This window comes from Phodopus roborovskii, unplaced genomic scaffold, assembly GCF_943737965.1.
Source record: "Phodopus roborovskii unplaced genomic scaffold, PHOROB, whole genome shotgun sequence".
Classification (NCBI taxonomy): domain Eukaryota; kingdom Metazoa; phylum Chordata; class Mammalia; order Rodentia; family Cricetidae; genus Phodopus; species Phodopus roborovskii.
Genome location: NW_026125295.1, coordinates 19,036,534 through 19,108,392, shown reverse-complemented (window position 1 = coordinate 19,108,392; position 71,859 = coordinate 19,036,534). Strand labels below are relative to the sequence as shown.

General features: G+C 43.3%; 2 protein-coding genes and 1 non-coding gene across 7 annotated transcripts; 1 reads left to right on the top strand and 2 right to left on the bottom strand.

The window, feature by feature from the left end:
* Positions 1-17,911: 17,911 nt before the first annotated feature.
* On the bottom strand, positions 17,912-60,684 carry Cep63 (centrosomal protein 63). 4 transcript variants are annotated; one of them, XM_051206167.1, is made up of 16 exons: positions 60,537-60,672; positions 57,860-57,897; positions 51,093-51,161; positions 50,210-50,387; positions 44,511-44,606; positions 43,509-43,631; positions 38,372-38,485; positions 33,417-33,650; positions 32,977-33,116; positions 31,921-32,058; positions 29,051-29,165; positions 26,671-26,868; positions 25,068-25,154; positions 20,877-21,082; positions 19,910-20,189; positions 17,912-18,231 (listed from the first exon to the last, which is right to left on the bottom strand). In XM_051206167.1, the coding sequence occupies exons 1-16, from the start codon at positions 60,540-60,542 to the stop codon at positions 18,073-18,075; spliced, it is 2,181 nt and encodes a 726-aa protein (XP_051062124.1). In that variant the 5' UTR covers positions 60,543-60,672; the 3' UTR covers positions 17,912-18,072. The 4 variants fall into 4 exon arrangements, with proteins under 4 accessions (XP_051062124.1, XP_051062132.1, XP_051062139.1 ...); XM_051206175.1 differs by lacking the exon at positions 57,860-57,897 and having other exon boundaries at positions 60,537-60,684; XM_051206182.1 differs by lacking the exons at positions 19,910-20,189; positions 20,877-21,082.
* On the bottom strand, positions 51,574-51,741 carry LOC127213608 (U1 spliceosomal RNA). The gene has a single exon (XR_007833662.1). It is a non-coding gene; the product is annotated as a U1 spliceosomal RNA (small nuclear RNA).
* Positions 60,545-68,542, top strand: Anapc13 (anaphase promoting complex subunit 13). 2 transcript variants are annotated; one of them, XM_051206193.1, is made up of 3 exons: positions 60,545-60,620; positions 64,292-64,417; positions 68,300-68,542. In XM_051206193.1, exons 2-3 carry the CDS (start codon positions 64,319-64,321, stop codon positions 68,423-68,425), a joined length of 225 nt encoding a protein of 74 aa, XP_051062150.1. In that variant the 5' UTR covers positions 60,545-60,620; positions 64,292-64,318; the 3' UTR covers positions 68,426-68,542. The 2 variants fall into 2 exon arrangements, with proteins under 2 accessions (XP_051062150.1, XP_051062156.1); XM_051206199.1 differs by lacking the exon at positions 60,545-60,620 and adding an exon at positions 61,128-61,192.
* The last annotated feature ends 3,317 nt before the right edge of the window (positions 68,543-71,859 follow it).

Genomic DNA, 71,859 nt, shown 5'->3' with positions numbered 1-71,859 from the left:
GCTGAGAAGAACATGTCTCTATTGTTGTATGGGATGATTTATAGTCATCTGTCCACTTGTTCTACAATGCACTTTAACCATGACGTTTCCTTGATGATTTGGGGGGTATTGGAAATACCCATTATTGATATATATATCATGCCCAGTAGTGTTTATGAAATTGAGTGCACCAACATTCAAAGTATATGTATGCATGTACACATATACATAATTACATAATTCTTGTCCTGTCCTGATGGATTCTGCACTTTATCACCATGGAATGACTTCCTTTGTTTCTGCTCATTAATTCTGGCCAGAGTTATACTGTGTCAGATATGACTGCAGCCATTCCTGCTTGCTTTCAGGTTCCCTTTGCTTGAAATGTCATATTCCCTCCTATACTTTCAGTCAGTTTCTATGTCGTCACTGTAAAGGAAGTTTCTTGCAGACAGCAACTCCTTGGATTTTTTTTTTCCAGTCAACTAGTCTATGCCTTTCCATTGGAGAATAAGGGCCCCTTATATTTACAGTTATTATTAAAAGGTATGCATCTATTCTTGTAATTTTGTTCATCTTCTTCTAGCTGTTGAGAGTATTCCAATGTTCTTTTCTTTTGCCCTGTTATCCTGAGCCTTTTGATTGTTTACAGCATCAATAATCTTTGATTCCTCCCTGATTCTTATCTGTTCATCTGTTCTCCTAGTGAGATTCCTCCTTTACTGAGATCTCCTGTCTTACTTCTTCTGTGTGTGGGATTAAGTATCTTACACTTAATTAACTAATTTAAGTGTCTTATACATGAATCATACACGAACCTAATGGCCAGAAATTATTTTAGTGTACGCTGATCTTTGACAGTCTTCATTTCTCAATCAATCCTTAAGGATACATTCCTTGGACATAGTGGTTGGTCTAAGTTTGCAGTTGTTTTTTCTAAGACCTGAAAGACATTGCATGCATTCCCACTGGGCCTTTAGAGTGTATGCTAAGGAGCCTTTCTCTTGCATCCTTCAGGGTTTTTTCTTTCCTTTGTTCTTGACGATTTAACTATAATATGATGTGAAGAGGCTCTTTTTTTAAAGGACAGGGGCTATTAAATCAATACTAGCAATTGCTTAACTCCATATAAAGGACTGGAAGTAAGAAAATCCTCCCTCATTTCCAGACAGACTCATGAAGTTCATTCCCAAAAGCCATCAGGAGGGGCCAGCACTCCCCAAGTTGCAGCCAATGTAGCTGGGAAGAAACTGCAAACTCGAGCCCACTTCCTCTCCAGTGAAGAACATGGTCACAAAGGAAACAAGTGGCTACTGTCACTGTGTTTCTGAGGTGACAGATCTTGAGGAGTACTGTAGGCTGCTGCTTCCCATGCCCTCTGTTCATAGCCAGATCAAAGTCTTCAGTTTAGCTGTACTGCACTCTTGTTCAAGGGAAACTACTGGTGGCTCTTCTGCAACCTTCGGGATGTACTGATCAGCTGTTTTTGGCTCCCTTGTCATTCTGATCAAAACACTAGGAGGATGTGAGCTCCAAAAGGAGACAGGACCCATCAGTCCTATATACTAACGAGTTAGATATTAAGGGGGCCATTAAGATGGCCACAGCATGCTTCTCCTCATTGGCCTTCTGGCAGCTGAGGATCTCAAACCATGTGTACACAGGCCAGCAGATGGTGAGTACCATTGGTGTCTCTCCACACAGCACCCTACACTGGCAGGTCTGCCAACAGCCTCACATTTTACACACCCACAGCAGAACACACTCATAGCTCCCATAGCTAGAGCATGCTTCCATGGGGCTGCTCTGGATGCTACACACATCCAGGGACTATCTACAGGCAAAGGGAGGTCTTGGGCAGAATCCTGGAGGGGCTATGCCCAAGCTCTGAGCCCTGGGCCAGCTACTTTTCACTAGCGGAAACAGACAGGCAGAGCTTCCTGCTTGCTGTCTAGCCTCTCAGACGGCTGTCACTTCCCCTTGCATTCTGCCCAGTAGAGCAGCCTTACAGAGCCACTGGCATTTGCCTATAAAATCATGGCCAGTAACTGTGCGGTGGCATTTTATGTCCAGGATGGCAGTCAAAGGGCTGGCAGCACTGTCATCACTGAAACTATACAGGTAGACTTAAACTCATTGATAGAGTTAAGCTGCTCATAGTTCATTAATGGTTTCTGCGTTTACATTCTTAATTATTTATTTTGATTTTTATGTACATTGGTGTTTTGCCTGCATGTGTATCTGTGTGAGAGTGTTGGATACCCTGGAATTGGAGATTCATTTTTGAAGGATATTTGTCAGTAAATTTCTTGTAATGTCTCTGTCAGTCTAGACTACTCTTAAAATATCAGAAAGGATTCTTTCTTGCTTTCTGAAAGTACTGCATTATGGTTGGTATTTTTTGTGTGTTTTCAAAAGGTTTTTTGAGATATAAATTATAGGCCGTAACATTTACTTTATATATGCATACCCTCTGCCATTTTTACAAGTTCTTGAGGTTGTATAGTCACTCTACAATCCAGTTTTAGCACATGTCACTTACCCTGTAAAACTTCCCCAGACCCATTCAGGCAACTACTAATTTACAGATTTACTATATATATTATGTTATACATAGACTCATGTTATCCATGACTTTCAGCTTTGGCTGCTTATTTAGTGTGGATTTTCTTAGGGTTATCCAGGCTGTAAAATGAACCAACAGTTTGCTACAGTGCATTGCCCTATAGTATTTTCCTCATTAAATATAATATGCATTTAATTCGCCAGTTGGTAGATGCTTAGATTGTCTCAGGGTTTGGGCTATTATGAATACCATTATAAACATTCAGAGTCTTTACACCAATGTACATATGGAGATACAGGTTTCCATTTTAATTCCCTAGAAGTGGAATTGCTGTGGTGAATAAAGAACCCTTAGACCTTCTTAATAAGAAAACAAGCAACCCAATTTTAAAATGCACAGAAGTTTAAAGCTATATCGCATCAAAGAAAATAGAGCATGAACATACCATAACGTATGTCAGCTTTCCACTACTACAACAAAATACCTAAGATGAACAACTAAATGGGGGAAGAGTTCATTTGTGCTCCTCAGAAGCTTCAATGGGTGGTAGATCAGTTCTGTAGCTTTGAGATGGTGGTGAGGCAGGTATTGATCAAACTTCTCACTTCATGGTAGCCGAGAAGCAAAGAAAGAAGGGAGTATAGTCTTAATATACACTTCAAGAGCTCATTGCCATAATCCAACTCCCTGTGATCAGTCCACACCTCATGAAGGTTCCACCACGCCCTAGCAGCAGCACAGGCTGAGAAACACTTGGACCCTTGCAAACACTTCTGATCCAAAGGATGGTCATGAGTTGCCATCCTCCGCACATGCATTACCATGCCTGTAATCAGGAAGACTGATGATTGTCAAAGTCTGGTGAGGATAGGGTTAAACTGGAACCCTCAAATGTTAGTGGCAGGCAAGCAAAATGGCTTAGCCCTTTTTGAAAACGGCTTGGCATTTGAAAGGGCTAAACATAAACCTGGCAATTCAGCAAGTCATTCTAGGGAAAGAACAGAAACAAAATCTGTCTGAACCCAACACAACCCCAGGCCCAGGAGTGTCCTTGGCAGCTGCTCATTTGCTGACTGCTAGTTTCATGCATGGTGCTATCTGTCGTTACCTCTGATGACACACAGCTTGTGGCTGTGACGTGTGAGCACTTCATCGCCACAGCAGGTGCCTCTGAAGACAGAAGAGGACATAGAAGGGCCACAAACAAGTGAATGTTAACCTTTTACTCTGTGTTTTGACATTTCTTCAGTCTAGGGGGAGGATACATCTGTGCTTCCATCTTAAGAATCTTTTGCCTAACTCAAAAGAACAAACTTTCTCTCTCTCTCTCTCTCTCTCTCTCTCTCTCTCCCCCCCCCCCCCGGGCCTGGAAGTCTTATAACTACAGTTTGCAGGAGTGGTGTGTGTGTGTGTAGGGTGGAAGTCAATGTTTAGTGTTTTCCTTTATCTCTCTCCACTTATGTTTTGAGCCATTCTCACTGTGCCTGGAGCCAAAATAGAAAGATGGCCAACAAGCTCCTTCATCCACCTCCCTGGTGCTAGGATTACAGGCATGCAACATGATAAACACCAGCTTTTTATGTGGGTGCTGGGGATCCAAACCCAGGTTCCCACGCCTGCACAATAAGCACTTTAGCAACTGAGCCATCTCCTTAATCCCTAGCTTTTCGGGTTTGTTTTGTTTTTGAGATGGGGCCTTACTATGTAGCTCAGGTTGGCCTTCAACTCCTGCCTCAACCTCCCAAGTAGTGGGATTTCAAGTATGTGCCATCATGGTTGGTTGCCTTAGCTTTTAAAGGAGGTCACTGTATTGTGAAATAAGCCCCATTCTCTCTGGAGGATTAAGTGAGCATGTGGCAAATGGCTAGGTCCTGTGACTTCAGTGTCTCCCCCAAAGCACTGTGAGTAAAAGAAATGGCCTCCCCTGCTGTCTCTATTCTCCTTTCCTGGAGTCCTTGCCTGTGGTGCAGGCTTGTGGTCCCAAAACACCCTTATTGCTGTATTAGGACTATACGGGCAGAGAGTGAAGACCCTACCTCCTAGTGTTTAAGTTAACTGGTATCAACGTTTAAAAATAAGCAATGTGGCTTAAAATCTGACTGGACATCTCTTCCTAAGAGCTTGTAAACATCTCTGTGGGGAACCGAATCATGCTGTCACCATTAGGCTGATCTTGCTCTGCAGGACACCTCATGCCTGTCCCTCTAAAAGACTCCCAAACTGTGCAGCTGGTCAGCTGTCTGGACGGATGATTCCTACAGCTGCCCTCTTTCTGACTGATGTTCCATGCAGGGTCTCATCCTCTGCTCTCCAGTTCTTGTCCCAGTTCAGCATCTCACTCAGCCTGTGACAGGCTTGATGAGTTAGGATCACAGCATGCATTCTGAATATGAAGATTCCGCCCAAGGGCATCCAGCTGCTACGTGGTGAGCTGGCTATGAGGCCTTCTCTCGGCTCACACATTCATTTCACCGGGCCTGAGCCCTGAGCCCGGGGGCTGTCTTCAAGTACTGGTGACATAAACTGATAAGGACACAGGTGTATCATTAGTCACGCCATGCATACTTGTCAGAAGTTCCAGGAGCAGTAGAGGAGCTGGCATCCATGTGTCCTGCGTTGACCTCTTCAGAGGCACTCATCTTCCAAGATGAGGGCGCTCTGTTTCATTAATGTTTGGAGAAACAATAAATAAAAGGATGGACTGTCATCTGGGCAGCTCTCATAGATGGACAGTCATTAGTCAAAACAGATTCAACCACAGAAACATTTTACCTGAGGCCCTAAAGGAAGAGAAGGGCTGGCCAACCAAACCAGAGCCTGCGGTCTTCCCACCACAGTCATGCCTTCTCGCGGCTGCACACTGAAGACAGAGCTTTCTGTGAAAAGCCTAAGGAATAACATCTGAACAGCCCTTAGAGGTGAATCTCCTGCAAAGAACTGAAGGGCACCTGTGATGCTTTCAATGGGGAGGGTCCCCATGGGCTGGACTATTTCAATACTTGGTCCCGAGCAGGTGGCTATGTTGGTTAGTTTCTATCAACTTGACACAAACTGGAGTCAACTGAGATGAGAGCCCTTCAACTAGGAAATCCCCTCTGGCAGACTGGCCGGGGGCTTTCCTGCGGGGCATTTTCTTGATTAAAGATTAAGCAGGACAGTCCAGTCTACTGTGGGCAGTACCGTCCTTAGACAGGTGGTTCAAGGTTGTATAAAAATTATAGCTGATTTCTGTCCCCATTTTCTTATCACTCCTCTCTCTCTGCATCTGGATTCCAGTTCGGCTCAGTATTTAGCTGTGGATGTCTGCTTCTGTTTCCATCAGCTACTAGATGAGGGCTCTATGATGGTGGATAAGTTCATTGGACTGACTCAGACCCCCTGAATGTGGGTCTCAGTTAGAAGGCCTGGGCAGTCTAAGGGACCTGTGACAGTGGAACCAGGATGTATCCCTGGTGCACAAAAGGACTCTGGAGCACATTTCCCATGAAGGGATACTCCCTTAACCGAGAGGCAGGAGGGAGGGCCTAGTCCCTACTCCAAATGACTTGACAGGTTTTGTTGACCCCTCTTGGAAGGCATCACCCTCCCTGTGGAGTGGGAGTCGTGGGATGAGAGGGTGGTCGGGGGAATGGGAGGGAGGAAGGGAGGGAGGGAGAGGGAACTGGGATAGATATATAAAATAAGAAAAATAAGTTTAAAAAATGTAGTTGAGCAAGGCATGAGGAGCAGCTCTCCTCCATGGTCTCTGCTTCATTTCCTTCTGCCAAGTTCCTGCCTTGAGTTCCTGCCTTGGTTCTTCTGGTTGATGAACTGTAACCTATAACAAGAAATACCCCCTATTCTGCTACAAGTTGTTTTCTGATAGTATTTCATTACAGCAACAGAATCAAACTAGGCTAGTGGCACCGTTTGGGGAGGCCATCCACTTTTAGGTCAGGAGATTTGCTGGAGGGAGTAAGCCACTAGGGGGCAGGCTTTGAGGGTTTAGAGCCCCGCCCTACTTCCAGTTCATTCTTTCTGCTCGCTGGCATGCCTCCCCACCATTATGGGCTCTCCTTCTGAAACATTGGGCCAAGATAAATTAATCCGTAAGTCACTTATGATCATGGTATTTTATCACAACAATGAACAGTACCTAACACAAAATCCATATGAGCCACAGGGTAAACATGGTTTGTTCCCTTGAAACTCAATTGAGGGTCATAGGGAGAGCTCAATGTACAAAGTGATCCCCACTCAAGCATGAGAACTTAAGCTCAGATTCCCCAGCTTCCCTGTTAAAAGGTGGGAGCTGCAATGCATATCTGTAACCCCAACACTGGGTAGACTTGAGACAGGAGGATACTCAGTGCTTGCCAGCCAACCAGTCTAGCCAAAATGGTAGGTAGGCTCTTAGTTCAGTGAGAGGCCCTGTCTCAAACAATAAGATGGAAAATTATAAAGGAAGACACTCCTGTGTCAATCTCTAGCCTGCACACACCTACCATGTACACCTATACTAACACACAACACACACACACAAATGAATATACATGCAAATACCACTCACACACACACACAGAGAGAGAGAGAGAGAGAGAGAGAGAGAGAGAATTATGTTGAATTTTGCAACTCTCAGATTAGATTAATCCTAAATTCTGAATAGACTGAGCAAGCTCTAATCTCTCATGAGACTGCATTAGCTGAGTGAAGAAATTCTAAAGCAAGGCTGCCCCGTGTTTATCTCCTTTACATACACTCACTTCTTCCATTTGCCTGTTGTGCTCTGGAAGTAACAGGAGGTGCTTGTGAGTTGTGACTTTCCTGTCATAAATATTCAGTCTCCAGAACCATGAGCTAAATGAAGCCTGTTCCTTTATAAATTAACCTGGGAGGTAGTTTGGTCAAGAGCTGTCCCTCATAGGCTCCTGTAATTGGTGGTACTGTTTGGGGAGATTATACCACCTTTGGGAGGGTGTGCTAGTTAGTGGGAGGGTTGTTTGTTTGTTTTGCCAACTTGACACATACCAGAGTTATGTGGGAAGAGGATCCTCAATTGAGAAAATGCTTCCATCAGATTGTCTGTAGGGCAGTGCCTCTTCTGGGCAAGTGGCCCTGGGCTGTGTAAGAAAGCAGTCAGATGAATCTCCAGCATCAAGCCAGGAAGCAGCACCTCTCCATGGCTTCCACTGCAGATCCTGCCTCCAGGTTCCTGTCTTGAGTTGCTGCCTTGACTTCTTTACTTCTCTCAATGACAGGAGCATGACCTGGGAGTTGGAAGATAAAATATACCGTGGTGGTTTGCATGAGCATGGCTCCCATAGGCTCTTGTATTTGAATACTTGGTCCAGAGTTGATAGAAGTGTTTGGGGAGGATTAGGAGGTGTGACCTTGTTAAGTGTGGAAGTTTCAAAAGCTCACACTATTCATAATCTCTCTCTCTCTCTCTCTCTCTCTCTCTCTCTCTCTCTCTCTCTCTCTCTCTCTTGTGCTTGTAGATTGGGATGTGAGAGCTCTAAGCTACTGCTCCAGGGGTATGTCTGTCCACCTGCTGACATGCTCCCCACCATAATGAGCTCGGACTCTAATCCTCTTGAATCATGAGCTCCAAACTAACTTTCTTTTATGAAGTTGCTCTTGATCATGGTGTTTCATCACCATGAAACACTAAGGCAGGAAGTGAAGACTTGTATGTCACTTGGGGAGGGGGGGGGGTTGAGGCCTTATAGCTCTACCTTACTTTCTGTTGTCTCAATGCTTCCTATGTGTGGACCAAAAATAAATAAATAAATAAATAAATAAATAAATAAATAAATAAATAAATATATGGCCAGCCAGCTTCCTGCTCCTGCCTGCCACAATGCCATGCCTTCCCAGCTATGAGGAACTCTATCCTTCTGGAACTATAAGCCAAAAGAAATTCTTAGTTGCTTTTGGCCATGGTATTTTATCACAGCCACAAGAAATTAACTAACGTATAGGCGTGGAAATCAGGATGCTTGACTACTAAGATGACGTGGAGTTTATTAGGAGAAAATAACTTGACTATCTTATCACTCCAGCCCCAAAGATGCAGACCCTGCGACCCTGATGCTCTCCGAGACCTGAAGAGGCTTCTGAGCTCCAAACCAATCCTTTTCTGGTCACATCCACACTTATGACCACACCCAAGGGGGCGTGGTTAGTGCTACAGGTGCAGGGGGCTGAAGGGGGTGAAAATATCACTACACTAATTCCTAATGCTCCTTGCTCCAGGAATTCTGGTATGTAGTCAGAAAATGGACTGAGACAATATGAGACAAATTTCATTACATTTTCTCTGAGATGTATAATTATAATGAAATATCCACACAAGAGGAAAGGTATATAGTTTATATGAAACTTTCAATGGAATCTTTGAAAGTTTTTTAATAAAAACCCTGCCCTTTCTTGAATTACCTTAACTTTTTATATTAGGATTTATATTTGAGACAATACACAATCCCTGTCTAGATATTTTTAGTGACACTATCTTTAAATTCTTCATAGCCCACACTGATGAGACAAAATAGTGTTAATTTTCCTTGCAATATTCATTCAGAAATCTTTACAATATAGACTGTACACAGAAATGCAATAATTTAGATTCTTCCTCCTTTCTTTACCAAGTTTATTTCTGAACTTTTAATAATATTATACATAGTTAATCCAATCAAATAGACCTGATGTTTAAAAAAAACAAGAGATGCCATGATGAAACCCATTACCTTGTAAGTTAACCTTAAACAGTAGTGACAAAGTCTAACCTGAAGAACTTGTTTCTTGTGAGGGAACAGACACCCTGTCTTGGGGTAGCTGAGGACAGCAGCAACAGACAGGAAGAATTATCTGATGCTGTTAAACAACACGCTTAGCCTTGTTTGTAGAGGTTGCATAAAGGTTCAGAAACTTGTTTGTAAAGGCAGATTGGGACTATTGCCTACACCCACCCAAGCTTTGCCTTGTCTCTCCATGCCAACCATCCCCTTGCCTCCCCTGCCTCAGTGCTCAAGGGAATGCACTTGGGCATTGCACGTCCCCTTGGGGCCCACAGAGCAAGCACCAGCCTTTCCAATCATGCTATGTGCTCCTTGTCCACAAGCAGACAGTAGTGTCTGCTATTCTGTCATAACAGATGTCCAAGTGGTCCAGAGTCTCTTTCATTATCTGCAACCTACACAAGATGTCACTCACTAGGCATGTGGCCCACAGGGACTTCAGTTATTTGACCACGCCTAACTTTCTTCCAAAAAGACCCTGGAGAAAGGAGTCTCCCCAGTGTTTGACCTGGCTGATGATACCCTTATGTCTTGTGAGGCCTTGGAATCACCTGCAACTCAGACACGGTGCTCTGACCTAGCAGATGCAGGGCAGTAAGTAATTCTCTCAGACACCCAAATGTGCTGCCTCAACTTTTTAAAAAGTACCATTGCTTTGATAAGTTGGTTGTTATCTGAGCCCATTTGAAAACTTGTTCTTAAGAGAGATGGCTCTGATGGTCTGAAAGAAAATGGCCCCAAAGGGAGTGACACTATTAGGAGATGTGCCCTTTGGAGTGCGTGTGGTCTTGTTGGAGGAAGTGTGTCACTTGGAGGAGGGCTTTGAAGTCTTATATATACTCAAGCCACAGCCAGTGAGTGAGACAGTTCACCTCCTGTTGGTTTTGGATCAAAATGTAGAATTCTCCAACACCAAGTCTGCCAGCATGCTGCCATACTCCCCGCCATGATAATAATGGACGAACCTCTGAAACTGTAAGTGAGCCACCTCAATTAAATGTTTCCTTTGTAAGAGGTGCCCTGCTCATGTGTCTCCTCACAGCAATAGAAACCCTAACTAGGACATGCTCTTCTAGAGGACCAAGGTCAATTCCTAGCACCTAGTATCTAGCACCCACATTCATAGCACCCGGTGCTTACGATCATCTGTAACTCCAGTTTCAGGGCACCAGGCACATACATGGTATACACACATACACTCAGGCAAAACACTCATATACATAAAATGCATTTTTTAAAAATGTTTACATTAAGTACAAATACTACCCGCCCCCCCCCCCATCAAACAAGTGAAATGCCTCCAGGGAACCAGAGTGAGTGAGATATAGGTGAGTCTGAAATCTTAATCTGGAAGCCACAGAATGCATCCCCAGGAGACTAGAGCCGGAACACAGTCTAGAGCCCCATGAACTTGAGCCCTGTACCCAAAATGTGGTGTTTCTTCCATTGTGAGTGGAGGCCATAACCCACTGTGGTGCTGCAGTACCTGTGGCTTTAATGCCAACAGAAACCACAGATGTTCCCACAGCTCATTAGAATTGCTGCAAACATCCCAGAACATCCTCTGCACAAATGGCTGCTTCAGGGAACAGTGGATGATGAGCCTGCCACCAGGCCTTGTTATTTAATGAGTTAATAGAGAAGCGCACAGAAGACTGTATCACAAATTTGCTTTCCTTGTGTTTTGATAGCTCAGTGTCAACACAATAGCAACGGTTCTCTTTAATGTTATGCATTTTGTTTCATGCACTTAGTCATTATTCAGAGAAGTTCCAAGGCTCCATCACAATGCAGGAGGAATCTTCTTCAACATCAAGGCTACCAGCCCTTAATGCATTTGGGAAGCAATGGGGGGGGGGGCTGGTCAGTGAGAGGGGCTGACCTAGGCCTGAGCTGTCTTGTAATGTTTCCCATCCTGGTTTGGCCCATTCTTTGTGTGCACACATGTGTGTGGACATGTGCATAAATGTGTGTGTGTGCTAGAGGCATGTGCTAGGCAATCACTTTACATTGCATTGTCATCCTCTACCTTGCCCACTTGGGCTCAAAGAATTATCGGAGGGGCTTGCTTGCCAAGCAGTCTGAGAGCGTTTTCAAAAGTGGTCTGCGCCTCTCTAGCCAGTGGAGGTTAATGCCACGTGAGGTTAATGCCACATGCTCTATAGCCACGAAACTACCTAGCAGATCCTGCAGCAGCACCCTCTGTAACCCTGGAAACTGCTCTTCCATGGGGAGCTGCCCAAAGACCACACCTACTGCAGAGCTGGAGCTTCCTAGTCTGTAGGCGCCTGGCAAATCCCTTTGAACCGCATTATTTCATCTGCTGACCCTTTCCACACAAACCACCACTCCTGAAGGTCTACCATCCACACTCTGACAGGGGTGTCACTGCTCCAGAGTAGGAAACGTCAGATTTCACCTTAGCATATACCACAGTGTTCCCAGAGTACAAACTCGATTTTATCTTTTCCAGTGTTGCCTTGAATCAGGGTTTGGGGGAGAGGAAGTTACAGATTAAGATAAAATTCAGAATCTTAGTGACCCATGCCTATTATCCCAGCACTTGAGAGGCTGAAGCATGATTAATCACCATGAGATCAAGGCCAACCTAGACTGCATAGTGAGTTCTAGGCCAGCCTGGGCTACAGAGTGAGAATATCTAAAAGTTAAAATAAAAAAAAAAAATAGGAGATGGGAGGGAGAGAGAACTGGGATCAGTATGTAAAATAAGATTGTTTATAATTAAAATAAAAAATTTTTAAATAAATAAAATAAAATTCACATGTCATAAAATTTACCACTTTGGAAAAGGTCCCAAGAGTTCACCCCTCCGTGAAGATATATGGGCAGTTAATGGTTGCTGGGGGAGGGGAAGAGTCATATTCCTCAGTGACATAGCCACTGGTAAGCTCAAGTACATGGCTTTCTACCCATGCTTATTCAGGCAACTCTAAATGCAGTAGGAAGACACTCAGACACACACACTCTCTCTCTCTCTCTCTCTCTCTCTCTCTCTCTCTCTCTCTCTCTCTCTCTCACACACACACACACACACACACTCACACACACACTCACACATTCACACACACACTCACACAAGCACACTCACACACACAGAGTAGAAAAAGGACTTTTAAAGGGGTTCAGTTAGGAGAAGGGAACAAAATAGTGTGTGTGGGGGGGGACTATTACCAAAGTACATCATATGTATGTATGAAATTGTGAGAGAATTTAAAAAAACTCTGAAGGATGCAAATCCAATGTTAGTTGTATTGTGCCTAGAGTGGGGCAATGGCCAGTGGCATGAGCTTTAGGATATTTAATTACCAAGATAAATTCCATACTCTTCAATTAGTTCTCTCCCCCCCCCCCCAGCTTCCATCAAGCCCTCAGTAACTACTGGTCTACTTCCTACCTGAATGGACACGTCTGACCTGGGCACTTCATATAAAAGAATCATGCTTTTTGTGATATTCTGTAGCTGGTTCCCTTTCATGGCACGGTGTTTCCCAGGTACTTCCTTGTTGAGGAATATTTATTGGCACTGTAAAGATGTGCCTTTGCCTAAGGTGCCTTCTGATTGGTTTAATGAAAAGCTAAATGGCCAATAGCTAGGCAGCACATCCCAGGAGAGAGAGGATTCTGGGAAGAAGAGAGGCAGAGATGCCAGCAAGAAGGACAGCAAGTGGAACATACAGAATGGAAGAGAGGTAAAAGCCACATGGCAGAGCATGAACTGCTACAAGCAGGTTAAACTGAGTTTTAAGTTAGTTGGGAACAACCTAAGCTAAAGGCCAAGCTTTCATAATTAATAAGTGTCTGTGTCATTATTTGTGGGCTGGTGGTCCAAGAAAGTCCAATGAGAAAACTTACTATACTTCTTTTCATCTTCAATAACACTCCAGTGCATGGCTAGCCACATGCTGTGTATACACTCTTCAATTGTAGACACCTGGGTTGCTTCCACCGAGAAGCTGTTGTGGAAAATGCCACTGTGAACATGTGCGGCCAGCTTTTTGCATAACGTGTTTTCATTCCCTTGAGCATGCCTGGGACTGATATTTCTGTGTGACAGACAACTCAACACTTCGTGAAGAATCATCATCATCATGTTTCCTATTGTTCGTTCATTCCTGGTCCCACAGCTGCTCCAGCCCCAAATAACATAGAGACTCTGTATTAGATATAAAGCTGTTGGCCTGTTGCTAGTGTTTCTTATTGGCTAGCTCTGTCTTAAATATTAACCCATTTCTATCAATCTAAGTGTTTCCATGTGGTCTTGGCTTACCGGAGAGAGGGTCCAGAATTCTGCTCTCTTGGTCCTACATGTTGACTCTCTCTACCTCTCCCTGAATCCTGCTTGTCTCCTACTCCTGCCTATCTTGCTTTCCTATTGGCCATCAGGGCTTTATTCATTAACCAACAAGAGAAACATACTTACAGAATGGCATCTCCCATCACCATCAGCAAAGTAAGCAACCCACTTTCCTCACATCTTCAGCACTAATCAGTGCCCATCTTCCACAGTGGCTGTACAGCGGTATCTCAATGTGAGTTTTAATCTCACTTCCTGGTAGCCAATGGTGTTAAGTATTGTTTTATTGTGTATCTGTTTATCTTTAGAAAAAATCCTTTGATGTTTTTACTTTTTGTATGTGTGGTTGTTCTGACCACCCCCCAACCCAGTCATAACCCTCTTGTCTCAGCTGATACTGAGATTATGTGCACGTACACTACACCTATTCCTTTACTCATTTGGGGTGTCTCTTTATTATTGAATAGTTTTCATTTCTCTACTATACTTTAAAACTTAACCCAGTAAGGAGGATTTGACTCCAACTTTATGCCCTTCTCCAGGAAGCTAGATATTATCCCAGGGGCACTTAAGCCCTGAAAGCTGTGGCTCTTACAGCTCTTTTGGGTTCACAGATATCTTTAAGAATCTTAACAAAAGCCAAATTCACTGCCAGGAAAACACATGTGCACACACTTCTTTCTTCATCTGATACCTAGGAGTTTCTGGCCTCTCCACTGTTCAGCCCTCACCTGGACTAGGTGCTTTCTTTTTCTAAGAAGATTGTAAAGTTTTGATTAACCCAGATTCTAGGGTCCCCTGGAGGAAAGTATGAACAGTGTGTTGGAACTATCAAAACGTCCCTTAGAATAGCATTTACAGTGGGCTGATCTAAAGTCTGAAGGCCATCACCCCACCCACCCCCATATTTTTCTCTTCGGTCCAGCTTCATGCCCTCATGCCCGGGACCCTCTCAGAACCTGTTCTCCTTCAACCTGCAACTGTAAGGAAGCAAAGCAGATTCTTTATCCCCAACACCTGTCACATAAATCAAATGTTCACCAGGCCGGCCCGGGACAAGCTGAACTTCAACCTCGGAGGCACCAGAAGCCTTTAAGTGTTTTCACCTCTGCCTTCACTGACAATTCCCTTCCCTTCTCTCTGTCTGTGCGTCAATGCTCTTCATGACTACTTTTTGTGCATCCCGTGTCCTCGGTGGTATACAGCTTCTCTGCAGGATTTTTATCACCTGTAACTTTTAAGTTCTAGACTCAAGAGTATTCTGCAAACAGGAAACACCATGTACCGCTCTACCAGATTTTCCTTGTCCCTAGGAGAGTGGGAGGTAAGACCTGGAGTCAGGGAGACATCACAGAGCAAAAGGATACAGGTTATTTCCCACTCCAGATACTTTCATAGTATGCTGTGCCACGGAGGATGCTATGTGCTTTACAGACATCACTAAGTTCATCTCCACAAAAACTCTGAGGTAGGCCCTCTTCTTAAAACTGAAGTGTGGAGAGTTTAGTTCAGTGGTGTGGGTTCACCTGGCTAAAATGGGCTGTGCTGGAAGTAGGAAGTGGGTCATTTATTGTCCAGAGTCCATGCTTCCTCTTGGCTCTGCTAGAGGGAGGACTCCAGGAGCCTCCACAGACCATTTTCACTTCCCCCATGACGTGGGGAAAATACAGCCACTGCTTCCTAGAGTCTAGACAAATTCATCAGGAACGCAGTGCAGGATGAGTGACATAAGTCCGCTGACAGTACCATAAACACTGAAAGAAGACTTCGTCCCCAGACACCTACAAAAGGTGAAGGCAGAGGCTGCCCTTGGCTACCTACATAGGATGCTCCAGGAGAGGTTGGGCAACATGGGACCCTGACTCAAATATCAGCAGCAACAACAAAAAAGTAAACTTCCAATCCCTCATCATCTCATTTGGGAACCCTGATCTGTGACAGTTTGTAAAAGCTGCTAAGAAGTAGATTCACTTACTATGGACAAATTTGGGTAGTAGGGAATCTTCTGAAAAACCAAAGTCACGGGACTAAACTACAATCAAATGTTCTGACAATAGACTACCTCAGCCTTTATAAGAGCACATGATAATTCTTAGGAAATCCATAGCCCCTCACGATTCCTAGAGTGCTACCAGGGGCTGGCTGTCCTTGCTCCTCCCGGTTAAGTCACATCTGAAGCTTGGGAGACTGAAATTCACAAACCCCTTCAGACTAATCTACACAGTGCACCATCTTCAGAGCCTGAGCAGTCCTTTAGAAATAAAACTTCAATAACTGCCCTAACCCCAGGAACTTTACTCTCATTCTACAGATAGGTACAAATGAAAGCTGATGGTCACCGTTTTAACAGGCCCATTAGGGCTACTGAGTACTTCCTGTAGAGCCGCATGCTGTTCAGCCCCCGGGAACAGCGATGAAGGAAGGCAGCGGTGAGAGGTGAGACCGGTGTTGTTGGAGAGGCATGCTCAGGATGCTGTGAGAGGAAGAGCAGCTCCCTGCCCCTAGCCAGTGCAAGGTTAAGGTTGCTAAGCAATCGGGTGCTGTGGGGCAGAAGAGTATAGTGGTAGACCCTGGGAGGAAGAGAGCAGGAGGAGAGCATGCGCAGCAGCAGGAAGGAGGCATGTGGACCTCTGAAGGACATTTATCATTGGCTCACCGTATCTGAGCACCTCCTAGAAGAAGGGCTTGAGCAGGGTGTGAGGACCCCACCAGGAACGAGGCAGGCAAAGGCCCTGTCCCCAAGAGGCGTAATCCAAGTAACAAAGTCTTCTCATCTCAGAGGATGAAGAGCACACGGGGGAAATCCTTTAGGAAACCTAGTGTGCGCAGCTCACTGAGGGCGGCACAGTGAGTGCCACGTCCAAGTCCAGGCCACGGAGGCTCCGTGGGCACAACGTCATTTGGGTTTAAAGCTGAGTGCAGTGAGAAGCCTCCTTAGGTTGCAATGCTGGAAGCATCTCATTCATGGCCTGAAAACACAGCTCTGAACACTGAAGGTGAATCACTGGTGTCAGGCGTTGGAGTGGTACCACATGGGAGGCCACGCCCAGATTCTAGGTGGGAGTCTGCAGTCTGGAACAGGCTTGTGGCGGTGGAAGAGAGCAGCAGGCGGATCTGCGAGAAGCAGAAGCAATAAACTGGACAGAGAACATGGCAAGGAGTCAAGAGCAACATGGAAGAACCAGCAAACACAAGCTCCGTCCTGAGGCGGAATCTTAGCCAGAACGAAAGTCAAGACTGCGCCACTGAAAATGTGAGGTGCTGGACGCTTCTCAGAACACCACAGAAAGACATCTCACAAACACAGAGGAAGCTCTCGTTCCTTGACTGTGGAGTACACTGGCCTACACATGGTAGTAAGGGCTTGGGGACAGAATGGAACACCTAAAGAAGAGTACGCTGAGGAAAGCCATCTACAGCCATCTCACGGCGAACGAAGTGGAACGGCCAGGAGACAGAGGGGAGCCAGCAGCGGCAATGGAGGCCAAGAATGATGTTCAGAGCTTAGGTTGCTCGTGACCTCCACACAGGAGAGCAGCTCTAGAGTGAGGAGGACTCACAAGAGAGGAGACAAGCCAGAGACCACCACTGCCAACAGCTAGTTATGGAAATGTTTGCTGGGGAGGAGCAAATAGATGGCGTACATGGGCAGGGCTTCCGTTTCTCTTTAAAGGAAGAACAACACTAGGATGTTCCGTGCTGATGGAAAGGGCCCACTTGCAGGGGGAATGGAAGGAGCTGGGTTCTTGAGCCGGCAAGGACAGCATGTGTCTTCTCTTTGCTCTAACTGCATACTCCACTTCCTGTACAGGTGTGGCTGCCCAGAACCCAACTCTCCTCTCTCCTCGCCCTCCTTGGTTGTCAACAATGTGGCTTCAAATCCTGTCCCCCATCTGACCCTCTCCTCAGCGTGCAAATGCTAAGCATTCACCCTGGATGTCCCATGAGTCCCACACACTAAATCCAGCTCCAACCCTATGCCACCCTCTCTTCCACCTCAGGGTGGGGCCAGGGCCTCCTTGCCAAGGACTTCACCATGGCCCCTTCACACACTGCCAGGGAGAGTTTGCACTTGACATGTCGAGAAAGTGGACGAAGCCAGCTGAGCAACTTTAGAGCCCAGGCTTCCACTACGTTGCTTCCTTTAAGGGAAGCTCTGTAGTTAGTTTATTTTCAAACTGTAGTATAAAATCTTTATTTTAATTAGTACAAGCTATTCACAGTTAAGTCAGAAAGAAAAAGTATTGGCTTTGTGGCAATAAATATCCATGTGAGAAAAGTCTGCAAAGTAGTTTATTCTCACAAGTTACTGTTGGAAGAAGTCCTTCAAGCTAGCCAGTGAAAATAGCCGAGTGCGGATTCTTGGCCGCTGCTCTGGCAGGCATCATCTTCCTTAGAACTCTATAACCGCGGTTTCCGTCTGTGGCTCTGCAGGGCTACACGAGGGCCGTGAACTGCCTCACCGTCTTCTCACTTTCTCTTCTCAGTTCTTCAATGTGTGCGTCCAGACGCTCTAGAATATGGTGAGACCGCAGCTCCTCCTCCTCCAGAAACCTGGTAGCTATCGATCCCAGAGGAGAGACGGGCAGCGAGCACTGGGAGAGGACAAATCGTGACATCTGTTAGGAAGCAGGGGTGGATGCTCACCACTAACTGTGATATTTTCTGCCCAGCAACGCTAAAAGGGGGGGGGGATATTTTTATCTTAATGCCAAGAAAGAAAGAAGAAAAAAATAAAGGTAAGTTCTATAAACACTGGACCATATAGGCCTCTTTCTTTCTGTGAAGCGTAAACAGCTAGCTCATCACTAGCCTGAGAGTATCTCAGCTCAGTCTTAAATGCCTGCCTGCCACTCTGAAGAGAACACAGCCAATGCCTGCTATTTCAAAACTCTGAAAGTTGCTCTCTCTTGAAAACACTGAAAATCTACAAATTAGATGCCAGTTAAAAATCGGTACTTTTCCCTTTCTTAAAAGTTCACTCCATGGTCTTTGATCTGCAATTCTTGGTTCTGGTGTTATCCCCAATCTCGGGTTTTTGAAGGTAGTAAATACAGTAATCTGGCACATGTAGTTGGCCCTCATTTACAGTTATGTTTTGAAAGTCACCCTAAATGCTGAGTTAGCATAAATCACTGCCTCCAGGGTAAATGAACACACACAGTATAGACATACCTACAGCCTGGAAGAGTCTCTCGTCTCCATTTAACACAACAGAAATGAATTTCTAAAGTGAGAAATGACTTTCCCAAGACTAACAGCCAACTCACGGCACTACATGAACACTGTGACAGGTGGCAGAGACTGCCCAGTGCTACTTCCATTAGGAACATGCAAGTCAGCTCCTCTGCTCTGTGTGTGTCCACACACGGGCACAGCCAGACCACAGTCAAGTCTAGTGGGCAGACAAAGAGGCAACTGCTGAATAATCAGGGTCAACTGTGCTGGCCCCATGGAGTGCTAGCACCAGATACTGAGTACTTCTGCAGAAAAACACATGGATGCTCACACTCGTCAGGAAAAGTGACATCCATAAAATTCACATCATAATACATCAGGGAAGGTGTGCTGCCTAACTTAGGAAGACAGTCACTTCTCTAGGTCTTGGGTTGTTTTGCTTGTTTTTTAACTGCATGTAAGTAAAACATTCACTTTGAAAACTAAAGGGAAACCTTTCCATGGAATTGCTGACACACCTTAAAAACTCAAGGTTACTGAACTTTCACAAAAAGGAGGCCACAGTTGACAACAGGCAATGAAATGGCCCAACACGAGTGTTGCCCTACAGAGGGCAAAGAACAGTGGAGCCTACTGGTGGGGACACCAGCACAGGGTCAAGGATAGCCTCTACTACCAGGTCCATCTCAGGTACCCAAATCACACCCTGCACACCTCAGATGCACTGCCCTCTGCCACCTGCCACCAGCCCCTTCCCAACAGCCACCTGCCACCAGCCCCTTTCCCATTCTCACTACCCATGCTTTGGGACTCTGCTGGCATCCAGAAACAGTCCTTGATGCAACCGCTGCAGCACAACCTGCCGTCTGGAAAAGGCAGGCAAGAGTGTGCAGACTAGTGTCCGTGAACACCTGCACTCATATTTCAGAACATGAGTTTGGCTGAATGTGCCTTCACATTCAGTAAAGTAAAACCGCATGGTGGAAATGTGTGAAAATAATAAAGGGTACTGATTGGAACCCAGTAAAACAAAACACCCTCTTCACCTTAAAATTAAATATAAAAATAAATGTTAAGATCAGAACGTTTCCATACCGAAGATACAAACTCTTCTTGGTCATTCATACAGTCAGAGAGGATGTCAGAAAAGTTGCCATCATTTATATCTAGCATTGAAGGCAAAGAGTGATCATGGCACAGAAAGTTGGAAGGCAGAGACACGGTGGAGCTGTCAGGGCTGGTGTGAGGACTCGGGGCGCTGGGGCCCCTGGCCATGGGGTCTATGCTATTCAACGTTTGTTCTCGAGGCGAGTGGTGACCTGTTTTGTACTGCTCAGTCTTTATTCCATCATGTCTGTGCTGGCCATGGTTTGGCCTGGATAGCAGATTAGAAAACAAAATAAATGAAAAATTGTAGCAACTTTTCTTTCCAATAAATGCTGAAAGAAGCATGCTCATCTGAATATTAACTAAGAGGCTAGGTAGCAAGGCACTGTCACTTAGAAATGAGCAGCCCACATGAGGACAAGTGTTCCTCACTCATTCAAGCTCAGCTCTCATGCAGAGGCTAAAGAGGCTGCCACTGTGATTCAGAGTCATCAGGCTGGGATCAGGCAGGGCAGCCCCATGCCCAGAGAAGGCCACCACATAATGAATGTCACTGTGGTTGAGAGCGCCACCAAAGGCCTTTGATAGGAAAACACATTGAAGTCAGTCGGCTTCTCATTGAATGAATCTCTCTTATGATAACAACCTAAAATTAACTGACCAAAAATACAATGGATGCTTTTTATGAAGAGCCAAGTTTTACTTCTTATGGAACAGGCGGGATAGAAGTGGTGGGAGACAGCATAAAAAGGCTCTGAGGAACAAGATGGCATTTAAACCTATATGCAGGGTGCACAGAACAAAAGCTGTAATTAAATGAGGGCCAAACCACCTGAGCTGCTTGTGCACACTGTAGTCAGAATTAAACCCAGAGCCTGTGATGACTGCACTTCTCAAAGCAGAGGGAATCACACTGCAGCACACACAGGTCAAAGAGACTTGTAAGAAACTTTACTTAAGCTCTGCATTCTTGAACTCAGCTGCTCTGCTGCGTGCTGGTTTAAAGATCCTGCCATCTTTTTTTTTACACATGTGAGTAGCATGCTCCAGCTGAGATTTGGTGTTCATCAGATCTTTCTGTAGTTGTTGGTTTTCAGACACTAATTTATTTAATGCCTCAATATAATTCTCCTGAAGGTCTGTTAGTGAAATCTCTTTTGCCTAATAAAAAAAGAATACTAGAATCACTCGTATGTTTAAGGGTACTTATGATCAATCTACAACGGTGCTGGCTGAAATAGTTCCTTTTTCAGTTTTAACTAATCTGTGGCTTTACTTAGAGAAAGTGAAGCTTTGATTTTAGCCTTGTTAAGATGAACACAGAGAAAGCCTCAGAGGGAAGGAAGAAATTGGGGGCAGGATGGCCTCCTCCTGTACATGGACATCAGAGATGGAAACAGGGCAAAGGAAAGCTTCAAGAATCAGAGACAGGGGAGATCAAGAACGTAACAGTCGTGTCTCTTAAAGGAGAACCCTCCATCCCACCCTCACTCACACAGAATACCTGTAGAAGGAAATCAAATGAACTGATTCAAAGAAAGTAATTGAAACACAAGGCTCTATACAGAATTCTGCCCAAAGGGGTAGCTTTTAAATAAATAACCCTCTCATCTTAAGCACTTTTTGGCACCTATTTTCATATAAAGTTAGGCAACTTAAAAGCAGGACTCAAGTATACAGCAAGAATTACTACCGTGATCTGGTCTAAGTCATCACATATCTTATTTCTTGATAATACAGGTCTACTTTTTTTTTCTCATGATAGATTTTAATTAGCACTCTACAAGAGTATGGTGATCTTTACAGTTTAACATTTCATTTTTTTGTAAAGAAAAACTGTGAAAGCAAGCTGGTCAATAGTGATCTGACAAACATAATTAACTTGTCAAGTCACAAACATGTAAATACGTATGGTAAACTAGGATTACAAGGTCTTTCAGTAGCTGCCCATGGCTGACAACATCTCAGAAAGAAATATCTGCAGGACACATGGCTACACTGTCAACTGCTACCCATCTTTGTATTTGCAGGACACAGGGCTACACTGCTACCCATCTTTACAGTGGCGGATATTCATGACAGCTGCTGCTTTATTAACATAACTAGGCTAATTTGGAAAACTAATTTCACCTTCCTAGGTGGTAGCACACAGAAAGCATTTCCTAATAATTATGTTTTGATAATTTGTACAAATTATCCACACTGTATGTAACTTTGGAACCATAGAAAGCTAAAACGGACAGCATTTTTACCACTGATGTCTAAAAAAACAAAAATAATTTTCTTAACCGATGGGCCATGATCCCTTTCAGCAAACCTCTGTCTCTAAAAATATTTATATTATGGTTCATAACAGTATAAAAATTATAGTTATGAAGTAACAACAAAAATAATGTTATGGTTGGGGTCATTACAACATGAGGAACTATACTAAAGGGTCAAGGCATTAGGAAGGTTGAGAACCAGTGCACATCCTTAAAAAGACATATAATACTGTCTTTCGGTATGTCTTTCTGGACTTAGTGGTTTATTAACAACTATCCCAGGTACATGACTGGTAAAGGTAGCATGACATGACAACTGGGTAGCAGGCATGTACTTAGCAGGGTAAAGAAGGGTCAGTGTTCCCACTAGGATTCCGGAGAAGTTCAGCTACACAGAACACTGGGCAAAGTCTGGCTGCGACATTCCCAAAAGCTATCAGTTCTGAATATGAACAGGGAATCACTGTATCACACTAGGATTTCTAAATTGTTAACACTGCCAAATCACATATTCTTAAAGGATCCTGCAGTATATATCAGAATCGTTCATGAATTACCACTGACTCAGTATTGGCTTTATCAGGGCACACAAAGTCATTTGTTGTCCATACTCCCACTCAGTTAACCTACCCACTCATCCATTTACCCACTCACCTACTAATCCACCCATTTATCATCCATCCATGCAGTCATTAGCCAGCCAGCTGATCAGCCACTAGTCTCCCAACTCCTGCCCCATCCATCTTCCACCTTCTTTATAAACTGTTTAGTTATGAGATTGAGAAGATGGTTCAGTTGGTAAAGTACTTGCCATGCAAGAGGACTGAGCTCAGATCTATAACACTCATGTAAATGTTGGCTGAATGGACATGGTGTTCTGCCTGTAATCCTAACACTTGGAAAGAGGAGACAGGATCTCTGGAGCCAGGTGGCTAGCCAGACCAGCCAAGTCAGCAAGTTCAGGGTTCAAGTGAGAGATCCTGTCTCAGGACATAAGATGGAGAATGATAGAGGAAGATGCCCAGTACCAACTTCTAGCTTCCATACGTGCACACACATACACACATGTGCTCACACACATGCACAGAAACACACAAAAACGAAAAAATTTTTTAAATGTTTGGCTATTGTTTCCTCTCTTATTTTTACCCCATCCATATGGGCTTGTGCTTTAAAAGAAAAAAAATTCATTATCAAAGGGATGTGGAGTGAGGACAAAACTGAATAAATATTTCCATCTGCTGTATATGACAGTATATTCACAATACAATCACAAATCAATCATTCTAGTAAGCAGTTTATTTCACAATTCCTGCTGTGCCCACTTCTGAACATTTAGCCCTCAAGAGGGGTTCTTTGGGAATGCAAACTGCTAAGGACAATGAAGAACATGACTATTAACATCACAGATGTAAATAAATACCCAGGTGTACTTGGGGCTGTGTATATTGCAAGTTTGAGGTCCATGGCCCAACTGTCCTGAAGGCCATGTCAATGTGCACGGGAGTGTCTGTTCTCTAAACTCTTGCCAACAGAGACCATATGTTAGCTTTTTAAAGCACTAGCAAGAGAAATTTTATCTTTAACATTTTTGGTTATTAGGGAGTTGAACAGCTTCCCTCGCTTGCTTGAATGTAAATTTCTATGAAGTATCTACTCAGTCTTTGTCATTGTCCTACTGCACCACTTTTTTATTACTCTTGCAGGACATTCTTACTTGTTGATACTTTCTGTTAGCCTGTGTCAGCCTATGGATTACTTCTCCTTGTTCATTTGTTTTTTACTTCTTTTGCAGTGCTATGGATATCAAACCCAGAGCCTCATGCTAGGCAACTGCTCTCCCTCCAAGCTACACTACCAGCCCTTTTGTTGCTATTTTTGTTCTGAGACAGGGTCTTACCCAGTTTGTCCTGGAGTGCTCCATTCCCCTGACTCAGCCTCCTGAGTAGCCGGGATTATAAGCATGAGCCGCCATACCTGGCTTATGTTATTACTTTTTAATGGAGTCTTTTGCCATCTAGAAATTTTACATTTTTACGATGTAAGATCCTTATGGCTCATGATGCTTAGAAAATCTCACCCATCTGAAAGATTACAAAAATAGTCCCCCATTTTCCTAGTTGAAATTAAATGTTCTTCTAGCCCTTAGCACTTTCTTCCATCTCAGCCTCCATGACTATGAAATTGGAACTACTTAGGAGCAAATAGGGAGCCTTGTGTGACTATGCATCTTTCTGGAGACAGAAAAACAGAATTCAATCTTCAGACATTTGACCTACACCAAAAAAAAAGATGGGTCAGAATAGATGTATCATTTTATAAATTATACGACTTTTACAATAAAATGTTTAAAGAATATCACACTGCCTGTAAGCCAATCTTGTTCTCTCTGATTTCACAGTACCTTATATGTATTTCTTAAGATCTCTATGAAATTACTGTAATGTCATTACAGACAAGAATTTGATTATTTATCCTGTGCTCAATCTAGCACTTACTAAATATTCTATAATACTTGACTAAATGAATTATACCTCCTAGAAATGCAATAAAAACTGAATTATCATAAAAAAGACAGTGTAAGGACAATATCATAGTACTAAAACCAGCATCTGGCATCCATTCCACACTTTGTGTTAGCACTATGCCGAACCCTTTGAAGACACTCTACTTGCTGAGAACACAGACTATATATGCATCTTATCACACACATAACAGGAAAACTATCCTACTGCTGCACCAAAAACTCCTCTAGCAGTAGAACACTTGAATTTCATGATGCTGTACCTACCACTAGTTTAATTCTAATGTCATCGATATTTTTACAAAGCTACTCCAATGGCTTCAAAAATACAAAAGCTGAAGAGCCTGTGTGTGTGTACCTCATGCAAGCCCAGCTCCAGCTTCATCACTGTTTCAGAAAGACGGCGATTTTCTAACTTGAGAGATTCTAGCTGACTCAGAATCTCCTGAAAAAGGAAAATCAGGGTAAAAAAAAAAAAAAAAAAAAAAAAAAAAAAAAAAAACACATTAATTATATATATCTTACAAAGCTTTTCCATGGATAATTTTCTCTAGCTATTCTAGTCTACACTCACATAGATATACTTTATTAAAAGTATGTACATATTGTGTATGTGTGTGATACATGCACATGAGGGCAAAGGTGTGGCTACCATGCATGTATGCAGAAACCAGAGCCAGTGAGTTCTCATAACCCGCCTGTCCCTGCCCACCCCATCCCACTCTTGTCCCCACAATGCTAGGGTAATAGAACAGAGCACACAGCCATGCCTGGCTTTTTATGTGGGTTCTGGGAATCTGAACTCAGGTCCTCATTCTTGCAGAGCAAGAGCTCTTACCCTCTGAACCATCTCCCAGGCCCCACACATCCTTTTTAAAAGAATGTATCAGAGATGTTAGCAGGTAAACTGGCATGCATGTGATTAAATGTCACTCTGAATGATGAACGGGAGCTGCTAGAGTAGCAGTTTCGAGTCAGACAGACCCTTAGCCACACCCTGCTTCCTCCCCTGATCTTTGCATTTCCACATGGAACTGCACTTTCATAAAATGCTCATTTATTTTCAGCCCTCACCCTGCTGGTCTTTTATGCTTGACTATCGCTATGAAAAGCCTTCTTCCCTACCTTCTTCCTCAGCAGAAACTGACTGCAGAACTCCCTCACTGCTCCTTTTTTTTCCTTAAGTTCCAGTCCATTATCTTTTTTACCCAAATTGAGAAATACCCAAAATCTGATTCAAGTCATTCTTGTGCATACTCTATTGCTTTTTCATTACAGCCGCTATGTCTGGGGAGCAGAGGGTTCAAATGCCAACTTCATGCAAGGACTTCCAAAGCTAAATGGCTAACCTTGGATTCCAGGCTTTCTACGAAGCTGACTAACCAGCTTTTCCATACTAAAGTCCAGGCTTTATCTGAAATCAAATGTGCCATAGCAGTGTCCCCTCCACTAACTTCCCTGTCATATGTATCTCTCACAGATATGTACCATCCTCCTCAATATCTCAACTATTTTGTCTCCTTATAGAGCATTACTTGGCTACCCAAACCTACTTCCTCAGCAGCAGCCTCTTTCATCGTCTACTCTGCTGACCGTAGCAGCCCTCCAGAACCCAGAACCCAGCCACTTCCCCCTACAGCCTGTGCCATAGCTCAGGCCACAGCTGTAGTCGCCCCCACTCCTCACAGTCTCTTCCACCCTTACTCATTCTCCACTTGCAGCAGTAGAGGTCCTTACTCTGGACCGGGAACTCCCTGGCTGGGCGCAGCACCTTGCTCACTGGGGTGGCCATCTTCCTTGTCTGTATCCATCAGACCTCCCCACCAACCCTCACTACACTGCTTGCTGACCAGCTCAAAACAGGGGTCTACTAAAAGTTCACTGAAGTAAATAAGGAAGTTAAATCCATTCTTTGGAAACAAACAAGCAAACATCAAGTAGAGAGCTCTGGGTGGACTTACCTTATGCTCTACTGCCTTTTCTTCTGCCTTCTGCATCTCTGCCTTCAGCTGCTTTTCCATGTCTGAGGAAGAACACTTGGCAGATGCAATAGTGATATCTCGCTGGTGTAACTCCCGGGTTAGCTGGGAGATTTCCAACTTCATTCCTTCCAGTGCTGAGCTATAGGTCTGATCAGCCTGCAGAATCTGTTCTTTCAACTACAGAGATACACAAAAAATACTCAAAGTTCAGATAAAGCATTTAGAATTCAGGCATGTGATAGTTCACAGTGTTAATTCTAGTGCTCAGGAGGCAAGAGGCAGAGGCAAGAAGATCCCCGAGACCAACCAGCATGCTCTGGCTGGGATTTCAAGGCCAGACTGAACTTCACAGGAAGACCCTGTCTCAAAAAAACAAAATTTAGCTGGGTGGTGGTGGCACATGCCTTTAATCCTGGCATTCGGGAGAAAGAGGCAGGCAGATAGATCTCTATGAGTTCGATGCCAGCCTGGTCTGGTCTACAGAGCTACAGAGCGAGTTCCAGAACAGCCTCCAAAGCTACAGAGAAACTCTGTCTCAAAAAAAAACAAACAAACAAACAAACAAACAAACAAAAAGAAAGAAAGAAACAAGGTTTGGGGATGCAGCTCAATGATACAGCATGCACATGGCCCTAGAAGAAAAATATACTTGAGAGGAGGACACGTGGTTAATGGCTACCAGAAGAAGGGGTGCTGCTTTCCTCCGTGCTGTGGTCACTGGTAAACTGCTCCAGTAAATAATCCCCACCAATGTTCATGTGAGCAATCCTAACTAAACTCAGCAGACCTGAAAGAAAAACAAGTGAAAGGAGCAGAGACTGATGGGAAAGCTGAGCTCTGCAGCAGAAGGGGAAAGAAGAGGGCAATGGGGGTGAACATGGTAACAACACATAGGACATATGTGTGAAACTGACCAGTCCATGTTTAAAATGGACATGATTTAACAAAGGAAGTATATAAAACGTTAATAAAATAAGGTAGATTAAACAGACAGAAAATGAGCAATTTGCCAACTTGTATAATTATTCTGAAAGTCTGGTGGCTAAACTTAACACATATATTAAGTCTCAGTAGAGCATGAGTTACTCAAACACCAAAAGTCAACATCGAAGTCTATACCCAATTTATGTAGAGGGCCCTAAGACTTTTATTCTTTTCACAGCTACAAACTAAAATTTTGTTTGCTCATCTGGTTTTCTGATTCAGAGAACAGACACAGACAGAAAGATAATAGGAGGAAGGGGGGAAGAGCTTCTGGAGAGATGGTCAGGCTACAACGTTCCTCAGCAGCAGCATGAAGGCCTCGTCTAGATAGATTCCTAGCACCCACGTAAAATATGCCTCGGAAGTTTGTATGTCTGCAAGTTTGTATGGGGAGAATGGACACAGGTCATCCTGGAATCACTGGCCAGCTAGGCTAGTCAACCACTGAGTACAGAGATCAACAAAAGCCCCTGGGAAATCATGTCTCAAAGAAGGGGGTAAAGGTGTGAAAAGACATAGCAATACACAGACACTCAACGTTTACTTCTAGGCTCCATGCACACATATGAACACATGCATGTATACACACATGCATGCACACATACACACACCAACTAGGAATAGTCTCAAGAAGTAATGAAAAACATAAATTAAGCCAAGTGTGGTGATACACACCTCTAATCTCAATATTTAGAATTCAAAAGCCAGAAGATCATGAGTTTGAGGCCAACCTGAGCTTCATTAGACCAAACCATTAAATAAGCAAGTAAATAAATGCCAACAAAGAGGAGAACCAGAGCTCTTTATTAATTTATTTTTGGTATTTTGAGACAGTCTTGTAGAGCCCATGCTGGTCTTGATTTCCTGTGTCTTCACCTCACAAGTACTAGGATTACAGTGTACCATCACACTGCAAGTACTAGGATTACAGTGTACCATCACACTGTAATGGTGACAGGTCCCTTTAGTAAAAAAGCTCTGAATAGCTCAACAGGCAATGAGGACACTAACTACATCATACCAAAGAGGAAATACATACCAAAGAGAAAATATTAAATGACAGGTCACATAGTATCTTTTTATAAGAAACAATATAATTGTTTAGAAATCATCTTGATGTTTAAAATGAAGTTTTAGAGTTCAAAGTGAACAGATTTCATTTATATTTTAGCTTACTGATTCTTTCACAATTTCACACAATGTACTTTGATCATCTCCCACCATCTCCCATCACCCTTTCTTATTATCCCTTCCTTCTCCCATGATCCTCTTCTTCCCAGCCTTCCTGAACAGATCTCCCTCACTGACCATCTCCCAACTCACCCCTCGGTCCATAAACACATCCAACCTTGTGACCCCAGGCCCACAGTGTCACCTTTTTAATCTCGGTCCTGTACTCATTGTTATGCCCTTCCATCCTCTTCAGTTCTTCATATTTTTCCATTAATTCTTGGCTCAGCTGTTTACATGTTGCACTCACAGATTCCAAACTGTATGGCAGAAATACAACCACATGTAAATAAATAAAAATTCCTGAAATCCACAAGATGGGTTATCTACCCTCTTGATGCCCAAGATACATCCTCCCAATAACTCAAAGTTCATACCCCACGTTAAAAGTCACTTCCAATTCCCCATCACCAGATGCAGCAAATCCATCTCAAACCTTTGCAGTAGCTTTGACTTCAATGTTTACCTCTACTCCTTCCCCGTGACTTAAACTTAACTGGTTACAGAACTGTAAAGACACCAGTAACTTTACTAATAGTTTTACTATCGAAATATGATTTTTCTCTAACTGTATGAGAAAGGGAAAGCCACCAAGATCTGAACAAACTCATCACCTTAGCAACACATATGCCAGGCCAGATTATACAAAACCTCAAGAACAACCTTTAAAGAGTCCTGACTCATTATTCTCATCATCCTTCTAAGACATAAGACATAAGAGCCACAGAGGCAGCATGCCTCGGATCCTACTGCTCTTCTCTGACATGATCCTTTTGCTCCTAAACTGCTAAGCTTTGTTGTCAGCCATGGGTCATTCACCCCTCCTGCCTCCTTGTGTTAACACACATCATCCCTTCACTACAAAGCACCTCGTTCCCGTACCCCTTGGTGGCCGATACCTTCCCATGAACTAGATCAGCATCTACTTGATTACAGTCACCCCGATCCTCACTCCCCTAATCACCTTATATAATGCAAGTTCACTATTTACAACTTGAAGGTAAATTTTTTTCTAGAATTTTCTACTTTAAATATACTAGTTTGCATTCCTCAAGTCCTTTAATATGAATACTTTATCTCTGAAACTAAAATTTCTATGATTAAAATATTTCACTTCTTACTCCTGCCAAATTTAGTCATTAGCCCTTTGCCCTCCAGCGCAGACTGTTCCACAAAAGCTTAGTACTATATTGTTTCACAAACACGGCCAACTTGCCAGATAACTTGTTCAAAAGTGTCATCTTTGTAGTACAACAGCACAAAATCAATCAATTAAACTCTCCCTATCCTGTTTTAGGTGCTATTTATATACCTAAACACCACAAATTGTTTAAAACAGTTCTTTTGTCCACTTGATTTAAAAAAAAAAAAAGTCATTATTACTGAATACTATTATTTGTTCACTCTAATTTTATTTCCAGAAATTCTAGAATATTCATTTATTTAGTACTTAGTATATGATCACAATGTGCTAAATACTAAAAGTAACAGGGAGGAAACTCAGAGACCACACTGTCCTATCCCATGGGAAAGGAGGGCCTGAAGGTGCAAAGGTGTTCAATATAGCGCTGGAGGTCAAACCCCAGAGGGATGGGTTCTGAACCTTACAAGAGGGCAGTGATGATTATCAGAAAGACAATTGGAGGAAAAAAAAAAAAAAAACTATGACAAAAACATACAATTTTATACAATATCAAAAGACTAATAATAAGCTTTATTTAGCCCAGTGTGATAGGTGGCACATGTGTTTAACCCCAGCACTCGGGAGGCATGTGGACCTCTGAGTTCTAGGCCAGCCTGGTCTACAGAGCAAGTTTCAGGACAGCCGGTGCTACACAGAGAAACATGTCTTGAAAAACCAAATAATAATAATAATAATAATAATAATAATAATAATAATAATAATAATAATAGTAAGCTTTATCTGACTCAGTGTAAAGCATACACATACCCTAAATCGTGATCATGAGTGTCTCATGTACTCCAAAAGGGATAAAGAGAGGGTATGCACAAACAAAGCACACCCAATACTAATGCTTTCCAGAAACAGCAAAGTAAAAACAAAAGGATGTAATGAATAAAGAAAGTGTAAAGTAGCATTCCTTCTTGTCTCTGCTTGCCTAATGGCTAATAATGTATGTAAATATTTCATCTACTTTTTGCACACACATTAGTACACAAGCAATTATGATAGATGGATTTAAAACAAAATATCAAACTCCTCCCAGTAAAAAACATTCACAAATATGACAAACTAAAAGTTTGTAACTATGGCAAAAATAAGCATCACCTGCTACACTATGCTAACCATGCTACACCATGCCAAGCTATGCTACACTATGCTAACCATGCTACACCATGCCAAGCTATGCTACACTATGCTAACCATGCTACACCATGCCATGTTATGCTACACTATGCCATGCTATGCTACGCTATGCTATATGCAAAAAACACTGCATTATACTATGTCATTCGCTAGCATTCAATTCACTGCCAAGAAAATCTAACTCATACCATATAGCAGAGAAAGAAGGAATAACATGTGCCCATTGTGTCCTCTCCAAGAACAGTTTCAGTGAGGCAGTAGAGAGAAAAGCTGAACTGAAGGGGGCCTAAAAAGGTAAAGGGCGAATTTTATTTTGAAGAACAGAGAAAGAGGAGATGTTCTTGATGCAGATAAAAGGTTTAAAGGGGGTTTAACTTTTCAGAATGAACGAGATCACAGACTGCTTTCTGTCCATACAAATCACTCTGAAGAAAGAGCCCAAGAGAGGAGGCACAGCCGAAGTGAGTCAGCCTCAGACTCCAGCAGATCGCAGGCCCTGATGCAGCCAACGGGCAGAAAGATGGACGTTCTCTTCTGTGTTTTCAATGAATTAGGGAGTGAGGCCACTGTGAATGCTAGAGGAAAAACCCAACTTTATTTTCCACTACTGTATTATTTTACAGAGTCAGCATGAAGCTCAAAGTTCATCCGAACATGAAATGTTAAGCGTGTATCTAATTATCTACCTGCCTTCAAGACGAGTCACCTCAGCCTGCAGGAGTTCCTCACTGGTGTGGCTGAAGTCCAGCTGACTCAGCACATTGTCCAAGACTCCCTGCCCTGGAGAGGGGTACTTCCTGTCCACCTGACAGTCTTCCAGCGGCCTGAGGAGGACATGGGAAGGGAACAGGTCTCTTATCCCGACAACAAGAACAATGCAAGGCCAGCCTTCTGTTCCAGCTGTTCTTGTCATTAAGCTTTGAACTCTTCAGTTTGTAGTCAGCTTTGTGGAAAATAAAAGAAAAATATACCAGGAGAACAATCCAGGGTCAGCACCAATTTAATCTTTACTAGGATTTGGCATATTTCTCAAGGGGAAAAAAGCCACATCAAGCAGTAAAACCACTTTGTTGAAGCTTCATTCCTAACTGAAAAGTTACAAGACAGTCAGGCAAGATGTCTTGACTTAAAAGGAAGTTCATTCTCTCAATTTTTTACTATAAACCTTCCCTAGCAATGACAAATATGTAAAATGACCCAGGGCTGGGATGTATAGCATAGCTTATAGAATGCTCCCATGGCATGTATGAAGCCCTAAGAGTGGGAGTGGTCACACACACTGGTAACCCCAGCACTTGAGGAGTTCAAAGTTATTCTCTATGTTGTAATTTCATGGGTAGCCTGGGATACATGAGATTCCGTCTCAAAATAAAACAACAACAAAAATAATATAACAAAATCAGTTCTCAAAAGGGCTAGCTCAGTGGCAGGCTGTTACTGATGACAAGCAGCTACTCTTCGTGCCCTAGTCTCCTACGACATGGAGGTTCACTGGTCTCAAAAAGGAAAGAGTAAGGAGTTCCCAATATACGATCCTCAGAATCTTAGAGACTCAAATGAAAAGGAGACAAAACCATCCATGAAAATTTTATGACAATGAGAATGAATCTAACTCATAAATTAAAACTGAGTTAAGATAAGATGATCAAACAAAAAAAAAGTAAATATTCAATATTAAAATTGGCATTCAATGCCAAACCTTCATATGGACTGGCAGAATAATATTTAAGATTCAAACAGACCTCATGCTTTCTATTGAGTGCTGAGTGTCAATTGCCTTTAATTTTGTTTGCAGTTTCTCCTTCTGCACTTTTGTCTCAAGGATGAAGTTTTCTTGAGATTGAAGACTTGCCTTCAACTCCTTCTGTTCTTCCTGCAGAGCCTGCAAGAAAAAAGTCAGATATTATTACAACTTTCCTCCAGCTTTCTCTTTTTCCTGCAGAGCCTGCAAAATACTGCAGGGAAAAAAAAAAAAAGCAGATAACATTACAGTGTTTCTATTTCATGAGAAAAGCAACCAGGGAGGCTGACTGTAAGTTTTATGACAAGGACAATATTAATACAGCTATCAGCAGCTGAGCCATCAGCCTCAGCTCAGAGAATTCTGGGTCATAGCTGTAGGTCAATCAGTCTCAAGACACCCATACTCACATTTCCCTAAAATAGGCATTCTAACACACACCTCTAATAACTTTTCAGACTCCCTCAGTTTCTCCTCCTTTTGCCTCTGCTCCTGAAGGATAGTCATATTAGTCCCCACCAGGTCGTTGACCCTCATGTTAAGGCGCTCTATCTCCAGCTCGTTGGCACAGATGGTGTCCTTAGCCCGCTCGAGCTTACTGCTCAGGTGCTGGATTTCTGACTGGCTGGAAAGTTCCACAGATTCTAACTTCTGTTTCCGATTGGCAAGCTGAGCCTAGAAACAAATAGGTTATTAATAGGAAAAAAGAGAAGTGATAGCAGAATAATCAGTAATTGTATTCACTGAGGAAAAGGTACTCATAGACAGGACTGGTTCTATTAGCAGTTTTTGGACACTTCCGAGCTGACAGATTTTACCAAATATGACACATCTAAAATTAGTTCCATTTAGTGGCATTACCTATCAAGTCTACTCAAATCAAACCATTCTGGAAATTGTGTTGTGGCCTGTGGAGGTATACTGGCCTGTGGAGGTATACGGGCCTGTGGTATCAGTGCCTAACTTTACAGCTCTACATGCCGGCTAGAGAATTTTGGTTTCGCACATTCTGATTTTCTCAATTTTTAATTCAGTATCCAGACTGGTTTTTCTTCTGTACATTCAAAATGGACATAAATCATTTGTAAAGGTAATCTCACCTTATTTTTAAAATCTCTTAAGGAAGAGACACAATTTTATTTTAGAAATTCAAATGGAAATATCTCTGTGGAATTCATCTGCTACAGATTTAAAGGTTCTACTGTATATAGTATAGACCAAACTCTTATACATATTTTATATTATGGTGACACAAAGTGAATGCTGATGGGGGGAGGGCAAAGACACAGATAAACAATGTTTGTGTAAATGACAGCTCAAGGCTTTAGGGTAGCAGCAACTGTTATGCCTTTTGACCAAATCCCTAGAAGGGTGTGTGTGACAGAAGATTCAACCCAGCTTGACTGCTAACTACTGTGCATGCAATTGTGTCCACCCTTTGAAAAACAATCTAACCTTCTTTCCAAGAGGAAATCTTACACAGAACCCTTGGCAGAATAAGTAAATGCAGAGATTGCTTGAGGGTAAGGAGAAAAAGTCTGTGGCTGTCTGCTGAGCTTCAGCTCATCTCAACCCTAACCTATCCACCAGCCAGCCTGAAGCCCACAAACAGCAAGAAACCTCTGCCCAAATGAGGCTCTGGAAGACAGACAACACATAGCACTGTGTCCTAAAAGCAAATTCAGTCCTGGAGCTTTAGTTGTGTTAAGTAAGCAACAGTGTAACCAGATTTGTTACTTTAGAATTAGCTTCTCACTTTTGAAAATCAAGTCTTCTTTTACTGATCTACTATTTCACTCATGCAAAAAGACAGTGTTTTCATGAACTAGAAATGACACCCCAGGCTGTGCTGTGCAGTAGGCCCCGCATGCATGTGGAGACTGAGCACTAGGCTGTGGCTATTCTGATTTGAAAAATGCGCTAACACAGGGGGGCGCCAATGACTTAGTTTAAAAAGAGAATGTAAATTTTGAGCTGATAAGATTTGACATACTGAGTTAAATAACATATATTTTCTTTTTACCTTTTTATTCTAACTACAAAAAATGGCAAATTGTGCAACTCACATTATATTCCTACAGTGCCACTAACCTCAAGAATACCTCTCCCAATATTAAGCAAGTCAGTTAGAAAAATCAAAGAGACAACTTCTAAAATTATCATTACCTCTCATAAACAGCTGGCTTTAGAAGCATTTAAAGGTAAATATATTAGAAATCTTTTCATGTACAAACTACTTCAAGAAACCAGAAAGTCCCCTTATTCTCTAAGCATTCAGCATAGTTTTACTGAATGAAGGGAGTGAAAGTAAGGAAACCATTAAGAAGGCAGTTTACATTAGCAAGACAGAAAGCACATGAGTCAAGGGGGGGAGCAGTAGGCAAAGCAGGGTCAGAGGTACACTCTGAGCTCAGAGCTTTGCAGGCTCTTCAGGCTGCCCACTGGGATGCTATGGCCTACATGGACACATCTGGAGGTGTGTCCTGATGGGGAGACAGATCAGAGGCTGGTGCTGCAATGACAAGGGTTCCCTGGAAAATCAAAGCCCTCGCTGCTTCCAACCATGTTGTTCTTAAGCAATCTCCCTCTCTGTAACAATGGCTTCTTTGAAACTCAAAACTACATTTAAAAAAGAAAAAAAAAAAAAAAAAAGCCAAAAAAAGACCTTATTTTTCTAAAATGAGCCTGAAGTATATAATTTTAATAGCCAAGTAGAAGAATTCAAGCAAATACATGACTCAAAAAGCGTGAAGTTATTTTTAAATCTCATTTTTAGATGTTAAAAATACTTAAGAATTTTTCCTCATAAGACTTGCCCAATCTCCCAGATTTTCTGCTGTCCCACATATCACCTAAATACAATGAGTCAAGCTCAACTGGATTCTGCTTCAAACAGCCAACTTGAAAGGGTGGTTTTTAGACACCTAGAGAAAGTGGCACAGGCTGAATATTAAATTATATTGCTATTGCTATTATTTACCCTGTTAATGCCATCTTGTCCTATAATAGGGATTTTAAGTCCTTACTTTACCTGTTCTGAGATGATCTCATTTGCTTTGTAACTTTTTTTGGTTTTATGTTTTCTGTTTTCTTTTTCAAGACAGGGTTTCTCTGTGTAGCCCTGGTTGCCCTGGAACTCACTCTGTAGACCAGGCTGACTTTCTCAAACTCACATAGATCCGCCCACATCTGCCTCCCAGTGCTGGGACTAAAAGTGTGTGCCACCACACCTAGCCTGCTTTGTAGCATTTTTATTATCCAAACATAGAGTAAAAGTGCATCCAGTTTTGCCAGGTGATGGTCCCACATGTCTTTAATTCCAACATCGGGAGGCAGAGGCAGGCAGATCTCTGTGAGTTCAAGGACCAGCCTGGTCTACAGAGTGAGTTCCATGACAAGCTCCAAAACAAAGAGAACCCTTGTCTCAAAAAACAAACAAAAAAAGTGTACCCAGTTTTAGTTTTCCAAGATGGAAAAAATCAGGCTGGAGAGGTGGTGGCTCATTGGGTAAGAGTATGGGCTGTTCTTTCAGAGGATCTGGGCTCCACAATCTAACTCCAGTTCCGAGGAATGCAATGCCCTGCGCTGGCTCTGGGGCACTGCACAACAGCGGCGCATACCCATTAAGGCAAAATACCCCACACATAAATAAAAGGAAGTAATGTGGTGTCCCTCTTTAAAACAAAGAGGGAGGGGAAAGTTCCAAAGAAGAGCTGCACAAAAGTGTATACATGTTGCTAACACAAACTAAGTGCACATGGAGAGCCAGGTTAGATGGCATGGGGTTTAGCTCACTGATACACTGCTTGCCTAGCATGAGTGAGGTCATGAGTTCAATACCATACTGAAAAGAAAGTTAGGTACAAATTCTGTACTATATTCCTAATGTCCATTCATACACAAGATTGGCAAAATGATGACAACTATTAACACTAAGTAATGGGCACACAAAGGTTTAATTGTTTAGTAAAGATAATCATACAGCATTGATTAATGCAAACTGAGACACAGGAAGCTTTAATTCTTGCTTAGTTTGCCAAGGGAGAAAGAGAAATACATTTACAAGTAATACTTTTAACTAATCAGGTAACTTTATTTTAAACAAAACTATGAGAAGAATTATTCAGACATCCTTAGTGAGCACAACAAATGTCAGATCTTTAAAGGTATCTTATTCTAGCTCTAGTCAAGTGAATAGTAAATAAAAACTCCATTTTTTACTAACAATGAAGTTTGAATTACATAGAATTAATCACAATAGTAATTTGGTAGCAGTGGCTTAAAGATTACGTAATCAATAAACAACATGATTAAAATGAGGACTGAAAAAAATAAAAACTCAATTTGTTCTTTCCCAGTCTAATGGCTGTAATTAGAATATAGCAGTGTGACATAGCCTTTAAGAATAAAGAGATTTCTCAAACAGGTTAAACCCTCCCCCACACCACCTCCTCCTCCAATGAGGGCTTCATCGTCCCACTTTGGCTGGTAGCTTCTTGAAGATGACAACACAGTCCTTATTCTGCATGATGTAGAGCTGTCCTGCAAGTCTCAGTGGAGTTACTTAGAGAAAAACCATTCACAAGAGTCTACCAGACAGCTGGTATTTCAGGGGGACAAAGAAGATGACGACTTAAAAAAAAAAAAAAAAAAAAAAATCCCTCTAGTTCTCTGAACTTACCAGTCTGTCCTGTCATTCTAGAAACCAAGATAACTACCAGTGTAGACGGATTGTCACACTACAAATGTAGTGTGCATCCCATAGGTAATGGGAGTGGCTATACATACTCACCACCCTCTCTCTCTGCTCACTCCTCTTTGTTTTCTTGACTTTAAAGGAAAAAGGCAAAGGAGCTGGCTATGATCCAAGAAGACATATCCTAAATTTAGTGTTTATTTAGTTTTTGCTGAAGTCCTTAGTTTTTCTAAGTTCCTACCACCTTACTCAAAAAGCATTTCTGTAGCCACAAAGACATTATTTTTACTAGTGTGCAAATCAGTGCAGTGAGATTCTTTCCAAACAGTCAAACTAACTGAGCTCCCTGGCTGAGGCACCTTAGTCAAAGTATTCAAGCTGTCATGGAGACAAACAAAGCAGACAGAAGTAGAGCCAGAAAAAACAGAAGCAGAAAGAAATGGGAAGGGAGACAAAGAGAGAGCGATGGGGTGGGGTGGGGTGGAGACCAAGCTTGGGAGAGTGAAGACAGTGCAGTAGAAGGGTGACATGGGGACAGGAGGAATCTGAGCTCTCCACGCTGCCAGGCTGAGCCACAGTGGAGGAAGATGGGCTTACCACACAGAGGTTAGCAGAGTGAACCCAAGAAAGACCATAGCAGCCACCAGAAGGCTCATGGCAGTAGGTCAAATTCAATCAAAACCCATAAGCTTAAGCCTACCTGGATTATCTCTGACTGTTCGGCTAGAGCCTTCCTCTGTGCTTCCAAAGATGATACCTGTTGCTGATAAATCAAACGCTGCTTCTCCCAGTCCAGAGACTTCTGTCGGAATTCCTGAGGAGGCAGTTAAGGTACTTAACATCTAAGTGCCTCCTGGGCTGTGGCCACTTCTCACTTTGTCTTCCCAGCCTCCCACTCTCTGGGAGTGTTGCACCCCTCTTCCTCAGCAGGGGCGCCATTACTCACTTAGCTGACTGAGCTGCAGAGGAATGCTGAATTCTGCTCACTTTGTGCCTCTGGGTGTCTGTCTTTCTAAACTGAACCCCCACGACACTGGGCTCATGAGCATTTTCACAGATCTGCTGCCATCTAAGGGCTATTACTATTTTGCATCATTTTTCATGCTAAAATAGTATTTCCCTTGCCATCTAAATTCCTGACATCCAGACCCAGAATTAAAGAGATTCAGATTTCCAAGTCAGTAACTCAGCAGCCCAATTCTCACTCCATATTCTGCTAAAACAGTATTGTTGATAGTCAAAGTTTTATTATTTCACAGAAGAATTGCAAAAGCCTGAATAATATGGAAAATATGCAACACATTTTAATAGGCATTTATAACCCAGAGCCAAATAGTTCAAAAGTCATGGTTCATCAACAGCAATTTCAAATTGTACATTATGAAAATGAGCCCAGCATTTCTGAAAATAAGGCAAATCAAAGTGAAAAGATCCTTAATCTTCCCATCTTTGTCCTCCAGGAATCTTCAGCTTTACATTATTTCTTAGATTGTTATAGGTCAGCTTTCTCATATTCCATTCACTCAGTCAGTCTGCATGGCATTCTATACAGAGTGCCAGCACTGGCTTAGGGAAGTATTTAATAAAATAAAACAAAACCTGGCCCCACTCAACTGGAGGGTGACAGACACAGCATGAACACTATATGAATGAATAAATAAGAATATTCAGTAAAATCAAACAGGACATAAACTTTTGAAGGGATTCAAAGAGGACCCAAACAACCATCTGAATTAAGTAAGAAAGTCAATACAGGATATAAAAGAGAAATTCAACAGAGACAGAAATACTGAAAAAGTAAACAAAAACCTCTTTGAATTAAACTGAAGACAGAGTTTTAGGGCCTAAAGACAAAGTAGATGAATTAGAACATTCAGACAATGACAAAGATACTAAGAAAGTCACGGCTGGAGAGATGACTCAGTGGTTAAGAGCACTGGCTCCTCTTCTAGAGGATCTGAATTCAATTCCCAGCACCCACATGGCAGCTCACAACTGTCTGTAACTCCAGTTCCAAAGATCTAACACCTTTACATAGACATGAATGCAGATAAAACACAATGCACATAAAATAAAATTAAATCTTTAAAAAAAGATAATACAGGGAATATACAGGATCCACATGACATCATTGCAAGACCAAATATAGGAGCTGGTAAGATGGCTCAGTATGTAAACAGTGTTTGCCATGCAAACATATAGGCCAGTACTCACTAGAAAATGCTGGCCATGGCAGCACATGTTTGAAATTCCAGTGCTAAAGAGGGATTAACAGAAGGAACCCTAGGCTTACAGGCCAGCCAGTCTAGCTGAATTGGTGAGTTCCTGGTTCAGTGAGAGAGAGCAATGGACACTGACTCCTAGCCTCCACACACACATGCACATATATACATGCATGCTCATACACATGTGCACACACACACATACCCAAAGATCAAATGTATGATTCGTAGTTCAAGATAAAGGTGCAGAAGATACAGTGGTTACCATATGTTAAAATTCCCTAAATATAGGGACAGTGCCATCAAGACACAAAAAATTTAGTATGGAAAAGAGCTTTTCCACATCGTATTATTGTTAAAACACTAAACATACAAAACAAAGAATACCAAAACTGCGAGAAAGAGGTGCAAATACATACACAAAGGTAAAGCTATCAGAATAACAGATTTCTCAACAAAAACTCTAAAAGCCAAGAAGGCAGGGAACAATATAAGTCAAGCTCTGAAAGACAATACTGTCAATCCAGATTATTAGAACCACTGCAACTATTTGGGCTAGTTCGTTTTTATTATTTAGAGACAAACTAGACATATATGGGAAGAGGGAATCTCAACTGAGGAACTGTCTCCATCAGATTGGCCTGTGGGCATGTCTGCAGGATACTTTCTTGATTAGCGACTGTTGTGGGAGCTACCATCCTTGGGCAGATGGGTCTGGGCTGTGTAAGAAAGGCACCTGAATGAGTCAAGGAAGTAAACCAAAAGACAGCATTCCTCCATTGTCTGTGTTTCAGTTCCTGCCTGCAGTCTCTGCTTTGAGCTTCTGCCCTGGCTTCCCTTGTTGACAGACTATAAACCATAAGCTGAAACAAGCCCTTTTCTCCCTAGGTTGGTTTTGGGCACAGTGTTTTACCACAGCAAAAGAATGTTACTAATAAGCTATTCTTCACAACTGAATGAGAAAGAAAAACTTTCATTCATAAACACAACCTAAAGGAATTCTTGACCTCATTGTAGTAATACTGGTAAACATCTACGATGAAAAAGGAAAGAACAAACTTAAGGGAACAAATGAGGATTAGGAAGATACCAGACACTAAAAAACAACAAAATGATAGAAATGAATGATATCCTTCACTAATATCTCTGAATAGTATTAGTTTCAATTCTCTAACCGAAAGACACAGACTAAAGCGAGGGGGGTGGCTGAGCGGGTCAGAGTGCTTGCTCAGAAACCAAGCATCCCTGAGTTCAAACCCCCAGTACCAACATAAAAAGCTGAGCATGGACATGTGTGCCTTTACTCCAGTGTTTGGAGGAAAAGACAGTAGGATCCCAGAAGCTTGCTTAGCCAGTCATTCTAGCCAAAATGGCAAGCTTCAGGTTTACTGAGAGACCTTGTCTCAAAATGTAAACTGGAAGCTGTCAGAGGAAGTCATATAATTTTTCCCTCTGGCCTCTGCATGCACTCACATGGACACATGAAGACATGTGTACATACAACCTATCTATTTGTCTGTCTGTCTGTCTATCTATCTCTAACTCTATCTCGCTACAGATTAGTTGACCAGATTAAAAATTAGGAGCCATCTATTTGTTGCTTGCAAGAAACACACACCTTACTGGCAAACACAAACATTGCCTTAGAGGGAAAGGATAGATCATAATAAGGACTCAAGGATGATTCAAAATATACAAACATAATGCAACATACTAAGACTCAAGGACAGAAATCATATAATCCTCTTAATTGATGCAGAAAAGACTTAGCATAATCCAAAAGAGAGTAAAGAACTATACTTAATGTAATAAAGGACATATATGGCAAGCCTATACCCAACATATTAATTGGGGAGAAGCCCAAAGCACTGCCATTAAAATGAGGAATGAGAGGCAAGAACATATACTTTCTCCATTGTTATTCAACAGTCTTTGGAGTCTTAGAGCAAAAGCTAAAGGAAAGAAAAGGGATACAAATAGAGAAAGGAGTCAAATAATCTTTTCTTTAGACACAATGATCCTGTACATGATCCAATCCCACCACCAGACAGCTTCCAGAACTGCTACACACCTTCAGAAAAGGAGACAGATATAAAGCCCACACACAAAACTTGAGTAGCTTTTCCATAACCAATAACAGACACCCTGACAAAGAACTCAGAAGAATAATTTCATTCACAACAGCTTTTAAATGCTGCAGAATTAAATAAATATACATATGCACACACATACACATACTGTGGGATAACACAAGCAAGGAAGTAAACAGTCTCTTCAATGAAAACTTTAAAACACCAAAGAAGGAAACAGAAGAAGGCACCAAAGAATAGAAAGGCCTGTCATGGTCATGGATTGGCAGAAATAACTACATTATTGAAAGCATCTCGGAAAGACAAGAAAGAACTGAGGAATGCCAATAAGACTGAGTGGATAAGATGAAGAGGAGATCAAAACAGTTACAGAAGAAAGGATGCTAAGAAACTCCAAGGCCAGAGTGTGAAATACACTATGTCTACGGATGAAACCCTCAAAGGTTATAATGAGAGCAATGACAAAGAGGATAATAATGAGCTGGAAATGGAATTTCAGAGCGTGAAGCAGCCTGGGCCAGAGAATGACTGCTGAGGTTCTGTGCCCATGACTGACAGTGTAGGCTGACGACAAGGATGTGAAGGGCTGGGGGAAGGGAACAGTGAAGAAGGATAGAGGGGAAGCAGTATTGTGTGGGCCTCTGAGTCTAAGTTCTAAATCTATAAAAATTTTAAAATATGAAAGAACCCCAAACATAAAAATTCCAGGCAGTAAAGTATTCTGGCATTTGTGTGTGACAGATAACCCAGAACAGAAAGGGTTAAGTAGTCACACAAAGGTGCTGAATAATGTTTCTCAAACTGGGTAAAAGGCAGATTCCTAGACCCCATGCCTTCTCTGGATCATACTCTCTGAGGTCCCAAAGCACCCTGGGAGACTGTTACAATACACTGCAGAGCTCATACAGAAGAGAGGGAACTCACTGCCTCCTGTCGTTACGGAGCAAACACAAAGTCAGCAGAGGGAGGCGAATCCTTTGTAATTTTCACTCTATCTGAATGGGAACTGAAACTAAACCGCCTGATGTGCAGTGTACTCTGCAAGAAAAAGCCAACAATCCTCCGCATTTACTCACACCTACTCAGGTGTGCAGACAGTGCTAACAGGATGCTGCTACTAACTGATGGCCGGTGTTCTCAGAATGGGAGGTACAGGAATGCTAGGGTCTGCTCCAGGATGCAGTCCCAAGTATGTTGTTTACCCCAGCTCCCTGTACCCTAAATGCCAGTTTCATGCTCCATCATTTTAACAACAATAACAAAAAACAAAACCTCCGTACATTTCCAAGTGCGCTGAAGGGTAAGAACTATCCTCTTGAGAATTATCAATGGCTTGGAACCCCACTGGCCACAGGGGAGCAAATGTTGAGGGGTTGTCCTGTGGATCATCCACCCACCACTGAGTAGCTCAGCGACAGCCCCTGGGATGGCAGGGACTGGCGTCAGGAAACAGCTCCTAGAAATAGCATTTTCCTACACAATGTTGGGCTGACAGTTGCAGTGGCGACCACTGCTGTGAACGTACCTCTATTTTCCCAGTTAACCTCTCAATCTCAGACCGATCATCCCGCAGACTTTTGGTATTTCCTCTAAATTCTCGTAGTTGCTTTTTCTGCAGCTTTTCATAGCTTCTCTTCAGTCTCCCTAACTGTAAAAACACTTATTTAGTTAAAATTTAAGAGTTACTAAATTGAGGTGGTCAGGCAAACTGGGATTATAAAGCAAAAGCAGTGCTAAATTATCCTATTGGAAATAGACTGGCAGCATGTTAGAGTTGCAATAGCTCGGTTGGTAGAGCACTGACCTGGCCAGCAACAGGCCCTGGTCACACATTACCCAGTACCACATAAATTGGGTGTGGTAGCAAATGCAGTGATCACACAATTAAGAGGAAGCAGGAAAACCAGATCAAGGTCATCTTCAAACACATGAAGAGTCTGAGGCCAGCCTGAGATACCTTACCTCAAAGTGCATGCTTGCTTGTATGTGTATGTGTGAGAAATAAATGCTAGCAATGAAATTTCCAGGCTCCCCCCCAAAAAAAAAAAGAACGAAAAGAAAAGAAAACAAAAAACAGTCTAGTTTTATTACAATTGTCATGCATTCATAGGTTCCTGGTATCAAATTCATGCCATTAGGCTCAGTGGCAAGTGCCTCTACCCAATAAGCCATTTTCTCAGCCCTTGCTTTTCCTCATCCCCAAGTGTTTCTAAGCCTTTTATCTCTTCCAATGTTTAAAAATCAGGAACTGAATTAGCGTATGAATTAAAATATTTAATTTTCTGATATCAAGATTTCAGTATTATACAAACATAGCTCTTTTTCCTTAAGGTGTACAGCCAATTGCTGGTTTAGCTAATATCAAACAAATTAGGCAAGATTCTTTGCCTAGCTTCAAGGTCAGAAAACCGTATTCCTACCACATACTTCCCACAGGTTATCACATGGGATATGCATTTCCTGGTAGAAATCAGTTCTCCACACAGAGAAAGAACAACTGCATCTCTGCACCGAACTAAAGTCTCACCTCCTCCTGTAGTTTCTTTAACTCCTGCTTATACTCCATGGCCATTTCTTGCTTGGATTTTTCATGTTCTTCTATCTGCTGATGCAACATTCCAACCTAAAAGCAGAAAGAGTAATACAGCTCAGTATTAGCAATGAAATGATATCCCTACAACATAAAAAAAAAAAAAAGAAAATAATCCTTGTACTTACTTGCAAACTAATGTTCTCAGTGTATCTATACAATTAGCCTTCTTCCCAGGCAGGCAAATAAATGACTAAGTCAAGAATCTACATAATAGCTAAAAACATGAATAATTCTTTTACAGAGTTAAAAGTTAGTTCAAGACTCACACTCCATGTCTGATTTATTCTCCCCAACCCTCTTGTTAAAATAAATAATAAATCTTCATAAAAACAGCAGCAGATATAAAATTTAAATTTAATAACTAAATATATCTCATTTTTAGAGCCCTGTGGAACTTAAACAGTAATTTCTGCAACACAGGTCAGTAATGTCAGAGACAAATTGGAAGACAATAGGTGGCTCCTACTTACTTCATAATTTTCTCTGACCACCCAGAGTAATTCTTCAGGGATTTCAGTGATTTGGTCCAAGTGATAACAACCTCATACCTAGCCATCAACTCTAAGGAAATACCCAGCAGTATTCTCCTGACAACCAGTTAGAACTTAGCCAGTACATGGAAACAGAAAGGAAACACGGGAGTCTAGACAGTCGTGTGTGTGTGTGTGTGTGTGTGTGTGTGTGTGTGTGTGTGTGTGTGTGTGCATGCGTGAGTGTGTGTTCATATGTGTATGCAGGTGTGCATGCATGTATATAAACATGACTGTGGAAACCAGAGGTAAATGTTGGGTGTCTTCCTCATTTTTTTCTACCTCATTTTTTGAGGAAAGCTCTTTCATTGAACTTGGAGTTCACCTGCTCAGCTAGACTGGCTAGCCAGCAAGCCCTAGGGACCCTCTTCTCTCTGTCCCTCCAGTGCTCATTACAGACATATGCAGCCATACCTTGAGTTGAAATGGTGCTGTGGATTGAACTCAGGTCCTCATGCTTGTGTGGTAAACAATTTATCCACTTGCTGAGCCATTTCCCAGCCTTTTCTGATTTCTTAAAACAGATATTTAAATATCTGTTTATTTAAATAGCCTTCCTATTGTTAACATGTCTGGAGATATAAAGTTCTCTTTAGGCATGTGAGAAGCATCCTGTGTTGTTTTTCTGTTTAGTTTGGTTCTATGCTGAGGATTGATCTTAAGGACTCTGCATATATAAACACACACTCTGCCACTGTACCATTCATCCAACCCCACAAATGTGACCCATAGGAAGTTCGTTATCATTCATTATCAAAGTATACTCTAATTTTCCCTGTGATTTCTTCATGACTTAAAGGTATTTGGGAAGCTAAGGAGCTGGCTCAGCAATTAAGAGTACTGGCTGCTCTTACAGAGGACCAGGATTCAGTTCCCAGCACTCACACAATGGCTCACAATCATCTGTAATTCCAGTCCCAAGGGATCCAATGCCCTCTTCTGACCTCCATGGGTACCAGGCATGCACGTGGTGAACACAGACATATGCAGGTATAACAATCATATTCATAAGTAAAAGTAAACAAGTATAAAAGTAAGGATTACTTAGAAGTGTGCTGCTTTTCCAAGTACTTGAAAGTTCTTTTAGAAATATATTGCTCAATTTCTAAGAACTTGAAAAGTTGTCTTTTAATTATGTTGTTTCAGCTTAAAACAACTTTTTTACCAAAACACACAATTCAATCTGCTGTAGCTGCCTGACGGCAATAAAATGCTTCCATCACATTAAAAAAAAAATGTTTAAAAATTTTGATCAACTCTCCACCTTATCTGCTTTTCCATGTGCTTGTTCTAGCAACAGCAAGAGAGCTATGTTAAGGCTTCTACAGTTTCCATTAATTAATTTCTCCCTAAATCCTGTGTTTCCTTTGTATATTTTAAGGCTCTTATTAACTACTTATAGTCCCAGAGTAGAAGTCAAAGGATAATCTATGGGAGTTGGTCTTCTCCCTCTACTTTGTGGGTACCATGGATTGAACTCAGGTCTTCAGGCTTGGCAGCAAGCATCCTTACCTGCTGAGCCATCTTGCTAGCCCACATTACATCCCTTTTCTTTTGTACATCTTTTCATGGCACAGTATTTCCAAATTCTTACTTTCAAATTTTGGTGTATAATTTTAATCCTTCCTCTAAATTCTTTGGATTTAACAAGTTCTCTTCCTAATCCCCTGAAGTAAATCATTTCCTATAGATTTTCAACCGACCTTCTTCTGACATACTCTTATGACAATAAAGTGCCCTCTTTGACACTATCTGCATCCTGCAACTCTGATTATAGCTCTCTCTATCTTTCAATTCAAACTGATTTTCATTTCTACTATGACTTCTCTGAGTCATTCAGAACTTTACTTCACAATTTTTCAGTGTTACCTTTTTCTAACTTGTTTCTGCTATGTTAAGAGAGATCCATGATTTCAAGCCTTTGTTTATGGCAAAATTTACTTCATGGCCCAGTATAGAGTCAATTTTGGTAATCGTTCAGTTTGTGCTGGGAAAGAAATGCATGCTCTGCAGTTCTCTTGTGTCATGCTCCATAGTTATAAACTGGGTCAAGTTTGCTGATCACGCTGTTCAACTCTGTATCTTTATGAATGTCCTCCACCAGTCACTTAGACAAATGTGCTAAAACTCCCAAACATCACTGTGGCTTCATTATTTCCTACTGACACTCCTGGTATTTTTTACATACAAGATATGGAAGGTTAAAACTGTCTTACTATATTCTTTTGTCCTGTTTTGAGTTTTCTTAAAAGTACACTCTGAGATGTAGACGTCTGGATAGGTAACTGGACTGACCTTAGAAAGCACAGTGAGGGGCAGGAAGAGCCATACAGGGTCTACGACCACAGTACAGCCTTTTCTAGTATGAACACAGTTATATTATCTTTCTCTTCAAGTGTCTGAGGGGCAGGTATTTTTATTTTGCCTTTTACTTTAGATCTTCATGTGCATTTACAATCATTAAGTAATTGTGATTCATTATTTTCATCTCGTTGGCTAATTTTTGTCTTTTAATTGAGTCAGTGGCTGCATTTACAATTAATGGATTTACCTGGATCTAAATTATTGTTTTATGTGCTATGTGTACCTAATAAGCCCTGCACCTTTTTTCCTCACTGCTTACCCTCTTTGGACTGACTCGGGGATCACAGACATAACAAGTCTAATGTCAGTTGGTTGCCTTTCCAATTCCCTGGTAATGCTGAGACTAAAATGTAATTTAATTCCATTCATCTCTAAACTGACTTAATTGTTCACCACAATACTGAATGGATGATAAGCTGCTATATCTGATCACTATCCCCTTAGATTTTCTTCCTGGAGCTCTGGCAGTCTATCTAGAGCTGCCATTAATACCTGAAGAATGTTCTTTCTTAATTGTTTATTTCATCTATTATGTGCAAGTGCTCATGCATGCCTATGCACGTAAGGGGGTCAGTGGACAGCTTGTAGAAGTCAGCAAGTACCTTACCAATGAGCTGTATCCCCAACCCTCCATAGTCACTTTAAATATCACTGATTTCTTTCAATGTGGTCTCAGTCTCCACAGCAACACTGGCACAGGGGTCATGTCCCCATTGGCACGGAACTAAGCCATAATCTCACAATCATAAAAGTGAGTTTCTTTTGTGGATTTTAACAAAATAAACCTAGACATCAATATATACAGTGGTTTTCAGAACCAGGAAATTGCTGTCACATCAATTACTTAGCATAACTGTTTCTGTCTTACCCCAGGAGAAGTGAAGGCACAGTAGCTCCCAGAAAAGGAGCATGCATCTACTCAAATTGTTTTACTTATTTGTCTGTTTGTTTATTGGGTATTTTTCCTGCATGTATCTATGCACCATATGCATGCATAGTGCCCATGGAGGCCAGAAGAAGGTGTCAGATCTCCTGGGACTGGAATTACAGACAGCTGTTAGCCACTGTATGAGTTCTCTGAAAGAACAGCCAGTGCTCTTAACCACAGACCTATCTCTCTAACCCCTCCAAACTATCGAGGGAAGAGGTTGTTGTTACTTGTTTTTTAATCCAATGTGACTATCATTTGGTATGCTTTCTCATCATCTTCCCTATCTTTGTGTAAATTGTATTCTAAAAGATCTAGTAAACTTTAGAATTAACTCTAGATTAGCAAATACCATTTGCAGAAAACTAAATTTGATATAGCTAATATTACTAAAGTACTATTAGACTCAAAGTGCAAATGGACAACCACTAGGACATAACTTGTTAATTCTTTGAAAATGTGATACATGTATCCAGTATCATCAACCAAATTACAATTTCATGTTGCCAGTTCTGGAAGTATACTGGGCATAGCAGTCAACTTGTATTGGCCTTGATGAGGGCAGATCCCACGTGGGCAAGTCTGGCAGGATGAGAATGAGGTTTGGGGCTAGCATATACCTACAGCCCTGTCCTTCCAAGACTAGTCTGAATGGAGACTTAGAGACAATGCTAGCGCCTGCAACACTTCCCGCTTCCCTTCCAGTATCCAGGGTTCTTCTGCTGTTGTACCAGCTAAGTTATGAGAAATAAATCGGGAAACAGTCTTAAATCCCCCCTACACTACCAATATCAGTGGGAGGTGAGACTGCAAATTATTTTATTTTCCTTCTCCCTTAGATTTTTTGTTTTTGTTTGGTTTTTCAAGACAGGGTTTCTCTGTGTAGCCCTGGCACTCTGTAAACCAGGCTGGCCTCAAACTCACAGAGAGCTGCCTGCATCTGCTTCTGAGTGCTGGAATTAGATGTGTACACCACCACTGGCTGGTCATTATCCCTTAGTTTTAAACAAAGGTCTGCATGAAGTGGGTTTCTTAGCTGAGCTTACAGTGCTGGAGGCTGTGGCCAGGACTGGGTACATGCCAAACACTCCATCACTGAGCTGCTTCCCTAGCCTTGATTTGTTAACTCTAACAAGGGGCAAATGGTTAAAAGCAATGACTCAATTCTTTTTGGTTTTATTTTGTGGTTTTTGCAGAGCTGGGGGATAAGCACTCTATAGCTAAACCATACCCCAAGTCCTCAATTTTGTTTTTTACCTAACCTTACAAGTGAAGACAAAAACCAACTCCTTATTAAACTTGGTGGTGTTAATACAGTGAAGAAAGTTATGCAAAGATTATTTAACCCCTTCTTCCATTTTCTTTGTGTGCTAGGGTTACAGAGGTACACCACTGTGCTCAACTCCATTACTTGAGCTCTGGGGATGCAAACTCAGGGCCTTAGGCTTATAAGTAAGTAGAAAATCAACAACTCCATATCCCCAATCTCCTGTCACTTCCTTACATAAAGTATGTATTATATGTGTCCAAATGGTCCTTGAAATAAATATTAATATTAGTAAAAGAAACCATAAATATTAGAATAAACACCAAAAAAGAAACTAAAATGGTAAACAAATGCTTTCTTTTGACAAACATTTAAGAAACATGTTTAGTACAAAAGATCAAACTACGGAAAGAGTGAATCAAGGATCCTGAGGCATGGGTTGCTCCAGTGGTATTATACTCAAGCCTCAACATGGGCATACAGAACCCTGTATAATTGAAAAACCAGAGGTGAAAATGACAAGGAGACCAGAGCAGCCATCTACCTCTTTGTGCTTCATGTCCAGCTGACTCCTCAGGGTCTTCAGCTCCCGGTCACGGATGTCCAAACAAGTCTCCAGGGCGTGCGTCTGCCCTTCCCACTCAGATTTCTTATGAGCCACCATTATATCGATCTGTTTCATGAGCTCTTGAAGTTCTGCTTCACAGGATGTCAGAAATCCCCTACAAACACCAAAAAACTAAACACCACATATGCCCAAGAAGTTTCTCATCTTCCATGGTTTGTCATCTACCTGAAGAACTAAACCATCACAGAAGCACAGATCAGGGTGTCTGCACCCTTGCTCTTCATGCTGTCAACTGCAGACAGCTGATTACTCCACAGAATATCTTTCTCTCCTCTAGTGAGTAACCTAAAGCTGAAGTCACTTGGTGAAACACAGATGGGTGTTTTACATCTGGCTCTCCAAGTGAGACTTTCACTACTATTAACCACGGCTTCTAGGATATTTTAGAGATGTTTTTGGGAGAATCTAGGCAAGCCCGTGTCATGTCTCTCTCAGCCAAAATGAACAGCAAAATGGCAGCAAACAGGTAATTGTGCAGGAAAAGATACTTAAAAGAAAAAAACAAAACAAGAAGAGAAACTTTCAAAAAAGCAAGGTCTATTTCAATTATTTCTTCCACCTGTTATTGGGAACACACTGCAGCCTACCTCACTGCTCTCCACCCACTGATACCCTCTGAGCTGCAGGAGAAAACTCAGACTAAGATAGAAGCAAGAGTCCCCCTTGGTCCTGCTAGGTCAAATGATACACGGAGGGATGCCATCCACAAGTGTGCGGTGGTTCAACTTAGCATCTGCTTAAGAGAACCAGATTAAGTTTTTAAAGTGCGTCAGAAGCTCACAGTCAAGGACAAACTTACCCACTACGCCCCCGATTTTGTATTCCTTCCAACAAAGCCTCCATAGCCAAATCCCCTTTGTTCTGGCAACTGTGGGGGGAAGGAAAGAGAGTGAGAAAAGTCACTGTTCTGAATTCCAACACTCCAACCTAATGTGAGTGAAAGCACAGTCACATGACAAGACACAGAGCAGTGTAAGATGTCTATGGAAGCAAGGAGTATCATGTAAGAAATGCTAGCACCAAATACATTCAGAGAACAAAGTCCGAATTGCTTCTGGTACTATCCTGCAAAATCAGTGAAACATTATTCTAGGCCTTTTTTATTGTTGAATTTAACATAATTTTTGAGACAGGGTCTCACTATGTAGCCATGGCTAGTCTGGAACCAGCTATGCTAAGTAGAACAGAGTGGCCTTGAACTCAAGAGTCCAGCTGCCATCCCTGGTTTTCTTTCTTTTTGCTGTTTTTGTTGTCAAGATTTATTTCCACCCCCACCCCCCCAAGGGAAGAGCAGTCCCCCAGTAGTCCCCCACTGGCACAAATTATGCAGTCAAGTTTCCCTGATTTGGGGAAATCACAAGGGTTAGCATATCCAGAGTGCAATGGATAAGCCTCGCTCTGGGAAAACCACTTTCATAATCATGGTATCTCCCCTGTCAGGTAAGTTTTGGTTTTTTTTTTGTGTGTGTGTGTTTATGCATAGGTGTGTACAATGTTCAGGTACCCACAGAAGCCAGGGGCATTGGAGCCACCAAATCTAGGTGCTGGGAACAAGCTTTGCCATCTTCAAGAGCATTACATGTGCTTGGCTGCTGAGCTACCCTACCCCTCTATTCCCTCTATACCTACTTCTTAAAGAATGTAAGGGTGGAAAGTATTTTCTCTCAAGGGACAAAATGAGGAGTAAACTGGGACACTGATGACAAGAAAGCAGTTTTCACTCACACAGCATAGGGGGGGGGGGTTTGTTTGTTTGTTTGTTTGTTTGTTTTAAGCATAGGTTTCCTGAATTTTAAAACAAGAGCCATTCTAAAGAGGTTAAACTCCCTGGTCAGGGGCGAGAGAGATGGAGTCAAGAGCACTTGCTGCTCCTGCAGAACCTACATGGCTACTCACAATTATAGCTCCAGTTCTAGAGGCTGCAGCACCCTCTTCTGGCCTCCACGGGTACCAGGTATACACATGATGAGCATACATGCAGGCAAAACACCCACACTCATGAAACAAAATAAGGAAGTCTTTTTAAAAAGAACGTTTCCAGGTCATCCATAGACCCCACTGACTCAAAGACAGAGAAAGCTTCCTGCATCATACTCCACCCCCTGATATGTAAGTACAAGGTCAACAGCATTTTCCAGTTCCTTGTCTTTTGACACATTCCCCAACTCTTCACTCCAAATTACATAGAATTTGGAAATAAAGGTTTTGCACATTCCTTCTTCTTTCTAGACCACTGTCTCAAGGACAGAAAACCAATGTGACGCATCTCTGCAGTCCAGAGCTGAGACCAGTATTTCAACAGGGCACTGCTGAATGCCTTGGGTTGACCTCATCTCCCTTTGTCCCATTATGCAAACTGTTACAGCTAAAGGACTGCTGAGAAGGATAAAGAGAGGAGATGGAAAGAGAAACTCAAACAAAAGGAAGAGAAAGACCCTTGGATTCAGTGAGTTGTGCGGTAAGTTACTCTTTATAAATGCTCCAAATGTTCCCTGGCAGACCACCTTTCAGTCCTTAGAAAGTACCCTACTGGACAGGAGAGAAAGCTTAATGGTTAAGAGTGTTTGTTTGATTCCCAGCAGCCACATGGCAACTCTTAACGATCCATAACTTAGATCACTAGGCACAGATAAACATGCTATCAAAACACACACATAAAACAAATTTTAAAGAAGAAAACAGTTCCCTTTCCTTAAGCTTTCAAAGTTTCAACCCTGAATCAACTAAAAGGGTATAGAGATTCTGTCCCTCTGACCTAATGCTTTCCCCAAAATTGTATTTCTCTAAGAAGTAGATTACTTTATTCAACAAATTCAATGCTGTACAAACTGCTCTCTAAAGAGCAATAAAAGGCATACTCCTTCCCAAGGAATGTCCCAGTGTGGGACTGAAAAAGAAACAAAAATGTTCACCATCCCTGGCAACGAATGTAGGGACAGAGGACACACAGAAGGCTCCGGAGACGGAGATGAGAGGACTGGACTGGGAAAGCACAGCAGTGCGCTGTATCTGCACCTATTTCTACATGTTCTAACTACAACTGTGCGCTCTTCCTGCACGGAGTGGCAGCTCTTTCCTCCAGCTAGTGTGCTGATATATTTCCCCATGACCCAAAATAAAACCCTAAAGGAGAGGACTCCACTATCTCCCAAACCATGGTGACAGTCAAGTTACAATGGCACCCATGCCCTGCCTGCTCTGCTCCAGAACTGGGAGGCAGTAGTCAACTCAACACCAGACAGAAGCCCACAAAGCACCTCTGCTCTGCAGCTAAGCAGCTGTGTGTTGTAGGACTTCAGTTGTCCCATCTGCAAAATGAAGGTATGAATAGTAACTGCCAAAGTCTTTATTGCATCTTTATAATTATTTCTCTACAGTATTCTTAAAGTTATACCTCATTAGGTCGTGATTCTTAAACAGTAAGTGATCTACTTAAAAATATATAATTTGTTGGCATTTATGTGTGACACTGTTTAATAACAATGCATATAATCGATGCTAAACTTTAGTGACTGTTCACCTTATCTGCCTGCCTCTTACCTGTTCTATCTGCTGTACCCTTGTACAAGACAGGTGCTATAAGTAGATATTACATACAAAGCAAAGGATAGCCAGGCAATAATCCACAACCCAGAGAAGCTAGGAAACTAGGAGGGACACACATGGAGGGCCCCAGGAAGGGAAAATAGTTGAGATCTCCTGGGTAAACTGGGAGATGGGTAGAAGGGAGGGGATGGGGGATGGGAACATGAGGGATCAAGAAGATGGAGTTGGGGGAGGAATAGAGGGGAAGAGCAATGAAAGAGAAATCTTGATGGAGGGAGCCATTATGGGGTTAGGGAGAAACCTGGTGCTAGAGAAATTCTCAGGAATCCACAAGGTCGATCCCAGCTAAGACTCCTAGCAAAGTCGGAGAGGGTGTCTGAACAGCGAACAGCCCTTCTCCTTCAATCAGATTAGTGACTACCCTAATTGTCATCATAGAACCTACATCCAGTAACTGATGGAAGCAGATGCAGTCACCCACAGCCAAGCACTGGGCCGAGCTCCTAGAGTTCAGCTGAAGAGAGGGAGGAGGGATCTTATGAACAAGGGGGCTCAAGACCATGATGGAGAAAACCATGGAGACAGCTGAGCAGAGCTAATGGGAGCTCACAGACTGTGGCCACAGCTGGGGAACCTGCATGGGACTGAACTAGACCCTCTTGATCTGTTGGAGGGACCCCTAGCAGTGGCACCAGGACCTCTGAGGGGCATGAACTGGCTTTTCAGAGCCCATTCCCTATGGAGAGATACCTTGCTCAGCCTTGATACAAGGGGGAGGGGCTTAGCCCTTCCTAAGCTTGGTATGCCAGCCTTTGTTGATTCCCCCTTACCCCTAGGAGTGGATGGGAGGGGTAGGAAGGGAGTAGGTGGGAGGCGGAAGAAGGGAGACGGAACTAGGGTTGGTATGTAAAATGAAAAAAAAAAAAGACAGGTGTTAGAGCTGGAGAGATGGCTCATCAGTTGATTAAGAGCACTGACTGCTCTTCCAGAGGACCTAGGTTCAATTCCCAGCACTCACCACATGGCAGCTCAAAACTGTAACTCCAGTTTCAGAGGACCCAACACCCATATAAACACCAATGCACTGTGTGTGTGTGTGTGTGTGTGTGTACATATATACAGAGAAATATATATATATATATATGTATATATATATATATATATATATGAAGACAAGTGCTATCACTTTGAGAAAACAGTCTTAGAGGGCAAGATGACTTGACTATGGAAAGCTACAGGCTATATTCCTAAAGTTCAAACCAGACAATGTGACCCTCTGGTTCAAGCAATGTGTCATCTTTTAGATCACGGGGCCTTAGGCTTAACAGCACCTTCTCAGTGGAAACAGAATAAAAGGGAATGTAGCGCCTTATGACCACTAGGTGGCAGCAGCACTGCGATAAAGCTGTTCAGGTGTAAGGGAAGCCACTGCTCAAACTGAAACCCTAGGGCTGAGACAAAGGAATTCTAGTTTACAACGGGCACAGACGATCAGCAACTAGCTAATGTGAGGTGTGTTTCCTTAGCAACAACCTCTGCGCCAGTTTCCATTCTCTAGGATCAGATAAACTTCGAGGCCTCAGACTTCCTGTGGACATTTGGTTGTCCAGTTTCTCAGAGCCACAACCCTGATTCTGTCCCTAACTGACAGACAAGTTACTTGCTTCCATTTTGATGGTGCCATGTGACACAAGACTGTGTAGCAGAGGAGTCCTTGTCCCTAATACGCAATACAGATTTAAGTAAAAACTGTTTGATGATTCCTACCAACATCAAATGCTAACATGGGCTCCGCAGCCAGCCAACAGGCGGAACTCAGTATTCACAACAACCTTTGAAGGTTGAAAAGGAAAGTACCCGCTCAGGACCCAATAAGACCAAGTTCTCAGCACAAAGGAGATTTATTTGCCCCAGAGGAACAGAGGGCAGGGGAAAAGAGTCAAAGACAGGAGACAGAGGATGAGGGAGAAGGGGAAGGGAACGGGGGGGGGGGGGGGGGGGGAGATTTTGTCCCAGAGGACAAAGGACTGCCTCTGGATGGAGAGGAGGCAGATGTGGCCCATAGGCAAATGGTGGTTTATGAAGGAAAAGGGGAAACCCTGTGTTCGGATGAGGGGTTTAATTTTCATCGGGCACATTAATCAGGTGGTAGCTGGACCTTGGTAGTCAGCCTCAGGAGGGGGAAGTGGCCAAGAAAGGGAATATACCTTGGTGCCTTTAGGAATGTAATTTAACGTATTTTACCAAGACAGAGAGAATGAGAGAAGGTCAAGGCCTGCCAGAGCCACATGATCGAGTGAGTTAGTGTCCCTTCAGAGGCTGTTTTCAGTCACACAAACCTGGACCTGAATGGTTAAAGGGGGTGCAGTTTTTTTACCATCAAGTCCAGAGAGCAGGAAACACACACTCTAAGTGTCAAGGGTGAAGAAACAGAAATAGAAGGCCTGATCATGCCAAAGCTTTGAAATCCACTAGCATATTGGAACTTATGGGACAGAAGGCACCATAGGCCTCTCATTTAGCCCCTTCCCTTTACAGGTAAAGGCGAACGATCCAGAGTACGCATTAAAGGTCACGATGCAAAATGGAGCACAGAAAGAAAAAACTGAGTAAATGTGTAAATGTGTAATGCTAAGACAAGGGCATGCCACCTTAAGTCACCTTAAAGGAGAACAGGAATGGCAGTCACTCTGCCAGCCTTAGCTGTGACAGACACACTACACTAACAAGCTGAGCTCTTCCAAAGAACGATCAACACTGTTCCTTGTTTGCCAAAAAGCTGCTCCCCTTTGGGTGCGGGGTGGGGGGGGGGGTTAGAGAAACTTTTCAAAATAAAGATGAAAGTTTTAAAAGATTGTCAAACTGTGACAAAAATTAGGGGAAAAAAATTACAAAGACTGAGAAATGTGACTACTTAAATATTAAATGGAAAAACCCACAAGGAAAGCCTTAGAAATAGTTTTACACTAGGTAGTGGTGATACCCACCTTTAATTGTCACACTCAGGAGGCAGAGGCAGGTGGATCTCTGAATCAGAGACCAGCCTGGTCTACACATCAAGTTCCAGGACAGCCAGGGTTACACAGAGAAAAGTTTTACTATAAAAGGTTAATTACTGAAGATATAAATAACTTTCAAGAAATCTTTAAAAGAAAAAAGATAGCTATAGAAAATGGGTAGGAGATAGGAACAATCAGTCAACAGAAAAGGAAATGCACATGGCCTTAGTTTAATGAAAAGATGTTTAGTCTCGCTTACTGGAAAAATAAAAAAGGAAATGTATAAAGGGCATTCCCTGCAGCATTATTTATAAACTATGAAATTCAGTACATATTTATTCACTGAGGTAATACTATGGAGCTGTAAAAAGAGTTAACACTATATCCTTTATGGAGGGATCTGTTAGAAGGGAAACAGCAAGATACCAACAGTAAAAGGAAGGAAGTGTGTTTGCCTTGGGTGCTTATTTACTAAGAACAAACTGAGAAACACTATACCTATAAGGAGGGGAAATAATCGTGGTGGAAGGAAGAGACGGGGACAAAGCTGGCCTGCTACAGGTAAGTCTGGATTTATGTTGTTTTACAGGCACTGTGCTGATGTTTTATAACTCACACATAAGAAGGAAAAGAATCGGTACTGAGCTGGACATGGTGGCTCACACCTGTAATCCTAGCACTTGGGAAGTGGGAAAGATCATACGTTCAAGATCATCTTTGGCTACAGGGGAAGTTGGAGGCCAGTCCGGACTACATAAAACCCAGCTAAAGCAAACCAGAAGGAGGAAGCTATCAAAACTATGGGACTTGAAGGGTTCCTACTGGTTGAAAACAAAACAATCTGAGGCATCAAAAAAAAAAAAAAAAAAAAAAACTGCAACTGTTCAATTTGAACACAGTAAGGTCTATCTGTTGTTTTTTAAACGTAAAACCCTCAGGTTACCTCTGGAAGTTAGTAGGCCACAGATTTAAACATATTAAAGTCTATCTCTTGGTTTTAAAGGTAAAGCCTTCAGGTTACCTTTGAAGGTTGCCAGGCCACCAATTCATTGCTGTAGTCTGAAAAGGAAGGAACAGAGTTAAGCATTTTTCTTGCCGTTCCTGTCCCCGCTGTATCTCAGGGCAGTCAGAAAGCTGTGGGAGGCAAGTTCGTCAGCAGTGCCAGCTACCAGAGCACTGAAGACATGACACAACTAGGAACCACCACTCTGTGGCTGCGGTGCAGTAACAGACCCGGGCCAAACCAGCCATGAAAGAAACATCCCCTATTAACTGAAAGGCTCATGAGCAAGTTCATGGTGGGTCAGCCGAGCTGACAGCACAGGAACCCTACACAGCTGACTGTAACGTCCCAAATGGGACGACTCAGGCATTACATGTCTCCCTGACAATGAACGCAACAGGTAACTTTCATAATACAGAACCTACACCTATGGCATTTTTCTTGTGCCTCCCATCAAAAAGAGAGCAAGGCTGAAACCAACACTTCTGATCACTGTATTTCAACAGAACTTTGTGTGGTTATGGAAACATTTTTAGCTACATTACTCCAACAGTAGCCACCAGGCAACCTGGGACTGTTGGGTGTTCCAAATGTGACTAATGCAACTGGGAACCAAACTTTTATTTCATTTAAAATAGCCCAGCTAGCTGATGACTACCACACTGGACAGGGCAGTACAGTGCAGGACAGGCCAGAGGAAGTAGGGGCACGTGTTCAAAAACACACACAACGGTGAAGAGAAACGGGAGGTCACAAAACTGCTATTGGTTAGAGGGTTTAAACACCTAGCAACCCAACGTAGCAGACAGAACTCTCTGCAGAATCCTGGTGCAAACAAGGTATTGCAAGCACATATGGAGTTACAGCAGAAAGCTGACCCCACTGGAGAGTGGCATTGTGTATTTCTTATGAATCTGCACTGTTATAAAAGTAGTACTATGGTTTTGTAAAAGCAAATCCATCCCCTGGCATGAGAAGCATCTTAGCTAAGACAGCTAGAGGGGTAGGGGGCATATTAGCTGTGATGGTGTGGACTGATGCTGTCTCAGTCAGCTCCTACACAGTACTTGAGGGCAGGAAGGCTAAGTAAAGGTCCTCTACTGCTCCATGGGAGGGAGCAACACTGGCATAATTAACAATACCTATATGATTGTTAAAACTTCAGTATGCACACATTTTAAATGGCCTTGTGTCTGAGTTTGTAAATCTCTAACCCATTTTGGTTGTACAGCCTCCTTCATTATACTGATCACTAAAAGACAAGAAACATGGGACAAAAATTAACCTAAAGATGGTGCTGCATTCCAAATACGGAAACTAGTTTTATCATACATTAAGCTACGAACTTTAACAGTAAGTGTAGCTTGTCACGGTGGCTCATGCCTTTAATCCCAGCACTCAGAGGCAGAGGTAGGTGGATGTTGTGAGATCCAGGCCAGCCTGGTCTACAAGGCGAATTCCAGGACAGCTAGAGCTGTTACACAGAGAAAAAAAAAAAACACAAAACAACAAAAAAGAGTAAGTATAAATAGCTAAAGATTCTTTATATTCATTGATCCTTTACTTACATACAAAATATAAACAAAATACAAAATTAAAATGCCGGGATTCGAGGAATTGAGAAACTACCCTGCATTATGAAATAAATTTTAAAAATCTAAATTAGCCTCAAGAAAGACAGCTTAGAAGAACAATCGAGGTGCCTCGGTTCCTTAATCCAGGAGGCAGAGGGAGGCAGAGGGAAGCAGGCCCATTTCTGTGAGTTTGAGGCAAGCCTGGTCTACATAGTGAGTTCGGGCTCCCCCACTCCGTCCTGCCAGGTTTTCTCTGTGTAACATGTAACAGCCCTGGCTGGCCTGAAACTCACTTTGTAGACCAGGGTAGCCTGGAACTCAGAGATCCACCTGCCTCTGCCTCCCAAATGCTAGAATTAGACCCTGATTTAGAGGGAAAGCAGGCGCTGGGCGGGGAGGGTGTACTTTGGGCAAATAAGTGTACAGTCTATAAATGAGACAACAGCCTGATCTAACTCCGCTATTTTGTAAAGGACAAAAGCCCTATTTGCCATCCAGATTCACTGTCAAGTGTCTCGGTGATTAAAGCTGCCCATTCAAAACTTCCACTCTCCCAATCTTGTTCCCGACGCTTAACATGAAGGCCTTCTGCAAATCCCCTTGCATCCCCTGCATCGGGGATCCCGCCACGCTTCCGCACTTCTCCTACTAACATTACCCGGGAACCCTGCGGGCTCCCCGCTGGGCTGCTAACCCTAAAGCCTGATCGTGCGGCAGTGGCGGCGGCAGCAGCAGCCCGCAGCCCGTCCTCCCGCACGCCTCCGCCGAGGCCGCAGCACCTGGCCGGCCGGCACCGAGCTGCACATGGAGTAGTCGGAGAAACCCTGGCCTACGGTGCCCGGGCATCCGCAGGCAGGCAGTACAGGGCCGGGCTGCATGAGGGCGGCGACGGGCGGCGGCCGCGGGCCATGCGGCCGGGAAGCCAGCGGCACCACGGTGGCCAGGGCCGCGTCCGCACAACAAGCCGCGGCTCGCCCGTCTTTGGGGCACGCAGGCGGTTACAGAGCGCGCCCCCGGCCGAGCGCGCCCCCGGGGCCTGATCGCCGTTCCTCGGGGGCGCGCGCGCGTCACAACACACGGACGCTCGCCCCGCCCCCCACAGCAGCAGCGAATGGACTCACCCACATACGGGGTATGAGAGCGCCGCGGCTCACGTGACCCGGAGGAAGGGCGGGGCCGGGAGCAAGCCGCTTCGCGCGCTGTGGGTAAGGGAGTCTTTTCGCGCCGGCGGCCCGGGTTTCTGAGGGTGTCCCTAGCGTCCGCCCTAGGCTTCGGGCGTCCAGTGCTTCCAGAAGCGCAGGCAGGTGCTCCAACCGACCTTCAGAGCCATTTCCTTATTGCACGCCTGCGGAGTGGAAAGATGCCCGCATGGCGACGCTCCACCTCCCCTTTGCACTTCCGCGTAAGCTATCTCCAGCCGGAAGCGGTTCTGCGTCTGGTGACTAGGGATGGTGGCCAGCGAGGACCAATTTTAGTGTCGGCGCCGTGCTTTTTAGCTTAGAATTACATTTACAAAGCTATATATTTCGAAAATGCATAGAACGTACGCATCTAATATCTGGAAGGATATGTCTGGATAGTGTGACAAGCTCTCCTGTTGCCACGCGTTGTGCCCAGAGATCTGGGAGACTGGTGAAGAGATGGGCTCTTCGAACTCGCTCAGCTTGGGGTCTAAAGGAGGACAACCTGAGAGTTGAGGGTTTTGTATTATTGGGCGTGGGGAGGAGTACACGTGTAACAATTATATGTAAGAAACCCGGAGAGGTTATAATGTGCGGTAAGGGCTTGGGGCAGTGACCGTAGCCTGGGCATTGCCTGTGCTGCTTCTTTGTTCATGTAAAGGGGAGAACCCGAGTGCCTCACCCAAAGTTCTGTCATCATCGTTGGTTTTGGAAGGACGGCCAGGTTATTACCGATGAAGAAGTGCACGAGGTGGATGAAAAGCATGCCAGGTTGCAAGCGTGTAGACGAGGGACATGTTACAAAATACTGAGGCCAACTTGTGGAAAGATCGGAACTCACTGGTACAGCTTTTACTAGTTACCACTGCAGACAGAAGTACCCTACCAGTCCGTCACAAAGCAGACCTAACTTGTTTCATAGATTAGTTAAAGCAAACAGCCAGCTTTCGAGGACAGAAAGCCTGTGTAGACCTGAGAAAATCCGTGGGAAAGGAGTGACAGGAAAGTTAGAAAACTTGTGGGATTCTGGAAGTGTGAGTAGAACTGACAGGAAGGATTAGTTAGACATTCCTGCAGATGGGATCCTTCAGCTACCTCTGCATTATCCACTGGCTGGATGCAGTGAAATCTAAGTTAAAAAGATAAGCCGTCGTCACCTGGCTCCTAGGTGCAGGAGGAGCTGCCCACTTTTTGCTTCATTGTTTGTGTATGTGCAGGACTTGAAGGTGGTGGAGTTTGTGCCTAGAGGTGGAGTGGGAGGTGAGTGTAGAGGCCAGAGGTCAGCATCAGTGGCTTCCTCTTTGAATCTTTCACTAAACCTGGAGCTTTCAGATTCAGCGAGACTCCCTCCCCTGGCAGTCTCCCAGAGACTGTCTCTGCCTCCCACCTCTGGGATGGCAGATGTGTTCCATTGCATCAGGCTTTTTATGTGGATGCCAGCAATCTGAATTTGGGTATCCGTGCTTGCAGAGCAAGCACTTGACCCACTGAGTTGTCTTCTGTTTCATTTTTGAAAGGAAAAGCCGTTCCCCACCCCCAAACCAGATGGGATAGTGCTAGCTTGCCTTTAATACTGTCGGAGGCAAGCACATACTTTTATGGCAAAGTTAGACTCCTCTCCCAAAGGTTGTTTCTTACGTGAGTCTCCCCCAACCCCCCTCTCTCTCTCTCAGAAATGGAAGAGTGCCTGAGAAAGCCACTGTGCTAGTAGTTTCAAGGCCTTCTTTGGGTTGCCACTTTGTAGCAGGGAGTACAGTAGGGCTTGCTTGTGATAAGGAACACAGTTGGAAGCTGGAAACCCAGAAGTACTCCATGATGACTAGCCTTGCAAATTAGATTGCAACTGTTTCAGGAGAAAATTGCTGGATGATCTGTGGTCAGGGATCATTTGGACCAGGCCCTGAAGAGGGCCAGCAAGATAGCTGCTCAGTGGCATAAAGGCATTTCCTGCCAAACCTGGCAACTGAGTTCAATCTCGGGACCCACCTGGTGGAAGAAGGGACTCATTCACCCCAAGATGTCTTTTGACTTCCACATATACAAATTCATTTTATATATATATATATATATATATATATATTTTTTTTTTTCTTTAGGAGGAAGAGGGCTGGGTGTTGGGAACACAACACCAAGGTCCTTGCACCCACAGATCTCCAGGGAGACTAGAAATCTTCAGCATGCAGGATTGTCTTTCCAATGGGAGAGATGGAAAACCTGTTCTTCCATTCACAAAACTGGGAATTGGAAGTGGTATCTGTGTTGTGTGTTGGGCCAGGCTCCCACAACCAGAACAGGAGACCCTTATATTGTCTATATAGCCAGAAGCTCCCCCAAGCCCCCACACCAGGGCCAGAGGTGGCTAATAGCCCAAATGTCCTTTATGCTTTCTGTATGACTGAGACATAGACCAGGCCAGACCCTTCCTTAGGCCCTTAAGCTAGTTTAGATAGCCTATCTGTAGAACCCAGCTTCTTGGAAGAAATGACATGTACCCTGAGTCAAGTTTTGTTGTAATTAGACTTCCTTGTGTGCTGGGGATTATATTACACCAAGGAACTTTTTTCCAAATGATGCTGTGTTTAAATTTGTTGGGACTAAATCAACTGGTGTCAGACTCCACAAGTGTGATCCAGGTTGACAGAGTCAATCTGAACCCTGTTTCCATTCTCACTATTTCACAGTTTTCTTCCCTGCCTGGGTACCTGCAGGCCCCCCACCCCTCTTGGCCAGAGGTGTAGGTCAGTTGGTAAGGTGCTTACCTAGTCTATAAAAAACCCTGGTTTCAGTTCCCAGTACATCGTAAAGCAGATAGGCCACACGGGGGGGGGGGGGGGGGGGTAGGAGGGTTAGGAGCTTACGGCTGCTTTTGGCTACAGAGAAAGTTTGAAGCTCTGTCTCAAAAAAAGAGGAGGAGTGCTAGGCAGTGGTGGCACACACTTTTAATCCCAGCATTCAGGAGGCAGAAGTAGGTGGAGCTCTGTGAGTTCAGGGCCAGCCTGGACTACAGAGTGAGTTCCAGGACAGCCAGGGCTACACAGAGAAAGCCTGCTTGCAAAAACAAGAAAGAGAGAGGGAGAGAAAGCCCAGAGGGACACAGCCTGGAGCTGCCATCACTGATCGTGGCGTACTACTTTCAGAACTCAGTCTGGATGCTGTTGAAGAAAGGAAGTGGTTTCCTGGGTTAGCAGCTGCCCACATTGTTCCTGCTTTAAGGGTCAGCAGTTGGTCTATGATTGGTCACATCCAGCTCAGTGTCACCCTCAGCTCCTGTACCTTAAGAATGCTAAGGTATGAGCCAAGGCAGGTGGAGATTTGTGCCAAACCATGGGGGCAGGCTTGGGGAGCAGATGAGACTCATCAGACATTACAAACAGGGAAAGACTGTATGCCATTGTAAGGAAAGCTACCATTAGATGCAGGGCCTTCCGGGGCTTTGTTCAGAAATGTGTTGCTCTCTGTTACACTGGGAATGTATCTGTCAACTAGACTGCATCCACACACCATCAAGCATTTGTCAGCTGAAGAGGAAAGAACTGTGGTCTTTTATGTTGTCACCTGACCCATATAAGATGGGCCTTTCCTGGAATGGTGTTAAGAAACAAACTACGATAACAAAACCAGTTTCAAGCTAGAAGTATGGGGAATCCTGGTACTAGGTTATACTGTACCCTCATTATGACCTCTTTGGCTTACAGAACTGACTAGACCAAAGCTGCAGGAAAATGGACAGTGAGGTACAACGGGATGGAAGGATCTTGGACTTGATTGATGACGCTTGGCGGGAAGACAAGCTACCGTATGAGGATGTTGCAATCCCACTGGTAGGTTCTGATCCAAGCTCAGGACAATGAGTCGGAGATGTAATGGGGTGGAGCCTCATGGAGGCTGCTGGAAGGTGAGATACTAGAAATCCACGCTGTGGCATCCTTTAAATCTAGAAGCCTCTGGAGAACAGTTAGTTCATCTCTTCATGGCTCAGAGAACTGGCTGATGTGACCACCTTAGTTAGGGGTCATTCCAGGGCTGGAGCCCAGATTGTCAGAGTCATGTTGTAGTGTCATCCAAAGCCAGAGATGAGCCAAGCGTGAGTTCAGTGCATCGAGCAGAGGACCAAGGGACATGTTTGTCCTGTTTCCCTTCTGGCTTGTCAGTCTTGGTTTGATTTTGTCTTAAGATTTATTTTGTTTTTATTTATGTGTTTGTGTGTATATGAGTGTCTGCCACTAATGTGGGGGGGGGGAGGAAGACAGAAGAGGGATCAAGCCCCTGGAGCTGAAGTTTCCGACGTTAGAAGGCACCTGATATGGGTGCCGGGAACCACACTTGGATCCTCTGGAAGATTAGTGGAGCAGTAGGTGACCTTACCACTGAGCCATTCCCCCCCCCCCAGCCTGCTTCTGTTTGCGTATGCTCTGGTGTCTGGGGAGTGGGGAAGATGAGACACGTAAGCACAGGTACCCTCAGAGGCCAGAAGAAGGTGTTGGATCCCTTGGAGTTGGAGTTAAAGGCAGTTGTGAGCCACCCAGAGTGAGTGCTGAAAACCAGTTGTGTCCTCTGCAAGACCAGTGTGAGCTCTTAGCCCCTGAGCTGTCTCTCAGCCCCTCTGTTGGTATTTCTGAAAACTGATCCGCACCCATAGGCTAGTCTCCAGGAGGTGCTTAGAGGCCGCCTATTATTTCTTCTTTGCACTTTAGACATACAAGCTCTCAGAATACCTTTTCTTTACTAGCTTCTAGAAGAATCCCTTGAAAGGCAATGAGTGTGATAAGTGACCCCCTCACTTTTGCTTATATAGATTTTTGTTTGTTTGTTTTTGTTTTTTGAAACAGGGTTTCTTTGTGTATCCCTGGTTTTCCTAGAACTTACTCTGTAACTAGGCTGGACTTAAACTCAGAGAGCCGCCTGCCTCTGCCTCCCAAGTATGAGGATTAAAGGTGTGCACCACCACTGCCCTGTGTAGATGGTTTTTTAAAACTCTTATTGATGTCACAGATGCCTAAAACAGAGCCTGGGGACTTTCTCTGTACAGCATGCTAAATGCACTAGAAGAGCAGCTAACACCGTATGACTTCCAGGAGCTTTGTCTGCCACTGCTGCTTTGCAAAGAAAACATTCAGCTCACCTGCACTCTCATTCAGGAATGAGAGGAGGTGATATGTGCAGTGGATATTCAAGTCACTGCTCAAGTCAAGTTCAGGGCAGTAAAATAAGAAAAAAGAATTATAGCTGCCATTTATTACCAGTTTTAAGCCATAGACTGAAGTTAAGGCTTCCATTGTCTATACTCCCTAAAACAACCGCACCGGGGAGGTAGTGATGCCTCCATTTGGCAGGGAAAAAAGTAGGCTCAGAGAGGCACACTTAACCCAAGTCTAGTACCTAGTAAGTCAGACTTCATGCCTCAGTCTGCAAAGCTCAAATCTGTAAGTTTCTATCTGTCAGATAGTCCGTCTACCCATCCATCCATTCATCCATCCAACAATCACTTCTCTAAAGTCTGCTGTGTGCCCTGAGGTTATCTGAGCATAAGATAAAGTTCCTGTTTGGGGTCAGGAATCAAGAGAGGCGAGATGTGCTTAATAACTAATTACAGTACCAAGAAGGGAGTGGAGAGTGGCTGGAGGCCTGGCATGCCGCAGAAAGGCTTTGGAGAAGATGTAATGCTTAAGAAAACCAGACGTTTAGTGCTAGCAATATCAGAGGGAAGCGCAGAGCCGTAGAGTGCAGGCCCAGAAGTCCCCACGGCTGCATCCTGCTGATGAGAACACGCCAGTGGCCAATGCAGATGCACAGTCAGCCAACAGAGTCTGCCGCTGCAGCTGCTGGCGCAGTGTGTCCCCATAAATGTTATACTTAGGGTATTCTGTGTCAGGTGGGCATGTTTTGTGCTGTTTTATGTGGTGTGTTCATTACAAGAAGTAATAGTCACCAAGTGAAGAATCCGTCATTTTAGGAAGCCTACTACCCTCTTAGAGGAAATGAAATTAAAGCAGTGTCCTACCTCTTAGAATTAAGTAGTTCTTAACCAAGGGCCTGTGACCTATAGATAATTTGTGACCTATAGATAATTATTAATGTCAGATTTCTTTTTTTTTTTTAAGTAATTCATTTGTTTTTATTTTATGTGCATTGGTGTTTTGCCTGAATGTATGTCTTTGTGTGGGGGTTTCAGATCTTGGAGTTACAGACAGTTGTGGGCTGCCTTGTGGGTACTGGGAATAGAGCCAAGGCCCTCTGGAAGAGCAGTCAGTGCTCTTAACCACTGAGCCATCTCTCCAGTCCTAATGTCAGGGTTCTAATTTGACTAGAGAATGACAGCTCTCTGGCCCTACATACAGACTATTAAATCTCAGTTTACATTTGTAAAACAGATGCAGAGATGCATACACGTTTGGGTGTTTCTTGTGTATGTGCACCTGTGTGCACTGGCACACATGTAGAACTCGAGTCATCAGCCTTGGCAGCAAGTGCCTTTACTCACTGAGCCATCTTACTGGTCCCAACTCAAACACGTTTGTGCATATTATAGGTAAATATCATTTACTATAGGAACATAATTTTAAAGAGAAAAATACCTCCATATAGTATAAATAAGAATTCAATGGGAAACCCTAACTGAATATTAAGTGGCAGTTTGCTAACACAAAGTATAACTTCTGGTAATTGCAGAGAAATACATGGTACCGGTGAACTCTGGAGCCAAGCGCAGATTCAGCGGTAATAAATTCACATATATCAGGGAATGAGACGAGATTTTGTCTAGTGTGGTCCATGGCTTATCCCTTAGAGAATGGCTTTGGGATGTGTGTTAGTCTTCCCTGTGTTTTCCTACTAGGGGGAAGTCTCATCTGTTACATTTTTGGTGTCTCTCATCCAGCCCATGTTAATTGTCACATAAGCATTTTGGGTGTGGCATTTTTGGTTGTTGTTGTTGTTGTTACATCTCCTATATCTAAAAACACATTCCAGCAAATCTGATTGGCCTTTAAAGCACTTTTGAAAAGGTTCTGCATTGACTCTTGACTTTGGCTCGTGCTCATGAGTGCCATGGAACACTGGACACCCTACACAGTGCCAAGCAGTGGATCTAAATGTCCTCATTCTGTCCTTATCAAAGTCTAAGACGTGAAAAAGCTAACTTTTTCTCCCATTTGTGAGAAGGGAAACAAAGGTCCCATGAGTCTGAGTTACGTCACAAGCCAGGGGATGAATGGCACTCTGGGGCTGCAGTCTGCCCCTTCTCTGTAAGAAAACCAGAGTCACAGTGCCCAGTATTCTATGCTAAAAGGGGAAGCAAGCCACGCTGAACAGAACTTCTGGTAGTTTCCATACATCGTTGACTGTTTCTTTAGAATATGCCTGTCAGCCATGCTGTCTGTTCTGAGGACCTCGTGGGCTTCCTAATGCACTTGTGTTTTCAGAAGTAACTATTCAGCACCGGGTACACACCTGTAATTCCAGCTCCTGGGAGGCAAAGGAAGTTAGGAGAGCAGTCAAGGTGATCGCCGGAGAATGTGGCACAGTGGTGGGATGCTTGGGTGGCATGCACGAGGCCCCTAAGCTCAGTCCCTTCCAGTGCAAAAGCAGTGTCCCAGATGACATAGTGAGTTTGAGGTCAGCCTGAGCTACATGAGACCCATCTCAAAAATGTACAGAAAGAAAAAAAACTCCTGATGGTTGTTGTGGGTATCCTTCCCTTTCAGAGTGAGCTTCCAGAGCCTGAGCAGGACAACGGCGGCACCACAGAGTCTGTGAAGGAGCAGGAGATGAAGTGGACAGACCTGGCCTTGCAGTGCCTCCATGAGAACGTCCCACCTGCTACAAACTGACGCCAGCCAGGTTTCTTTCCCTTGGATAGAGTTTTCCAAAATACATAGATCAAGCATGTTCCTTCTCTGTCTTCGAATTCAGATCTTTGTGTAATAAATCAATACTCAAAAAACCTACACCCGCTTGATTTGTTAGCAACAAAGCGCAGCATGAAAGTATTCTCAATGAGAAACTGAGACTTCTCCAGAATACAGACTGTTGGCTCCCGAAGTCTGCAATTAGCCATTCACTCACTAGTGTTTGAACACCATAGAGTAACATTTGCCTTTAGCGCCAGTGCTGGCCACTTCAGTCGACGTTTAACACTTCTCAGCTACTTCCATGTGTCCTCCAGCACAGGAAGTTGAAATATGAGTGGGAAAGACAGAGAAGACGCCAGACTCTAAGAGACTCACAGACCCGTATCTATGTCAAACCTGAGAAGCAATGAGTGGAGGTAGCCTGCAGATGTGTGTGCCCCAAGCAGATACCCGACTCACTGGTGACTGGCATCATTCCTAAGACCCCCAGACTATTTTCAGACTCTGCATAAATGTACAGATTAAAATGTTGTCACTGAGGAGTTAGGGGATGGCTTGGTTGGGACCTAAGTTTGATCCCTAGAACTCCAGTAAAAACTGGGCTGAGTAGCATGATGGTGTGTGGTTGTTATCTGGGTTAGCTGTTAGTTACCTCTGCTCCCTGTCTGTGGCTATGGCCGTTGGGCCACCGTTTGAATGGAGCACTCCTTTTATTCAGAATAGTTAATGGCATCTCATATCTCAGAGCCCCTTCAAATATAAAACACCGTGGCACCGATAGCCAGTAGTGTATTTATACACAAATCTGTTGACGCTGGAGAGATGGCTCAGTGGTTAAAGAGCACTTGCTGCTCTTGTAGAGGACCTGGGTTCAGTCCCTAGTGCCCACCTATTAGCTCACATCTTCTGTGACCCCAGTTCCAGGAGTTCCCTTCCCCTCTTCTGGCCTCTGAGGAGACTGTACTTGTGAGGTTCATGTACACACATATAGGTAAGACACTCATACACATAAAAATAAATCTTATTTTTTAAAAAAAAAATCCATTTTCAACTAAGGTGATTTCAAAATTCACTTTAAAAAATACAGTTCTAAGCTGGGAGACAGTGGCACACATCTTTAATCCCAGCACTCGGGAGGCAGAGGCAGGCTGATCTCTGTGAGTTCGAAGCCAGCATGGTCTACAAAGCTACACAGAGAAACCCTGTCTCAAAAATAAATAAATAATAATAATGATAATAAAATACAGTTCTGATTTGCAAATAGAGAGGAAAGGACTAAAGGGTGGACACACCACAGCTTCCACAACATCTTCTTTTTTTTTTCTTTTTTCCTTTCTTCTTTCTTGTTTTGTTGGTCTGGTTTAGTTTTGTTTTTTTTTTTTTTCCAAATTTTGTTTTGGTGGGGAGGTTACAAGAGCGGAGGGCAGATACGGGGGTGGGGGGATGGGGAGATGAGTGGGATCAATCAGGATGCAAGATGTGATGATGTGAAGACAGCAAAGAATCAATCATAAAGTTAATTTTTAAAAATACAGCTCTGAGCCTGGCAGTGGTGGTGCATGCCTTTAATCCCAGCACTCAGGTGGTAGATATCTGAGTTCAAGGCCAGCCTGGTCTACAGAGGGAGTCCCAGGACAACCCTGGCTACACAGAGAAACCCTTTCTCACAAAAAAAAAAAAAAAAAAAAAAAAAAAAAAATTACAAATTAAGCTTGGTGGTGGTGGTGGTGCATGCCTTTAATCCCAGCACTCAGGAGGCAGAGGCAGGCCGATCTCTGTGAGTTCAAGACCAGCTGGTCTATAAGAGCTAGTTCCCAGACAGCCTCCAAAGCCTCAGAGAAACCCTGTCTGGAAAAACAAAACAAAAAGAAAAAAAAACTTCTTTTGATTTGTCTGATGGCCTTCTGGTTCATCTAAGGAGGGCCTCCATGCCCAAGAATAACCTGATTGGCCAGCTTGACCTGATAAAAACAAGTGTGGCTCATTGTGTCCAATTAAGTGCCCTAAACAGGGCCAATCAGAGACTGTTAACTCTGACTTTAGAATTGAGGGGAATAAACAAGAGAGGATAAGCTGGGGCTGTGGAGTGGCTTTCTTTCCCAAACACCCAAAAGGGAACGTGTCTATTGATAGGGGTTAAGAGGCTCTGTGACCCTTGGTGTATGCCACCTTCTCCATCAGATTGACACTACTGTAGTCATCTTGACTTATAGCCCCCATGACTGCACCCAGTAACCCTAACTGATTTTCCCTGCAAGGCTTCCTAGCAAACTCTAAGTAGATAAAACCATTAGCCATCTAGAACTTTATACCGAGACCCTGGCTCCCAGCATGGACCTGACCCTTGCATTATTTATTACCTTAAGGAAAACCATGTACTCCCCTGCCCTGACTTAAGTCACTTCTATTCTAAGTCTAAGTACGCCCCCCACCTTCTCACCCAAGTTTCAGAACCCACCTGGACTTGCTGTCACCAAGAAGCATGCTTCTGATATTAAGTCCCACAGTATATATGGCACTGTATGGAGGTGGATCTCTGGCTCTCTTCATTCTTGCTAAGAGAGAGAAGCGACCTTCTCTCTTGACCTTCATATACTAAGTCTGGACGTTTTGGGAGCACATATAGTAATCTCTATACTTAGTGCTAGGAATGTTGCAATTAAAAAAAAAAAAAAAGCATGGAGCCATTCCACACATCTTTAATCCCAGTACTCAGGAGGCAGAAGCCTGTGGATCTATGGGAGTTTGAAGCTAATCTGATCTACGTAGCAAGTTCCAGGCCACATAGTGAGATGAAAAGGGTCTCTGTTTCCATGGGATCTTTGTTTACTTAGGAATAAATCAATATGAAACCAATATCTGTACAAACTATAGACTCAAATTGCTTGCTTCTAGAAAGGATAAAGGATGTGACTGAGTTTGGGTCCCTAGAAGCAGAGCCTATAGAGAGGTGTCCTTTGCAAGTGTGATGGATCAAGAGGCTTCCAGAAGTCTGGAAGAAGCAAGGCAGACCAAGAAGAGCTGAGCAAGAAATGCTTTCAGCTCAGAGCCTCAGCCTCAGCCTGCAAGGACCCTGGACCATATGGCATCAAGCTCTCACTTCCAGGACAGATGGGTTGCTATGAATTGTCAATTGTTAGCTTCCAGCCATCCCCTGGAGACAGTATACACACAGCACTCCAGAGAAATGAGCTGGGTACCTTCCACAGCCTACACACAGTGGCTGCACACATACATACAGTGGTTACACACACCCAGAGAATGGGTGAAAAAATAGGGAAAGGGGTATTGCTGAGGTACAGCGAAAGTATATTTCATTTGTGTTAAAGAAAATGTGGGGCTGGAGAGATGGCTCAGAGGTTAAGAGCACTGGTTACTCTTCCAAAGGTCCTGAGTTCAATTTCCAGCAACCA

Excerpts from the sequence above, each read along its gene's own strand:
- Cep63 (XM_051206167.1), bottom strand. Across the intron at positions 50,388-51,092 it reads CAAAATCGGGGGCGTAGTGG|GGGATTTCTGACATCCTGTG; the intron begins GTAAGTTTGTCC and ends TGGTGTTTGTAG. Across the intron at positions 38,486-43,508 it reads GGTTAACTGGGAAAATAGAG|GAATTCCGACAGAAGTCTCT; the intron begins GTACGTTCACAG and ends CTGCCTCCTCAG.
- Anapc13 (XM_051206193.1), top strand. The coding sequence starts at position 64,319 with ATGGACAGTGAGGTACAACGGGATGGAAGGATCTTGGACTTGATTGAT. Across the intron at positions 64,418-68,299 it reads AGGATGTTGCAATCCCACTG|AGTGAGCTTCCAGAGCCTGA; the intron begins GTAGGTTCTGAT and ends CTTCCCTTTCAG.